The sequence below is a fragment of the Neoarius graeffei genome, chromosome 16 (assembly GCF_027579695.1).
Source record: "Neoarius graeffei isolate fNeoGra1 chromosome 16, fNeoGra1.pri, whole genome shotgun sequence".
NCBI lineage: Eukaryota > Metazoa > Chordata > Actinopteri > Siluriformes > Ariidae > Neoarius > Neoarius graeffei.
The window spans coordinates 40,438,630-40,510,718 of NC_083584.1; the positions used below are offsets into that span (position 1 = coordinate 40,438,630).

The window sequence follows — 72,089 nt, forward strand, 5'->3', positions numbered from 1 at the left end:
CTGTCATTGAAATAGTCAGCAATGTACTTTGAATACTGTCTCTTGACCACCCTGATGCCTCGAGACAGGTTGGCTCTAGCTGTCCTCAGGCCCACCTCGTCCCCAGCTCTGAAGGCTGTGTTCTGAACCCTCAGGAGCCTGTGGACTTCCCCTGTCAGCCATGGTTTCTGATTGGCCTGAATGGAGATGGTTCTGGTGACTGTAACGTCGTCCATGCACTTCCTCATGTAGGCAGTGACGGTCTCCGTGTACTCTTGTAGATCTGTGGAGTTGTTGTACAGTAGGTGGCCGCCTGTCTGAACATGCTCCAGTCAGTGGTCAAAAAACAGTCCTGGAGTGCCTCTGATGACCCCTCTGGCCACACATGTATCTGCTTTTTAGCTGGTTTGGTGACTTTAACCAGCGGCCTGTATGCTGGCATTAGCATAGCAGTGGAGTGATCTGAGGCCCCAAGGTGGGGGAGGGGGAGGGCTTTGTAGGCGTCTTTGTGCATGGTGTAAACATTGTCCAGAGTATTGTTTCCACGTGTGGGAAAGTTGATATGTCCATAGAGTTTTGGAAACACGCTCTTGGGGTTTGCATGATTGAAATCCCCAGCCAGGATGAGGAAAGCATCTGGCTGGGCTGTCTGCTGCTCACTGATGTGCTAATAGAGTTCATTCAGTGCTTCACTCCTGTTGTTGTTGGAGCCAGGAGGGATGTATATTGCTACCAGCAATATGGCTGTAAATTCCCTCGGCAGGTAGAATGGCCGGCACTTAATAATCATAAACTCCAGCAGTGGTGAGCAGTGTTTGCAGACCACGACAGCACCGCGGCACCAGGCATCACTGATGTAAACACAGAGTCCTCCACCGCGAGTCTCCTCCCCCCCCCGGCTAGCACTCTGTCTGACCGGTAGCATGTTAGCCGGGCTAGCTGAATGGCACAGTCCGGGATGCTGTCGTTAAGCCATGTTTCCACAAACACAAGGACACAACACTCACTCACAGACTTGTAAGATGAGCAGAGCAGGCGGACATAATCCAGCTTGTTGTCCAGCGAGCATACGTTGGCCAGAGTGATGGTAGGGATAGCCAGCCGGTGAGGGCTAGCCACTAGCCTAGCCCGGATACCTCTGCACTTGCCCCTCTTCTGCTTCCGCATGTTCCGCCTGTGACGCTTCCACTGTGGGCTGGATGCAGGAGTGGGGGTCGGTGATTGAGCAGGCCTCCAGAGCAAACCGTAGCCACATAGCACTTCCGCGTCCTAAATAAGAGTATGCTTTCAGTTTACTTTTTATTTACTTAGAGATATAAAGTTATACATAAGTATACTTGGCTTATACTGAAAAGTCTAAGGATATTAAGCTTATACTTAAACTTTTGATCAAGATATACTTCACAAAAGTGTAATAAAGTATTAAAATATTTGTGCCTTATGTTTAAGTGTACTTGCCCTGTAGTTGTGCTTATCCTTTTGATAGTAGCTTATAAAATACTTCTTTTTCAAACATATTGGCATGTTTGAAATCTCATCTTTCAAACCTACATGTACCATAAGTTTGTGGTCAGCTCTGGGGTGGAATACTAATAGTATATTTCTAATATGCTATAAAGTATACTTTTATAAACTAAAAAGTGGACTAGAAGTGTGTAACAAGTAAACCAATAGTATATTTCCAGTATACTAAGTATACTTTAGTAAACTAAAAAGTGGACTAGAAGTACTGTATAAAACAAGTAAACTCAGTGTATTTCCAGTATACTATGAAGTATGCTTTTGTAAACTAAAGAGTGGACTACAAGTATAGAACTAGTAAACTATTAGTATACAAGTTTACTTGTGGTATACTAGCAGTACAAAAAAAAATACTCGTTGTATACTCAGAGTTTACTTCTCTTAGACTTAAAAGTATACTTTTTATAAACTAAAATTGGGCCAACTTAGTCCCAAGAAGTATTAGATTAGTTTACTTACAAGTATACTGTAAGTACATTGATATCAGTATACTTGGTACACAAACGTATATGTAAGGAAATATACTTTACTTAAGTATACTTAATAAAATGCACTTGAAGTATACTTCTTTTTGATCAGGGTAGGCCAAGATTCTGTAACCCCACAGTGTCTTCTAATACATTATGCACTTTTCTTGTATAATTCTGACATTTGAATTATAGACAACCACCACCTCTAATCGACAGAACATGTAAGTGTGGTTATACAAGCCTTTTTGATCACACATCTTTCTCCTCTTGCTTAAAGTGATTCACCTAATATTGCTTGGCAAAGAGTGATTAATGAATTATTCTATGGGTTAATTTGGCAGGTTTGAAGGCTCAAATTACATACTAGACACGAATAAAATAAATTGATATATCTTAAATGACATCATTTGTTCCACCTGCTATGCCCTAAGCTATTAACCTTCTGAGCTGATTTAGCACAAAACCACAAGCCAGCTTTGCCTTTTTGTTTAGTAAGCATTTCATTCATTAGACTTTGCATTTGCACAACTTTCTTCTTGTAATTATATATTTTAGCACCACTCATCCCCGTGTGTTTCAATGTCATGTTTCTCATCTAAACGGTCTTTCCATTTAAAGTGTCTAATTCAAGCTGTTAGTTTCCCCCCAGAAATTTATTTTTTTTAAATGTTTGAAAACCCATTGAATTTTGACTGGTGCTGCATCAGGGGCGATTTCTCAGAGACAACAAGGGAAGCCGAGCTTCCCCTAAAATTCTCTCCCCAAACTGCGGCATCTACGACGTTGAATTCTCATTAAAACAATAACTTGCATAACATAATATATGCCCAAGATTGTATTTATGTTCATAACTATCCTGTAACTTATTTGAGTGATGTCTGACGAACTTGCAGTTCGCTACGAGAATCACCTTTGCTGCCAGGCTGTAACCAGCGTTGCCAGATACTGCTGACGTTTTCCAGCCAAAATATGTTCAAAACCCGCCAAAATCCACTTAAAACCGCCCAATCTGGCAACACTGGCTGTAACCTTTCTTATTTCAATGGGCTCTATGGCTGGCAGCCGGGTATCCGTTGCAGTCTATGAGACGGCTCTGAACAGCCAATTTCGGCTAGTTGTTATTGGTTAAAATCGACAAAATCGTCACTTCCAGGGAAGCCGGGCTTCTCTGGGACTAAATGAGACAGTGGGAGGGGCAAGAAGCCGGGCTGATGAAGGATTATTGGAGGTAGTGTTTGAAAGACATGAGGAGGGCGGGCTCTGTACTTCGGCATCGGCGAGGAACACGGAAGCATGATCAGTCCCTAGCGGATGTCGAGAAAGTGTAGTCGTGTGCCAAAGTGCTGTCCGAATTTCTTTTCATATAAACGTTTCTTCTCATTGATGTCTCTGTACATTACTCTGTAAATAAATGTAAATATTACTCATTGTGCTCCGTTAACTTTCATCCATTCTATCAGTTTGATCATTCGTGAATTCACTCGTTTATTTCATTTGTAGTTCAATCTGGTTGTAGGCTAGCTTGAGCCTTATTGGGATCTGCAGTGCTAGCTGCTAACAGAAATTGGTGAAGTCTCTGGAAAGCACAACCAGCTAGTATGACAGGGTCACAGACCATTTTCTGGAAAAGGAGCGGAGGGCAGAATTTGTGTATAAATAATGTGCATCATATAATGTTCATGAATCTGAAGTGTGTATATTGTTCAGTAATGTTAAGAGAATGGTGGGCTCTGTGTTATAGGTTATACCTGGGTATGATATTCAAGGTTCTGTGTGTTGCATAGCCTACCTGGTTATGGATTTCCAGACTGTGTTGCAGAAGATGTTCAAGGATGTGTTGCACAGCTGGGTGTTGTGTTAAAGACTCTGTGTTGCATATCAGGGTATGATGTTCAAGGCTCTTCGTTGAATAGCCAGTGATTTTTGGATGTTTGATATTTTTGATTAAGGATATGAGGCACTAGCCTGGCAAGCCAGACTATAACATGAAATGTACAAGCAAAAATACTTTCTGCCACTAGGTAGGGTTGTCTAGTTCACTATGCTAATGGGGCACACCTTTCTATGCTTTGATATCCGGCCTACAGGTTTTACGATGAATGCGTAAAATGGGCTTCCCCTGTTTTAAAAACCAGCAGCCGCCACTGTGCTGCGTATACGGTAATATATTATATATCCAGCATAGGATTTGAGACATCCTGCCAGACAGCTATCAAAATGTGCCATTTGTTAGTCAGTGAACACATACACTACCAATAACTTCAGGATGGATTTCATAAGTAGATGTCCCACATAATGAGTTTTTAACTCAGCCTGGTCAGCTCAATGCTGACCATGGTTAAGCCAGCCACACTTTCTGAAACTGATCATTATTCCTGAAACTATTCAAGTTCTCGAGATAGATCCAAATTTGAATTCCACCATGAACACATTCTACGACATGCTGGAGTGGGGAGGGTCTACCAAAGGAGTGGGTGTAACCTCAGTTTGACTCTCGTGCACAAATGCTGGCTCTAAATTTGACAACAGGATGGAGATATTTTGGCTTCATTTCTGTAGAATGGGACTGAATGGACCCATGCTGTCTGTGTTTTCTAAAGTTGATGGTATAATGTATATACTGTATGGCTTCTATTTTTTATGTAAAAAAAACCCTCACATTTTTATAATTATCTTAAACTTATTCATACAGAGTAGTGCTCTGGTATCATGTTTTGATATGAGATTATCTTGTTCTGGTTTTAGCAACACCAACAATTATTTATGTAAGTTCATGTAAGCCGTTTCTATTTGCTTGGGTATGCACCAATGATTAAAATATGATTACACACAGGCATTTGCTGCTGTAAATGGATGAATCTTTATTTTGGGACATTAAATTATGTTTATAAGATACATACTTGTATCAAAGATACCAAACTTATCAAAATTTTAAAGTTGTTTTAGTATCATTCTAATAGTAATGAGATGGTAATTACATCATAATACACTCCTGATTGTTAATTAAAAAGGTATTAAATACAATATGCTAGACCAAACAAAATTAAGCACTTAATCCTGATCTATCGGTTTGAGAAAAGAAAATCTTATTCATTTAGATTTCCATCAGTTATTGAACTTAGATCCTCTGATACCTGTCTATCAAATGCTATTTATTACTACAGGGCATTTATTCATTACACTGGATCTTGGATATGCATATCATTTTCAGGGGAGGACCTGCCTAATCTTATTCAGTGTGTCTTGAAATTAACTCTTGTACTATTTTACTCCGTTCAGAGCCACAACCAACTCTGTTACTCAATTACTCTAATTTTGCTCACACTCCAACTCCAAATTTTACATTCTAAACTCAAAATCAAGCAACATTAACTATTTTGAGGAAAATACTTTTTAACTCTGGAAAATCTGCTCAGTCATTTTTCCTGTGTATGCATAATAGCGCACGCATATCAACCGATCTGCTAATCAGAAATAGAAGAAATATTTACACTTACTTGAGTTGATCTTTGGCTGGATTGAGTCGAAGTTAAAAAAAGGCAGTGCTGATCATCAGTGTCACAACTTCTCAAGATTGAATTGAATCGCTGTCCTGAATCATGAATTGATTTGCTGTGCTGAATCATCTGAAGCACATAAAATCCGCGTGCCATCTCGCAACAAGTTTTTCCTCCAAATAGCCTAAACTACATATATCTGACAGATTTTATCCTGTTTACGGTGGGCGTTCCCACCATGAAAGAGAAACCAACTGAAAGAGTGAAAGTGATCATCATGCCGTTACCATGTGAATAGTCTTTTATGAAGGCATGAGTGCACGACTCCGGTGTAACTGAGTAAGGTGAAAAGTTTTAGGTTTCATCTAATTTAGGTAATTTAAAAACTAATATTTGGCAGTGGGCACATAGGAAAGTGTAAAGTATGTCAATATGTTTATCATGCTTGTATGATAAACTCAGATATTTATTTAAATACATGACCTACTCATTCTAAACCTGTTGTGCTTTGCCGGCAAAGCCCTTGTCACATGGGTTCTGTGACGAAATGATGATGCAGCCAAGAATTGCAACTTTGGTGCAAGGACGGTGGTTTATTTACAGCCCAGATTTTCCCAAAAGTGAGCAAAAATAAAAATAAAAAAAATAAAGTTGGAATTTCAAAATGTTACAAAGTAAGGTATGCCTATGAATTTAACAAAAAAAACAGAAAGGTAGACTAAAATAGAAAGAAAGTTTCCAGTCTGAAGAGCAAACCACTGTACAGCTCAGGACTACAAACCAGACTGCAATGAAAATAGCCAGACAGTGAACTACCTCCTTCAGAGGGCTTAAATAGTCACTAGCCCCTCCCCCTACAATTAACACAAAACAGCTGTAAACAGACAAAACCCCATTTATCCTCCATTTACATAACAATGGCAATATTTATACATAGCAAAAGTCTTACATTTCTCTCATACAAAACAACTATTTACATTACAAAACCTTGGCTTCACCACAATTCTTAATTTACTCTTAATTATCTTAATTGGATGAAATCATTAGCTTGTAATGAAACGGGCACTACAAAGACAGCCGGCTTCCGCAGTTCGGGTCCTTTGGTCACCCGGAAGTGCTGCAGGAGAGAATAGAAGCAAACAAACATGGCTCCCACTCACCACGCTAAGATAAGTTAATAAAGATTGTATTGAAACCCATGTGTGTGTGATTATTAAACTATTGCTATAAACAACTTGTGTGTGCATTCACAGAGTTAGTTAGCTGGTAATTTAGCAGTAGCTCAACATAAATATGTATGGTATCAGGTGCTGGTGTGTAGTGTGGTGCATTGGCGCCTGGCGCCGGTACTGAAAGAGCTCCGTGTGACAGCCCTAGACCCTAAAGGGTTAAAATAGAATAGTTAAAGGGACATCATATTAAAAAAAGCCACTTTTTCAGTGCTTGCGCACATACATTTGGACATCTGTAGTGCCTACCAACCCACAAACTCTGAAATAAGACACCCAGTCAGTTTCTTTTGAGCTGCCTATTTCAGAAAACACATGCCTTAACAAGCCGTTCACATTTTTCTCCACTTTCTATGTCACAAGTGGAGCTCATTAGAATTATCCCACCCCCCACATCTGAATATCTCTACTCATGGTTTGAGAAATGCCTTTGTGAATGAATATTCATGACAGTGCTACCTGATTGGCTGACGGAAGAGGAGGTGGCGTGAGCAGTGACTCATTACTATTTAAAGGAACAACTGTTTTGAACAGGGTTGTTTAGACAGGGTGCAGAATGAACTGTGGTGTTATATCCTTGTGGTATTTTGACCAAAAGCATTTCACAGAAATTAAGACCTCAGGGAACTGCGTCTACTTGTGGGAAGGGGGTATGTCACCTTTATTTATCTTAAAAAAAAGATGAATTTGAGCCTGAAGCTTACATTCGATGATAATGGGAACTATGGAAACAATAGGAAAATATTTAACATCAATTTGCATGCACCTTAAACAAGCATGTGGAACAAGATGCAATACATCAAAAGTAAAATGTATATGTAAAATGTAAATGACTACATTTTTATACAGTTGTACAAACGCATTGTTCAATCAATCTATTTTAATCATGCGTGCCACTCTGCGGCCCTCGTTGTCATCTTCATTCTCACTTTCTCCTGTAGATTTGACAGTCACTGTAATTTCATTTTCACCTTTGTCATCATCCTCACTCTACCTTTCTACATGAGAGGTTGCTCATCTTCATCACTAAATGCCACTACCTCTGCAAGTTCAGTCGAACAAAAAAGCATTTGTGCATAATTATACATTGCATAGTTCAAACAATTTCTAAAAAAAAACCATTTAAAATTTAAATAATGGTTAGGTCATCAACATAATACAAACACATTTAGATTATTCCAACAACATTCCTTGCAAATGCGATACTGATATAACTACATCATACTTTTGCTTTGGCCTTGTGTGATTCCATTATATGTCGTTTCTCCAAGACAACATGCAAAAGTTGGTAATATTAACACATTTATATACTTCTGGGAAAATTTTCTTCAAAGTACATCTTGACTTCCCACATAAACATGGAACATTTTTTTAATCTTAATAAAAAATGACTGCAATGATTAAAGGGTCAATTTTTGCAACAGAGTCCTGATTCCTGGGCAGAGATGAGAACAGAAGAGAAGAAAGGAGAAGAGAAGAGGACAAACGAGATAGGAGTATTTGGAGGGCGTGGGTTGCCCAAGCTCCATGAGCCCACCCTCGGTCCAGCCGCTTACGCCAAGAGCGATGCAAGGCATAACGTCTTGGCCATGGCTGGACTGCAGCCATTTACCCATGGCTGGGAGGAGGTAAGGAGAAAGAGAAAAGAGGTTTGATTTCAGGGTTACCTTCCCCTAGGTGGACTGCCTTTCAAGGCTGTCAAGCTCCATCTGCCTGAGCTATTTGCCCATAGCTGGGGGTCTGGTTCATGGGCATCAGGGCATGTCCACATGCCGATGGGCCATGCATGCCGCAAGTCTGGGGGTCAGACCTCCTCCGAGCTCCCTGCAGTTTAGCCTGGGGCCTTGCGGTGCCCAGTTTCCTTCTGTAGCCACGTGGAGGCACTGCATAGGACTTGCTGTGGAGAGGCTATGTACTGGCAGGAGAGACTTACGCACTCGGCTCTCTTTTTGCGGTGCTGCGCACATCACACAGCCATTTACGGAAATGGCTTGCGACAGAAAATATGGCATAACAGCACATGTGCATATCTGCTGAAAGAAGATTGGCATCAGCTACTAGTGGATTACATAACCAATATTTGTATTGGTTCCTCTAGGCTTGATGAAGAAGGGACTCATTAAGTTGGTTGCTTTATTTTTGTTGTTGTTGCAGCAAGCCAAAATTGTTCATGTTGCCTAGAGGGAACAAGGTACTACAGAGGGTTTGATTTATAATTCCCATTAAATTACATTATGAATTACATAAATGGTTAACATTAGCAACATCATTGTGTGAGTTCATATAATTGCTTGTCACCAGTGGCAGTTTCTAGTATTAGTGATATTAGAAATTAACTAATGCAGAAACACACACACGCGCTCTGTAACTCGGTAGACATGTTAATACATACCCTTTCCCTTGCTGCCGCTGTCTTCTCACCTAAATTAAGCCCTATGTAGGCAGTGTACATTCAGTATTTCTGTGACTACAATGTTGAGGTCAAATCTTAGGACTGCTTTAGAATCAGAGTTGGGCCCTTGACCCTCATGTGCTCACTACTACAAACAGCATACTACTTCTTAAAAAAAAAAAAATCCACATATTCCCAATGAATAAATGAAAATGAATAACTGACATGAAGGAGGCATTTTTATCAAAGAGCACCTTGCTCAAACATAGGTCTTAAGTACACAGAGGCATATTGAATAGAAACTAAACATCCATCCATCCATTCATTATCCGTAACTGCTTCTCCTGTGCAGGGTCGCGGGCAAGCTGGACCCCATCCCAGCTGACTAGTCACCAAGTCATCGCAGGGCTGACGCATAGACAAACAACCATTCACACCTACGGTCAATTTAGAACCACCAGTTAGCCTAACCTGCACGTCTTTGGACTGTGGAGGAAACCGGAGCACCTGGAGGAAACCCACGCAGACATGGAGAGAACATGCAAACTCCACACAGAAAGGCTCCCATCAGCCACCAGGCTCAAACCCAGAACCTTCTTGCTGTGAGGCAACAGTGCTAACCACTACACCACTGTGCTGCCGAAACTAAATATCAATCCTCCAATACCTAATGCCATTAAAGGGCATATCACGGGTAAATTCAGGAGCAAGATCAATGTAATTTTCCTATATTATATTAAACTTTGGTCAAATATCTGTAACATTCTGCATTCTCTGCAATTTTTTTTACCTTGCGCAATACCAGAAAAATTCAGTTGAAATCAAGCCATTTGAGGCAAATTGGTCCGCCTCTGAAAAAAACTTTGCATTTGGATTTCCCGGGAAACACTGATTTTCGTGACGTCGCGTGCGGGACGCCTCCCTCTGAATCCTACGTCAGCGCTGGTTTGTTTATGAGAAAACGACCTGGTGGTTTTCTGCAAATTTCTTCAACATTATCACGTAATTATTAAAATGGTTAACAGATGTATCATAGGAGGGTGTAGCAACACAAATCTTGATGGGATTAGTACTCATTGTTTTCCAAAAGACCGGACAATGAGAGAGAAATGGGAGCGCTTGGTCTACACAGGCTGTGCACTGAAACCGTGCAAAGCTCGCGCAGCCTGCTTGTGCTTCCGCAGATAACGTCACGATTCTGGCTCCAGACTCCCTTGGGATTTTTCCAGATGCATTTTTATTTTATTTTTTTCTGCTGTAGACAGATGGCCTCGTGTAAAATTACCCTTCTGGATGAGTGTGTAAAGGGACATACTTTCATTAAAAAAAAAAAACGAAATTGGTCCAGAATATGCCCTTTACTATAAAGGTTATGGTTGTACATATCTGGAAAAAGAAAATAATAAAAACTACATCAGGCTGTGTATTTTATTACTGTTAGTAATAAATACAAGGTGATGCATTATGTGGAGCATAGATGAAGACATTTGATGATTAATTAAGGATAAACAAATACATATCTATGACGAAGCATAGCTAGTATTAAATAGCAGTGTGCCATGGCATATAATGTATATGTGAAATAGTTTTGAAGTACCATTAAAAGACAAACAGCTGCGTCACTGTACAGCTATACAACGAAAATACATGCTAATTACATTAAAACCACCTGCTTAGTATTGTGTTGGTTCCTTTTGTACTCCTAAAACAGCTTGGACCTGTCAAGACCTGGACTCCCCACAAGACCTCTGAAGGGGTGCTGTGGTATCAAACATCAAGACTTTCGCAGCAGATCCTTTAAGTCCTGCAAGTTTGAGGGGGGCCTCCATGGATCAGACTTCTTTGTCCAGCACATCACACAGATACTCAATTTGGAGGCGAAGTCAACACCTTGAACCATGTGTCATATTCCTCAAACCATTTCTGAACAACTTGTGGCTACTGCCTCATAGAGGTGAAGCGAGGCAGTAGCCACTATGTCATCTTATTGTAAGAATGAGTGCAACAATAGCGCACTGCACATGCGCATTACAATCACCAGAACGGCGAATCGTGATCTTGCGATACGAAAAGTTGATCTCGTGTTATCAAAGGTACACAAGAACGAGTGGTGAAGCCACTATGTCATCGTGTTGTCAAAATTTAAGAATGAGTGTAACAGCGAAACTTCGTAACCAATCAGCACTTATCCTGATCAAGTTTGATTACCTGTTCCACTTCTTGATAAACTTCAGAACCAGAAACGAAAAAAGAGAAACCTCGTTATAACTTCGTAGTTTCGGAAGATAATCGGCAGATAAAGAGATAAATGAAATTCACCTCGGGGTTCGCCAAGGCTACTGATTCGATATCAAGTGGTGTTTATTTTAACAAGATTTATCTTTTGATTATCACAGCTTTTGTTTGGTCCTTCTGAAAGGTCAAATGAAAGGTTTTGTAAGTTTTTATTAAAGCTTTTTTGCAGATATATTGAAAAGCCGATATCAAACTTCTGCTATTCACTTTCATTTATTTATTTATTTATTTATTTATATTTTAGAGTCTTTACATTACACTTGTGAAACAAAATGTACTCATTAGTACTAATGAATGCTTCTAAGACAATTCATGAGCAAGTGCTTTCTTTCTATTTTGAAAATAGATCTAGTTCACAGCACTGTATTTTGAACAAAACACAATAAACAAACTTGGTAACCAAAATACTACAAGCCCTGATGCTGCTCACAGCTTGGTGATGCTTGCAAGAGATGAGGCGAGTATAATCGATAACATGTATATATGCTATATTTACTGTATGGACATGGTATCAGAAAACAATTTTATTTATAACAGTAGCCACATGTACCCATAGGGTACCTTTTTTTGCAGTGTAGCAGGGTGCATTATCCTGCTGTAAGAGGCCACTGCCATTAGGGAATACCATTGCCATGAAGGGGTGTAGTTGGTCTAAGTAGGTGGTACGGTATATATATATCAAAGTAACATGCACATGAATTCCAGGACCCAAGGTTTCCCAGCAAAACATTGTCCAGAGCATCACACTGCTTCTGCTGGCTTGCCTTCTTCTCACAGCGCATCCTGGCAACATCTCTTCCTCAGGTAAGCAACACATACACACGATGTAAAAGAAAATGTGATTGATCAGTCCAGGCAATCTTCTTCCATTGCTCCATGGTCCAGTTCTGATGCTCATGTGTACACTGTAGGCACTTTTGGTGATGGATAGGGGTCAGCATGGGCACTCTGACCAGCCTGAGGCTATGCAGCCCCATACACAGCGAGCTGTGATGCACTGTGTTCTACTACCTTTCTATCACATCCAACATTAACTTTTTCTGCAATTTGTGCTATAGTAACTTTTCTGTGGGATAATTTCAGGTGGGCTAGCCTTGGGCACCCATGACCTTGTTGCCGGTCCACCGGTTGTCCTTCCTTGGGCCACTTTTGATAGGTACTGACCAGTACATACCAGGAACACCCCACAAAACCTGCTGTTTTGGAGATGGTATGACTCCGTCATCTAGTCATTAAAATTTGGACCTTGTCAAAGCCACTCAGATCCTTACGTTCATTTTTCCTGCTTCCAACACATCAACTTCAAGAACTGACTGTTCATTTAGTGCCAAATATATCCCACCCCTTGACAGGTGCCACTGTAACAAGAAAATCAATGTTATTCACTTCACCTGTCAGTGTTTTTAATGTTATGACTGACGGGTGTATATTCCAGCTGAACTTTCACTAAAAAAGGTTCTCTTGACATGGTATACATTTACCCACTGCTTTTGATTACTCTGGGCTTTTTTCAAGGTTTGCTTTTATGTTTTCCTCACATTAAGTCAAGGATACCTTTATTATCATTCCAGTCATATACTTGAGTACAGGGGAATGAAATGTCATTTGTTCAGGACTGTGATTCAGCACAGTACAATATAGGAGCACGGCACAAAGGACCTAAAGTGCACAAAGCATATGAAAAACATGTGCAAAGACTTTAAAGAAGACAAAGCAACACAATTTAAAAAAATAATAATACACAAGATATGTCATTACAGAGCAAACTACAGTATATCAGAGCGTTTTCTGGGGTTTTAATATTTTATGTGACATGATTTAACCTTTTTTTTAATGATTATAGTCTTGGGCGGCATGGTGGTGTAGTGGTTAGCGCTGTCGCCTCACAGCAAGAAGGTCTGGGTTTGAGCCCCGTGGCCGGCAAGGGCCTTTCTGTGCGGAGTTTGCATGTTCTCCCCGTGTCAGCGTGGGTTTCCTCCAGTTTCCCCCACAGTCCAAAGAGATGCAGGTTAGGTTAACTGGTGACTCTAAATTGACCGTAGGTGTGAATGTGAGTGTGAATGATTGTCTGTGTCTATGTGTCGGCCCTGTGATGACCTGGCGACTTGTCCAGGGTGTACCCCGCCTTTCACCCGTAGTCAGCTGGGATAGGCTCCAGCTTGCCTGCGACCCTGTAGAACAGGATAAAGCGGCTAGAGATAATGAGATGAGATGAGAGATTATAGTCTTTTCTGTCTGCTTAGATTTTAAGCTAATGGTTAGCGTCCTGCTACAAGCTTATTACTGAATGTCCTAACAAAAGTACTTACACTGAACTCTCGCACACTGATTAGATTCAGCTTTCATTTTACTTGTTTCAAAAACAGTTCCACTCATTTTGCACCTTTTAAAAAATCTATAAGAAATAGTTTGCTTATTTCTTGTTTCGTCAGACTAACATTCAAAACTATGTACGTTATAAGAAAGTAGTTAAAGAGAATAGCTAAAAAGTCTACATTCAGATGTCTTTAAAATTTATTCAACACTTTGAACATTTTATTACCCCTGTCAACTTTGTTGGAAGAGATTATCTTTTCACCTTTGTTTGTTTGTCTTTTCTTCACGTAACTCAAAAAGTAGTGAATGAATTTTGATGAAATTTTGAGGAAAGATGGCCCATGGGTCAAGGAACAATTGATTACATTTTAATGCAAATCCAAATATGTGGCTTAGCAAAGGTATGCGCTCCACCGAATGCCCTTCTCATTTATATTTAGTTTTATCACCCTCAACCCTGCTAGACTAGTAGTGTAGCATAAATTCATCTTTCAAATGTAGTTTTATTTCAGTAATAAAAAGTAATGTTCATTGAAATATCCAGGAGTTGCTCTGATCTGTTTAAATGTAATATTGCAATACTTGTACTTTTCTACTGTGAATACAGGCACAACTACAAATAAATGGCATTTTTTCATTGATTTAAATCATACGTTTCTGTATCAGATCACTTTTCTATATTAGAGTTCATTAGGTCTATTGCAATCAAGCATAACAAAGTATAATTTAACAAACTGGACACTTAGGGGCTTGTTTCATAATCTTGACACATAAGATTGCAACCTTAAATACAGTATTCTTGGTTTTGTTTTAGTGACCAACGATACAAGGGGTGTAAACACCACAAATATAAAAAGGAGTTGAACAAATACAGGAGTTGTAGATAGACATGCTGCAGCAATATCCATTTAAATCCACTCCTGTCTTTCAGGTATAACAGATTTAGAAATAAGCAGCTAGTTAATAAAACTTACAGCAAATGTTTTATGTCTCTGTTACTACATTTTACATTGATATTTTTGTTGGATATTCAAAAATGATAAATGCTAAAAACATGCATCAGTTCAAAATATGCACTGGGTCAAATATAAAAATATCAAACCAATTCAGAGATCAAAAAGATGATGATCAGATGTTTAATACAAGATATACTGTAGATAACGAGTACACCATTATAAAAACATTATAAAACATACAAACTTTAGAAAATAAAACATTCATGATATATTGTACATTCTAGGCCTCTGTTTTAAATATTATCCGAACTATATTTAATATTTTCAACACCAAAATCTCACTGTGTGAACTGAATGCTTCTGGGTTACTGCCCATACGAGACAAGTTTTCTGGACAAGTTGCTTTACAGAGCTCAAAAAACTATTTCACACTATAATGCAAAATCTTTTGCATTGTCTGAAGAGCTATTGTGTGTTTAGATAAGTTTTAGATTCAGCTCTTTTGAGAGCAGACTTAAAGTAAGGTCATGCAAAAGAGATAGATAGATAGATAGATAGATAGATAGATAGATAGATAGATAGATAGATAGATAGATAGATAGATAATGGGATATTGATTGATAGATGATTATTAGCATCCGATCAATATTCATATTGGCCACTACATCAAAACTGGCTATTTCATTAAAAAAAAAAAAAATCATTTATGTGAGGTTTGAAATACCAAGCATGTAAAATACATACGGTAGCAGGACCATTTTATGGCATGCTGAACAGTTGGTGACATTTTTTAAAATGCTGTTGTAAAATGTAAGCTCATCGGTTTCGCGACACACACACACACACACACACACACACACACACACACACACACACACACACACACACACACACACTCACCAAAAAAGCTTCATAGATGCTTTTGGAGAGAAATTAATAGCCATCAACTGAGTTGTCTGTTCTTATTTTTATGGGTAAAATGATCCAGTCTATTTTATTTAGTTAGTATTATTCAGGATTGTAAAGTAGTCTGTATATATGTTCAAGTGGGGTGATATAAATAATCAGTATCTACAAACATGGGTTGTAAGAAATGGATAGGGCTTTTAAAGCTGTCAGGAAACCACAACGTTAGCCTTGTGTCAGTGTTAGCAGGTGGTAATGTACATACCGGTACATGCATGAGGAGTTCATACTGTAACTACAAACATCAGCATTCAGACCCCAGGCCTACATGCCACACATACTGCTGCACATCCAGCAACATTTTAAAACATTTACTCACACGAATTGTCCTTGTGGGGATCTCTAGATTTTTTTTTTTTGCATAGTCAAGTTTAAAGTAGATCACATCTTGACCTAAACACAATACAAAGACACATGGGGACAAATAACAATTCAAAATTTTACGTGTTAATTCTGATGTGGTAATAGTTTAGAGACTTATTTTTTGAAACTGTAAGCATATCCACAAACTCTATATATACACAAAATGATTTACTGTGTTGTGGAATTAATACCATGACATTTCAGTCAGTCCATATAGGTACATTGAATGTAAATTTTCCACTCTGAAACTATCCATCATGAATAGGAGTCTTTATAATCACAGCAGCAGTTCTTAACAAGTGAGTTGTTCGCGCCGAGTCCTTTTTCCCGCGAGTGCCGGCGTTAATTACTAATCCTTTTTTAACTTTTTTTCTATAGATAAATTTCCAGTATCCTCTTCATTTTTATTATACCTTTCATTTTTGTACTTTTCACTTTCGCTTTCCTTTTTCCGTTTTTTTTTCCCGTTTTTTTTCTCTTTCTTTTTTCGGAAGAACGCCGAGACCGGAAGCTTTCTTTTTCTCTCCTCCTGTGTAAAGTCCACAAGCGGAGGCCATCTGATCTGCTTTAATATCAACAGATCTTCATTTAAGGTACGTGAATCTTTTCATCATGGCACACCTTCAGCCTGTTCAGTGTGCTGAGTGCAGGATGTTTAGTCATTCTTCCTCCGTCACTAGCGATAGCTCTATTAGCTTTACTTGTGATAAGTGCAGATTAGTTAGCTCTCTGACGGAGAAGGTTACAGTGCTAGAAGCGCGTGTCCAGGCTTTAGAGCAGGTTAGTGAGCATGAGAACAGTGTAGTTTCTGTTAGGGAAAGTCTGGACGCCCTAGGTGGAGTTAGCAATCCCCCAACTCCGGCATTAGAGCCCTTACAGCGGGGCGAATGGGTGACGGCTCGGCGGCATAAGTGTAGAGCCAAAGCTACCGCTGAGGCTCGCCCACGGGAGCACCACTCCTCTCCGCGTCACGTGCCGAACAGGTTTGCTCTCCTTAGTGATGCACCCACTGAGAAACCTGAAAGAGCTCTGGTTATAGGGGACTCTATCATACGGCACGTGAAATTAGCTCAGCCTTTAGGGGCACCAGCAGCTTTAGTCAGGTGTATACCGGGAGCCAGGGCGCCGGACATAGCAGGTAATCTTAGGGTCCTAGGCAAGCACAGGTTCTCAAAGATAGTTATCCATGCAGGAGCTAATGATATACGCCTTCGTCAGTCTGAGGTTACTAAGAGTAACTTTATAGAGGTGTTTAAATTAGCGAAGGCGATGTCCGATGCTGTAGTATGCTCTGGCCCCATCCCAATGCGGCGTGGCGATGTAGCTTACAGCAGGTTATGGTCGCTGAACTGCTGGCTGTCCAGGTGGTGCTCTGAAAACAGTGTGGGCTTTATAGATAATTGGGCTAATTTTGAGGGCACTGCTGGCCTGTTAGGGCGGGACAGTATCCATCCCACTCGGGAAGGTGCTGCTCTCATTTCCTGCAGCATAGGTCATAGTCTCAGAACAGGCCTAGTTAATTTCTGACAATCCAGAGCCAAGGCCAGGGAGCAGACGAACAGGCTAAACCGACTGTCTGCTAGCTGCACAGAGTCGTCACTCAGGGCCCACTACATCGAGACTGTGTCTGTTCCCCGAGCTCAACAAAAAGGTAGAAATTTTCAGAGAGTTTGTTCCAGTAACCTAATCAATATAAAATTAGATCATACTGACTGTACAGCTGCTGCCAGCACCTTTGATCTAAAGGTGGGGCTATTAAATATTAGATCTCTTACATCTAAAGCGCTAATGGTTAATGAACTCATTACTGATCAGGAGTTTAATGTACTGTGTTTAACAGAAACATGGATTAAGCCAAATGAATATATAGCATTAAATGAAGCGAGTCCTCCTGGATACAGTTATATACACCAGCCTCGTCTAACTGGCAGAGGAAGAGGCGTCGCGGTTATTTATAACGATTATCTAGGTGTAACACACAAACCTGGTTATAAATTTAATACATTTGAAGTTCTTCATACTCATATAATGTATGTAGCCTCGAAAAATAAGTCTACCCAGTTAATTCCATTGCTTATTATTTACAGGCCCCCGGGGCCATATTCTGAGTTTCTTTCTGAATTTGCAGGTTTTATCTCAGATTTGGTTATTTCCTTAGACAAAGCATTAGTTGTCGGAGATTTTAATATTCACTTCGATAACCCAGAAGACCCTTTAAAAACAGCGTTTGTGTCCATCTTAGATTCAGTCGGGATTAAGCAGAATGTCATAGGACCGACCCATAATGGTGGTCACACCCTTGATCTAATACTAACATTCAGATTAAACGTAGACAATATAGTCATACTTCCACAGTCTGAAGTTATCTCAGATCATTGTCTCATCTCATTCAAAACATGTCTGAGTAATAATATATGCACCTCACCACGCTACTGTATTAAACGTACTTTCACGTCAACTACTGCACAGAGCTTTATAAATGATCTCCCAGAGCTGTCAACTTTGATTGGGTCACTGTCAGCCCCTGCAGAACTTGATCAGGCAACTGAATGCTTAGAGTCAACATTCCGCCATACTTTAGATAATGTAGCTCCTCTAAAAAGGAAAATGGTCAGAGACAAAAAATTAGCACCCTGGTATAATGATGACACTCGCACATTAAAACAGACCACTCGAAAATTGGAACGTAAATGGCGTCAAACAAAATTGGTAGTGTTCAAATTAGCTTGGAAGGAGAGCTTCCTGAAGTATAGAAAAGCTCTTAGTGCTGCGAGATCAACATATTTCTCCTCCCTAATAGAAGATAACAAAAATAATCCTAGATTCCTATTTAATACTGTAGCAAAATTAACCAGGAATAAGTCCACTATCAACACATGCACACCTGCAGTATGTAGTAGCAACGACTTCATGAATTTTTTTAATGACAAAATTGAGAATATCCGACAAAAAATTCAAACTACTAATTTAAGGTTAGACAGTGAAAGTGACCTTGTAGTTAACAATATAACTGTATCAGATCATCAGTTAGAATGTTTTATTCCCCTAAAAGAAACTGAATTACTTTCATTAATCTCTACATCAAAAGCCTCAACTTGCGTACTAGATCCCTTACCGACACATCTATTCAAACAGATAATGCCTGGAGTAATTGAACCGCTTCTAAAAATAATAAATTCTTCTCTTATGATTGGCTATGTACCCAAATCCTTTAAACTAGCAGTTATCAAACCCCTGATTAAAAAAACTGACCTTGATCCCTGTCAGCTGTCCAATTATCGGCCAATATCAAACCTCCCCTTTATCTCCAAGATCCTTGAAAAAGCTGTGGCACAGCAGTTATGCTCATATTTACATAGGAATAACATCCATGAAATGTATCAGTCAGGATTTAGACCTCATCATAGCACAGAGACAGCACTGGTTAAAGTAGTAAACGACCTACTGTTGGCGTCTGATCAGGGCTGTGTCTCGCTACTTGTGTTGCTTGACCTTAGTGCAGCATTTGATACCATTGATCATTCCATTCTTCTGGATAGACTAGAAAATGTTGTGGGAGTTAAGGGAATGGCCCTCTCCTGGCTCAGGTCTTATCTAACTGATCGTTATCAGTATATTGATATAAATGGTGATATTTCTAGACGTACCGAGGTAAAGTTTGGTGTTCCACAAGGTTCTGTCTTGGGTCCACTGCTTTTTTCTCTATATATGTTACCTCTGGGCGATATTATTCGTAAACATTGTATTAGTTTCCACTGTTATGCTGATGACACACAGTTGTATGTCTCTGCAAAACCTGATGAGAGACACCAGCTTAATAGAATTGAGGAATGTGTTAAGGACATTAGACACTGGATGCTTATAAATTTCCTTCTGCTTAACTCTGACAAGACTGAAGTACTTGTGCTAGGACCACATACAGCTAGAAGTAAGTTTTCTGATTACACAGTAACTCTGGATGGCCTTTCTGTTTCTTCACGTGCAGCAGTAAAAGACCTCGGAGTGATTATTGACCCCAGTCTTTCATTCGAAACTCACATTGATAACATCACCCGGATAGCTTTCTTTCATCTCAGAAATATTGCAAAGATAAGAAATTTAATGTCATTGCATGATGCAGAAAAACTAGTCCATGCTTTCGTTACCTCCAGGTTGGATTATTGTAATGCCTTACTGTCTGGATGTTCCAATAAGTGCATAAACAAGCTCCAGTTAGTTCAAAATGCCGCAGCAAGAGTCCTTACTAGAACTAGAAAATATGACCACATCACGCCTGTCTTATCCACACTGCATTGGCTCCCAATCAAATTTCGTATTGATTATAAAATACTACTATTGACCTTTAAAGCACTAAATGGTCTCGCACCACAGTACCTGAGTGAACTTCTGCTCCTCTATGACCCGCCACGCCTACTTAGATCAAAAGGTGCAGGCTATCTGCTGGTACCTCGTATAGTGAAGGCTACATCAGGGGGCAGAGCCTTTTCTTACAAAGCCCCACAGTTATGGAACAGCCTTCCAAATAGTGTTTGGGAATCAGACACAGTGTCAGTGTTTAAGTCTAGGCTGAAAACATATCTGTTTAGTCAAGCCTTTTGTTAATGGTGTTTATGAGGTAAAGGAGTAGATCTGGAGGGTCCTCAGACATAGAGTGTTTTGGTAAACTGGGATGTATGGATGCTGTCAGTCCCCACTCGCTTGCTCACTCGAGTTTGTTGATGGTGTAGTGGCTGCTGCTTTATGTCCCGGGGCTCCCTCATGCCTGTGTTACCTTCTGGCTCTCTCCTTTTAGTTATAGTTAGTTGCCGGAGTCCCTGCTTGTACTCGGTGCAATATGTATACTGTTCCTACTTATTCAGGTGACATTGGGCATACCTAACCACCTGTGTTTTCTTTCTCTCCCCCCCACCCCAAATCTGTCCCTCTGAGTTACATGGAGTCAACAGGAAATCTTTTGGTGGAGACGGTGGGGACCTCGACTGGCTATCATAGCCTGCAGGGAATCGGCCGTCAGACATTCTGTCGCATGTCCCAGACCCGGTGAAATGTAACTGAATTGTCTTGGCCAGGCCTAAGGGTCCCATCTGCATCTCATCATTGCTGAGGAGTGTGCTCCCATCACCCAATCAAGCATCCAACCAGAGCAGGTCATGATATATTTTTTACCATATTAACATGCCATTGTGTGTTATGCCTGATGTAAAGACTCTCGTCTCTGCGAGCCTACCACACAGATTTAATACTTGTCATTTTTAGGGCATACCTAACAACGTGTTTTCTTTCTCTCTCTCTCTCCCCCCCCCCCCCCCCCCCCCATCTGTCCCTCTGGGTTACATGTTGATCCTGGGATTGAGATGCTGGCCTCTTCTGCCCCTCAGACCTGCTTGGTCCATCCTGGTGCCCTGTGTCTGGTCGGAGTTTTATCGCCCCACTCCTGTGAAGGACAGCCCCATGAGGACAGTTGAGGGTTATACCTGTTAAAACTGTTAATATTATAGTCAGGCTGTCTGTTGTTGCCCAAATGAGGATGGGTTCCCTTTTGAGTCTGGTTCCTCTCGAGGTTTCTTCCTCATGTCGTCTGAGGGAGTTTTTCCTTGCCACCGTCGCCACAGGCTTGCTCATTGGGGATAGATTAGGGATAAAATTAGCTCATGTTTTAAGTCATTCAAATTCTGTAAAGCTGCTTTGCGACAATGTTTATTGTTAAAAGCGCTGTACAAATAAACTTGATTTGATTTGATTTGAAAGTATCTATGATATGCAAGTGAAATTATCCATAGCAGTGAGAGGAGACCTCAAACAGGAAACTGGTTGTTAAGTATGATAAGAAGGTGCAAAGACAAAGGATGTGATCACTGTGCAAGTGGGGACCTCCAGGAGATCTATGAAAGCATAACTAAAAGAGAGAGCCTGACAACATGAGAGTGTTCTGGGACATGTGCTTCCTGCCACTCCAGAGTGTTTTTGAATGCCACAACCCCTATTGTGTTGTTCCACCCATGTCACTGTAGACACCGGAGTTAACCAGCAAATTACACTTGCACTGTCATGAAAAAAAGAGGCGCTTGTCAAAAACAACAAAAATGGCCAAATAGTGTATTAATATATTAATAATGAAAACCTCAATGAATCCTCTCAATTGTAGGACAAGTATTACACACACACACACACACACACACACACACACACACACACACACACACACACACACACACACTCTCTCTTCCTCACATCTCAGCTCTAACTGCTGGATAGCTTGGCAAATCATTGCTCATTTTCTTGACATTTCTGTTATAATACCAAATACTACATTCAAGTTATGCCTGAGACAGAAAGGTTCATGGCAAAATAGATTTTTTCAGAACTATTTCCTTTCCAATCTTTGTCAAAATTATGAATAAGAGACACATTGGCCCTCATATTTTCTCATCTCATTATCTCTAGCCGCTTTATCCTGTTCTACAGGGTCGCAGGCAAGCTGGAGCCTATCCCAGCTGACTACGGGCGAAAGGCGGGGTACACCCTGGACAAGTCGCCAGGTCATCACAGGGCTGACACATAGACACAGACAACCATTCACACTCACATTCACACCTACGGTCAATTTAGAGTCACCAGTTAACCTAACCTGCATGTCTTTGGACTGTGGGGGAAACCAGAGCACCCGGAGGAAACCCACACGGACACGGGGAGAACATGCAAACTCCGCACAGAAAGGCCCTCGCCGGCCACGGGGCTCGAACCCGGACCTTCTTGCTGTGAGGCGACAGCGCTAACCACTACACCACCGTGCCGCCCCTCATATTTTATATATATATATATATATATATATATATATATATATATATATATATATATATATATATATAAAAAAAATATACACACACACACAGTGAGAAATAAGGAATTTTAAGCAGACTGTCACAGGACAGACAAGTCTGAAATGTCGTCTGCCCAAATTTCAGCCTGTTTGAACGATGGGCCAAAGGCCCAGAACAATGCGGCCGGGGGTCCGGGGCCCGCTTTAGGGCCCTGAAAACTGAAGCGCTGTAGCTGCCTGGAGGTGGCTTCTCAACTGTTTCCAGGCACATTTTTGTGATCTTCAAAGGCTAAAAATTACACTAGACATTAGTTGCCAATTACACTACAAATTGAATATAATTTATAAGAAAATGTCTGAAGATTCAAGAAAAACATGCTTAAAGTGCTGATGACACGAACATGACTCTATGCAATTTCTTAAATAAACTATACAACATGGCAAACATGTTAGATTTCTGTTATAATTAGGTGAAAAGAAGCTGTTGTTACACGAATATCCAACTTTTAATTGCACAGCGCAAGAAAACTGGGTCCGTGGCTCGCGGCCATGTTGTGACATCAGCGGAAGAACACGCTGCAGTTCACTGGCTGTTCTACTCAATGGAAATGGCACATGAAAACGCCGGTGAACTCTCTCATGCTAGCTCTTCCTCTGAACAAAAGAACAACCAAATACTGGTGCTTTAAGCAGTGATCATGATGGCATGATTTTATCTGATTTTAAATAAATGAGATTGATTATAATGTGAATGTTCACAACTAGTACATACAAACTCTGCAGCTTCTGATTCAGCAGCTGCGTCATACTCCGCAAAAACATCAGCAAGAACCTACAATATAAATGGAAATGCAATACACTAAGCTCAAATGACTTTTGGAAAGTATAATTTCTAAATTTTTTCTACATATTCTTGAAGTCGGTCATCGGGGTACTTGCTACCGTTCCCTAACAACGCATGGCAAAGGGTAAAGTGTAGTGTTGCTACGAGTACTTGCTAAAGCCTCCGGTGGAAGATCCTCGATGTGCTGATAAGACATACAGTTCTATATAACACACAAGTGTCACGATAATCACAAAACAGATGCAAATTGTTAAAATACTTAATTTTTAAGCAATCATGTATTGATCTCTTCCGAATAGAATCTGTGATAGTCTACCCTCTTTACCCTTTGCCTCTTGTTGCTAGGCGGCAGTTACATGAAAGCCGCAAGCTTTCACAAGCAAATACATGACTGATATCACGCTGACTTTATGATTACATTTATGATTATCATGAATGTGTACTCTATGATGTGTACTCTATGAGCGCTCTGGAGCGAGTCACTTCCAAGATGGCCGCGCAGACCGCAGTGTTACTATTTTTAGCATCATGTCGGAGCACTCTATAGCTCTACGTGCCTTTATCTTATGTCGTTTCTCAACACATGTTCTGACAGGAGGACTGTCTTTGGAGGAGTCGCCTTGTCCCAGGCGACTGCTGGATCCGGCATAGCTACTAGTAGACCCCCTCTGGAATACTGTAGGCACTGCTGATGGTAGGAACACACGTTTGTGCTGAACTGCACACCCAAGAGATTCTTTTAAGCTGGGAAGGGTGTCAAAACAATCCAAATCGAAGTGTTCAGAGCACAGGATGGATGTTGGTGAGGGCTCCCACTTGTCACGAGTGCACCTGACTTGCTTCACCCACTTCGCATGCAGCTCGGGATCTCTGGGAAACTTGAATAAACTTACCCCATCCTTGTGGGTTTTGGAGCAAAAGCCGGCAACACAACGCAAAGGCATAATAACTATATATATATATATATATATATATATATATATATGAATGATTCTATGAATTCGGTGCCCTTTCAGAAGACTCAGTGTCCCAAGATAAAATGCTGATATATTTCTTCAGAACATTGACAAAATTACATTTAAACTGCACTATTTCAAAATATTGGGTGTTTTTAGTATATTGAACTGAAAAGAAGGACATAATAACTATTATTTTCATTTTTATTAGTTTTAATATGTGAGGAGCACAGCAATTCTGCATGTCCCCATCACCAATTACAGTAACAATGTGGCCAATTTTATGTTTACATTCTTTAATTTTTTTTATTTATTTTTTGTTAAATGCATCACTGCTACTCCAGTTTCACATACAATGTGTTTTTTGGGGAAAAGTAATTATATTTTAGAAGAAATTTAGGCATTTTCCTTTGTCCCTATGTATAATTCAACTCCGTCACGCAACCGCCTCCGCCCCCTATTTGTATACATAAATGGTTTGACGCTGTGACATCATTTAAGGAAGTAGATTTAGCAGAGTCTCCAGAACAGCATGGTGCAACCAGTGGTAAGTGTTAACTCTCATTTCTTGAAATATTGTAAGACTTTTATAAACATATAGGTTCCGTCAAGCATAAGTACTCAACACTGTTGAGTGAAAAAGTCATAGTAGAGAAGTTTTTTATCGAGAAATGATTATATATTTATGAATTAGAAGAAGATCTAAACTGAATCACGCCATGTGCCACAGTCCTAGCATTTAGCATGAACAGTTAACAACAGATTAGCATAAAATCTTCAACCCCATCACATTCAACCCCGTCACACATTCTGTTATGGGGTTGAATGACTGTTACAGGGTTGAATAGTTGTTTATATTAGTTGTTTATATTTAATGACGGCAAAAACAGCTGCAGAAAGGCAGAGGGAGTACAGGGCCAGAAGAGACGCTGACCCAGAGAAAAGGGAAAAATATCTGAGGCATGAGAGGCAGAGATGGAGGAGAGATGTTGAGGCAGGAAAAAAGAAAGGAATCAAGGAGCTGAGTGAGAGAGGTCAGAGGACAAGGAGAAAGATGTGGCGCCAGGCTAAGAGGAGACAGAAGAACAGGGAGCAGCTTGCCCTTGGGCCCACCCCTCCTGTACCTGAAACAGAAAATCATGTGCCCATGTCACACCAGGCTACAAGGTTAGACAAATACTTGTAATGTGTGGAGTCACAACACAGTGTATGTAAACATCAATTATTAAACCTTTGAATAAGACATATTTACTTAAATATGAACTCATAATACCATTCTGCAACACTTATTCACTTCTATATGGTTGTCAGAACTAATAGTAGTAATTCATTTTCTGTTTCAGACAATCTGTGCAGGGAAAGAAAAAAACAAGGAAATCAAAAGAGAAGATGAAAAAGAAGATAGCAGAACTAGAGCAATTACTACAACAAGAGAGACAACAGAAAGAGAAATACAAAAAAAGGCTACAACGTGTAAAGAATGACTTGCCAAGATCCCCTGTCAAGAAAACTTTACATTATCATGAAGCACTCAAACTTCAAATACAGGAGACTTACAAACAAGCAAAGACCGAAAAACAGAGGCAGTTAATATCAGGCGTAGTGGTCAGTGGGATCATGAGAAAATACAGAATGCTGAAAAAGTCAGAGTGCGCATTGGGATTTTCAAAGAAACGCCGAAGCCTAGCCAACTGTGAAATATTGAAATTCAAACGCAAGAAGATCACAGCATTTGATGACATGAAGAAGAAAGTGAAGGAGTTCTTCACACGTGATGATGTCAGTAGAATAACCACTGGCAAGAACCAAACCTCAACAAAAAATAAAACAAAGATGCAAAAGAGGTTCATGGTTGACACAATGAAGAATCTCCACCAAAAATTCATGTCAGAAAACCCAGGGAGATTGTCTTATTCAATGTTTTGCCGTCTCCGGCCTTTCTGGGTTGTTAAGCCCTCTCTTGCAGATCGTGAAACTTGCATGTGCAAGCTCCATGAGAACCTTTCATTTGTTGCCCAAAAGCTCAAACAACTACAGCTTATTGAGACATCAGAGCTGGAAGAACTTGCCAATCAAATTTGTTGCAGTCCATCAAATAAGCACTGCATGTATGGTGAGTGTGAGCAGTGCAAGAAGGAAATTATTCCCATATCAGACGCCTACAAACCAGAGGAAGACGTTGTTTGTCCACAATGGATTATGAAAGAAAAAAACAAAAAAAATGAAGATGAAAAAACTGTGAAGATTACTGTTAAAGAGAACCTGCACACATCCCAAGAAAATCTTGTGGAAATGTTTCATTCATTGCTTCACAGATTCCGCAGGTATCTGTTTAACATTAAACAACAGTACGCCCACTGTCGTGAATTGAAGAGGCACATGCCCATGGACGAGTGCCTCATTCACATAGATTTTTCAGAGAATTTTACCTGCAGGTATGGTGCAGAGGTCCATATGATGTAATATGATGTAATTGCTGATCCACGAATTTTAAATATAAAATATGTTCAATACCAAAAAAGTTGTTGCGTTTTTACTAATGATTTCATTTTTTGGTACATTAAAAGGCAACTTGCACAGTATTGTACAGAAATGCTTTTCAGGACCCATGTCTTCTGAGAGGTTTCCTCCTACTCCTACACTTCACCAAGCGATTTTCTATTCCCTCAAAGACTTTTTTAACTGGTAAATTTTCTAAGTAGCTGCCTAACACTAGGAATGCCCTATTGACCCTACCATGGGGTTTTAGATCAGATTATATGTTTTTATAATGGATAAAAAGCATATATAATTTGATATATAATCCTTGCTTAGTCAACCCTGTTACAACAGGTCAGCCCTGTTATGACCAATTCAACCCTGTTATGAGACACAATTTATAATTTTTAAAAATGTTCTCAACAGAAAACCTTCTAAGGTTACATATGGTTTGTATATTAGATTGTGATAAACATACCAATGTAAAGTTTGTACATATTACATGTCGTTATTGCATATTTTGAGCAATTTACAGAGTAAAATAATGAATACTTGTCATTTTTTTCAGAATTGTGATAGAATATCAGTTTCCCCTTATGTTTTGTTTGGTATCAAAATGTTATAGTAAATAAAGGGACAGCTAAATTATTTAGTCATGCTAGTGCCTTCTCACTACCCTATTATAATAATCAGTAATGGCAATAAAAAATAACCGTGACGGGGTTGAATTAAATATCGACTTGTGTCTAATAAAAGCTCATAAATATTACTTAAAATATCATGTTAAGGTGGGAAATTATGTTTTTTGTACAGTAGACAAATGACAAAATCACATGAAATTTAAAAAAACACATTTTGGTTAAAAAATTCCTCTCACCCTCTTCAATCCAAAAGGGCACCGTTTCTGTAGAATCACCCATATATATATATATATATATATATATATATATATATATATATATATATATATATATATAATGTATAATAATGTATAATAATGTATAATAAAAATACTAATAATGATAAACTGAACACCTGCCGCATCAACAACAAACTGGTAAGTTAGGAGGAAGGTTCTTTCGCTGACGTTCGTCTCCTGGGTGCTGCAGCCCCGTCAAATTTGCCCAAATAGCCGCGTTTTTTATCATAACTTGTAAAATAGGCGCCTTCGTGAATTAATATATGGATCATCGGGAATGACTTTTTATGTTATAAAACATCGCCAAAGATGTCAAAAACGTGTCATCAGCACTTCAAAGTTCTACCCAAGAAAACAGTAGCACGCACAGGTCAGTTCCACGTGTTGAAAAAAGTATGAAGGGCAATGATGTTCCAGTTGGCTACAACTGACTGGTACTCATATATAGGTACTATAATAACACTCATGAAACATTATGTCAGCAATGACTATTTTTTATACCATGTTGATGATAAGTTAATAAGAAATTTAGTAATTAACAACACAACTATTCTTACATAATAGAGTTAAAATTGAGCACAAGATTCCAAGCAACTTTGGAACAAAATGACTTTTAAAATGACTCAAAATTAGACATGGTCAGATAATTTGGCTTTCAGACTAAAATCTGCTGGACTAGAACTTAGAAAATAGAAGAAAATAAAGTATTAAAATATAAAATCTACATCCTACAAAGCATATGACTGACTGTCATTCTTATTATGAATGAAAAAAAATGCACATACAGTGGTGCTTGAAAGTTTGTGAACCCTTTAGAATTTTCTATATTTCTGCATAAATAGGACCTAAAAAATCATCAGATTTTCACACAAGTCCTAAAAGTAGATAAAGAGAACACAGTTAAACAAATGAGACAAAAATATTATACTTGGTTATTTATTTATTGAGGAAAATGATCCAATATTACATATCTGTGAGTGGCAAAAGTATGTGAACCTCTAGGATTAGCAGTTAATTTGAAGGTGAAATTTGAGTCAGGTGTTTTCAATCAATGGGGTGACAATCAGGTGTGAGTGGGCACCCTGTTTTATTTAAAGAACAGGGATCTATCAAAGTCTGATCTTCACAACACATGTTTGTGGAAGTGTATCATGGCATGAACAAAGGAGATTTCTGAAGACCTCAGAAAAAGCATTGTTGATACTCATCAGGCTGGAAAAGGTTACAAAAGCATCTCTAAAGAGATATTTTTTATTATTATTATTTATTATTACTTCAACAATCCACAGTCAGACAGATTGTGTACAAATGGAGGAAATTCAATACCACTGTTACGCTCCCCAGGAGTGGTTGACCAACAAAGATCACTCCAAGAGCGAGGCATATAATATTCAGAAAGGCCACAAAGGACCCCAGGGTAACTTCTAAGCAATTGAAGGCCTTGCTCAAATTGGCTAATGTTAATGTTTATGAGTCCACCATCAGGAGAACACTGAACAACAATGGTGTGCATGGCGGGGTTGCAAGGAGAAAGTCACTGCTCTCCAAAAAGAACATTGCTGTTCATCTGCAGTTTGCTAAACATCACGTGGACAATCCAGAAGGCTATTGGAAAAATGTTTTGTGGATGGATGAGACCAAAATAGAACTTTTTGTTTTAAATGGGAAGCGTTATGTTTGGGGAAAGGAAAACACTGCATTCCAGCATAAGAACCTTATCCCATCTGTGAAACATGGTGGTGGTAGTATCATGGTTTGGGCCTGTTTTGCTTCATCTGGGCCAGCATGGCTTGCCATCATTAATGGAACAATGAATTCTGAATTATACCAGCGAATTCTAAAGGAAAATGTCAGGACATCTGTCCATGAACTGAATCTCAAGAGAAGGTGGGTCATGCAGCAAGACAACGACCCTAAGCACACAAGTCATTCTACCAAAGAATGGTTAAAGAAGAATAAAATTAATGTTTTGGAATGGCCAAGTCAAAGTCCTGACCTTAATTCAATCAAAATGTTGTGGAAGGACCTGAAGTGAGCAATTCATGTGAGGAAACCCATGAACATCCCAGAGTTGAAGCTGTTCTGTATGGAGGAATGGGCTAAAATTCCTCCAAGCTGGTGTGCAGGACTGATCAACAGTTACCGGAAACATTTATTTGCAGTTATTGCTGCACAAGGGGGTCATACCAGATACTGAAAGCCAAGATTCACATACTTTTGCCACTCACAGATATGTAATATTGGATCATTTTCCTCAATAAATAAATGACCAAGTATAATATTTTTTGTCTCATTTGTTTAACTGGGTCCTCTTTATCTACTTTTAAGACTTGTATGAAAATCTGATGTTGTTTTAGGTCATATTTATGCAGAAATATAGAAAATTCTAAAGGGTTCACAAACTTTCAAGCACCACTGTAACTATTGATTGGCAGTTTGGTATTTAACATAGTACTGTACTGCAAAGTTTCATGTAAACTGAACTCTTAATCAGTTGACTGGATCAGTCAGACACGGTCAACCCGAAAACACTAGTTCAACTGCATTGTGTACAGTGAATACTGACTGTATTTTTTTTTATTACTTAGTGCGCCACTCGAGGAGAGGGAGGTGCCTGTAAATTTTGGTGGGGCTAGGACCTTTGGTGGCCGAGTTCTAAATTTTTAAATCCCCGCACGCAAGAGTGGGTGGAGCCAGTGCTCGTGCTAAAGTTTTCCACAATCTGTGCTCGTTCCTGATGATGGATCAGGCCAAGCCTGGACTCGTTCGAAATGCCTTGGGGAGAGGGATGTACCTGTGAAGTTTGGCGTGGTTGGGCCATTCAGTGGCCAAGTCATGGATTTTTAAAGGCTGGCTCAAGCTAGGGCTCATAATAAAGCTTTCAGAGAGCAGCGCTCGCGAGGGGTTTCGGGGGTAAATAGCAGGTCGAGGCGGGGTAGTACCAGACCGTGCCATTGCTGGTTCAAAAGGGCTCAGGGAATGAGAAGTGCCTGTAAATTTTGACAGGGGTAAATGAAAAATGTCCCCACAGCAAGATGCTGCCACCACCATGCTCACTGTAGGAATGGTGTTCTCAGGGTGTTAGGTTTGTGCCATACGTCATTTCCCATGATGGCCAAAAAGATCAATTTTAGTCTCATTTGACCAGAGAATCTTCTTCCATGTATTTTGGGAGTCTGCCACATGCTGTTGGGCAAACTCCAAATGTGTTTACTTATTTTATTCTTTAAGCAATTACTTTTCTGGCCACTCTTCCATAAAACCCTGCTCTGTGGAGTGTATGGCTTAAAGTGGTCCTATGGACAGATCCTCCCATCTCCACTGTGGATCTTTGCAGCTCCTTCAGTGTTCTCTTTGGTGTCTTTGTTGCATCTCTGATTAATGCCCTCCTTGCCCAGTCTGTGAGTTTTGGTGGGCGGCCTTCTATTGTCAGGTTTGTAGTGGTGCCATATTCTTTCCATTTTGCTATAATGGATTTAATGGTGCTCCCTGGGATATTCAAAGTTTGGGATATTTTTTATAACCCAACCCTGATCTATACTTCTCCACAACTTTGTCTCTGACCTGCTTGGAGTGCTGCTTGGTTTTCATGTTGTTTGCTTAGTTGTGTTGCAGAGTCAGCGTCCTTCCAGAACAGGTTGATTTATACAGATATCATGTGACAGATCATGTGACACTTTGATTGCACACAGGTGGATCTTAATCAACTAATTATGCAACTTATGAAGTTAATAGTTTGGACCATTGGACCAACCCTTATTTAGGGGTTTCATATGAGAGAGGGTGAATACCTATGCACACTCCAGATTGCTGTTTTTTTCCCCTTTTTTTCACCCATTTTAAAAGAAGAAGAAACCTGTCACATGCACACTTCAAGCACAGTGAAATTCATCCTCTGCTTTTAACCCATCTGAAGCAGTGAACACACAAGCACACACACCCAGAGCAGTGTTGAGACAAAACAATCACAATTTTAATGATTGTTTTGTCACAATTAAAAAAATAAATGCACCTTTAAAAGTGGTAGGCATGTTGTGTAAATCAAATGGTGCCTACCTCCCAACAATCCTTTTTAATTCCAGCTTGTAAAGCAACAAAACAGAACAAATATCAAGGGAGATGAATACTTTTGCAAGACACTAAAGGATGGATTTTTCTCCTTTTTCAATATGAAATGAAGTGTGAAAAAATTATGAAAGAAATTAAAAATTAGTTTGTGCCAAATCATACAGTAAAGTAAGACAATACTGTTAGTTTCATGTGTAAATGCTTATAACATACATCAGCAAGTGATGCAACCTGGACACATCTTCATTGATGTTACCTGGGGTCTTCGAGTGTTTCGGGTCTTTCAAACATCATACACTCTCACCCAGGTGACCCAGCCAGGGGTGATCAAGCCCCAGCTTGTGTCCAGGTAGCGCTACCCTGCCCACGGATCTCCTCTTTTGATCCACAACCACCGTGAGGCAACTTCAGCTGCCTCAGTGGCTTCCTTTATGGCCCTTTGCCTCCTTGCCCCTGTGATGCCCAGCATGTTATAAGCCTGTAGAAGTCAGAGCAGGTGGGTGGAGCACAGAAGTACGGCAGGCCAGAACTGAGTTCCAAAAACTATTTTATTTCAGTAGCAATGTATACTCTCCCAGCTACATGCATACACACACACACACACACACACACACACACACACACACAAGTCATCTGGTGCGGGAGAGAGCTCACTTCCTCTGCTCTCTCTCTCCTTATATAGGGCATGGTTGCTGGGAAGACACACAAACACAGGTTAATTGCTCTCAGGTGAAGTGATTCTGCCACTTACCTTCCCTGACTCCGCCCTCCTGTCACAGACCAGCGCTTGACCACGCCCCCGCTGCCACATACCCCCACCACCCGACTCAGGCCGGGTGCCCGTCCGGCCTGCAGCCGACTCCCCCCCCCCCCCCCCCTTGACGGGAGAGGAAGTCCGCCACGACCATCTGCGCCCCCGGCCTGTGGACCACCTTGAAGTTGAAGGGTTGGAGTGCCAGATACCAACAGGTGATCCGCGCGTTGGCATCCTTCATGCGGTGGAGCCACTGGAGGGGCGCGTGGTCCGAACAGAGGGTGAAAGGGCGCCCCAGCAGGTAGTAACGGAGGGCGAGGACCACCCACTTGATCGCCAGGCACTCCTTCTCAATCGTGCTGTAGCGCCCCTCACGCACTGACAGCTTCCAACTGATGTAAAGGACCGGGCGGTCCTCCCCCTCCACCTGCTGGGACAAAATGGCCCCCAGCCCTCTGTCCGACGCATCCGTCTGTAACGTAAAAGGGAGAGAAAAGTCAGGGGAGTGTAAAAGTGGCCCCCCACACAGTGCAGCCTTTACCTCAGAGAAAGCCCGCTGACACTGCTCCGTCCACTGGACCGGATCTGGCGCCCCCTTTTTAGTGAGGTCAGTCAGCGGGCTGGTGACGTCCGAATAATTAGGTATAAACCTACGATAGTAGCCAGCCAGCCCCAGGAACTGTCTCACCCCCTTTTTGGTCTTGGGCCTCGGGCAGGCCGCAATCGCTGCTGTCTTATTAATTTGGGGACGCACCTGCCCGTTGCCCAAGTGGAAGCCCAGATACCGTACTTCCACCCGCCCAATCGCACACTTCTTTGGGTTGGCAGTGAGTCCCGCCCGCCTCAGCGACCTAAGGACAGCCCTCAGGTGTTGCAGGTGCCGCTGCCAGTCGTTACTATAAATGATAATATCATCTAAATACGCGGCCGCATAGGTGGCGTGGGGCTGGAGGACCCTGTCCATCAGCCGCTGAAACATAGCGGGCGCCCCAAACAGCCCAAACGGAAGTGTGACGAACTGGTGTAAGCCGAACGGTGTGGAAAAGGCCGTTTTCTCCCGGGATAATGGAGTCAAGGGGATCTGCCAATATCCCTTTGTCAAATCCAGTGTCGAGTAAAAGCGAGCCGTGCCTAGTCGATCGAGCAGCTCATCAATACGAGGCATTGGGTACGCGTCGAATTTAGACACCACGTTGACTTTTCTATAGTCCACACAGAACCGGACCGAGCTGTCGGCCTTGGGAACCAAGACCACCGGGCTGCTCCAGTCACTGTGGGACTCCTCGACGATGCCCATTTCGAGCATGGCCTGAAGTTCTTCCCGAACCACCTTTTTTTTGTGTTCGGGTAGCTTGTAAGGGTGGCTACGCACTACCACCCCCGGGGGCGTCTCTATGTGGTGTTCTATGAGGTTAGTGCGACCGGGCAGGGGCGAGAACACATCCGAAAACTCGGCCTGCAACTGGGCGACCTCCGTGAGTTGGGTCGGGGAGAGGTGGTCTCCACAGGGGACTGGAGAGGTACGTGATGCCAATGTCCCTTTTTGAACCTCCGGCCCCAGCTCCGCCTTCTCCGGAACTACCGACACCAATGCCACGGGGACCTCCTCGTTCCAGAGTTTCAGCAGATTGAGGTGGTAGATCTGTAGCGCCCCACCCCTGTCTGTTCGCCTCACCTCATAGTCGACGTCCCCGACTCGCCGTGTGACCTCAAAGGGCCCTTGCCACTTGGCGATCAATTTGGAGCTCGACGTGGGCAACAGTACGAGTACTTTATCTCCCGGTGTGAACTCTCTAAGGCGCGTACCCTTGTTGTACAGGCGGGCTTGCCATTCCTGGGCCTGCTGCAAATTCTCCTGAGTTAGGTGGGTGAGCGTGTGGAGTTTTGCGCGCAGGTCCATATCGTACTGAATTTCGTTCTTACTTTGTGAAGGTCCCTCCTCCCAATTTTCCCGCAGCACGTCCAGGATGCCGCGCGGCTTACGCCCATATAATAATTCGAACGGGGAGAACCCCGTGGAGGCTTGGGGGACCTCTCGCACTGAGAACAGCAAGGGTTCGAGCCACTTATCCCAATTACGTGCGTCCTCACTTACGAATTTCTTAATAATATTTTTGAGGGTGCGGTTGAACCGTTCCACTAAACCATCCGTTTGTGGGTGATATACGCTGGTGCGGATCAGCTTAATCCCCAATAACCCATACAGTTCGCGCAGTGTTCGTGACATAAACGTAGTGCCTTGGTCAGTCAGAATCTCTTTCGGGATTCCAACTTGGGAGATGACACGGAAGAGTGCCTCTGCAATACTGCGTGCTGAGATATTGCGCAGAGGCACTGCTTCTGGGTATCGCATTGCATAGTCCACCAGAACTAATATAAAGCAGTACCCTCGTGCTGACCGATCTAATGGCCCGATGAGATCCATCCCAATTCTCTCAAACGGGGTCTCGATTAACGGTAGAGGGCACAAAGGCGCTTTTGGAATGGCCACTGGATTTACTAACTGGCATTTGCGGCATGCCGTACACCACCTACGGACATCGCCGCGAATCCCCGGCCAATAGAATCGGGCCATTATTCGGGCTAGTGTTTTATCCTGCCCTAAGTGTCCGGCCATGGGATTAAAGTGAGCCACCTGGAATACCAATTGCCGGCGGCTCTTTGGAATCAAAAGCTGAGTGACTCGCTCTTTAGTTTGAGTGTCCTGCCGCCGGGACAGCCACCAAATGGTCCTCCGCCAGCTCGACTGCCTGATCCAGCGATGCCGGGCGGTGGCACCGGACCCACTCCGCAGCTCCTGCTGGCAAGCGAGCGACGAACTGTTCCAGCGCCACCTGGTCGAGGATTCCTTCGGCGTCGCGGTTGTTGGCCCTCAGCCACCGCCAGCAGGCGTCCCGGAGCTGCTGGCCAAACGCGAACGGCCAGCCGACTTCCTCCAAGCGCAGCACGCGGAAGCGCTGGCGCTGCTGTTCTGGAGTGCGCCCCACGCGCTGGAGGACGGCCCGGCGGAGGTCCGCGTAGGCCAGCCGGCGGTCGGCGGGGAGCTGTAGTGCGGCCAGCTGTGCTTCTCCCGTGAGCAGGGGGAGGAGGCGCGCCACGCGCTGCTCCATCGGCCACCCCGAGGCTTCGGCGACTTGCTCAAAGAGCGTGATGAACGCCTCAGGGTCATCCTGCGGGCCCATCTTGGTGACAGTGAGGGGAGATGGGCCCGCGGTAGGAGCGCTGGTGGACCCCGCCGATGCGAGGAGGTGCCGGAACGCCTGTCGATCTTCTTGTTGGGCCAACACCAGGGCCTCAAACTGCTCTTCTTGCTCCTTTCGGAGGGTGAGTAGCGCCTGGTGCTGGCTTTGCTGGGCCGTGGCAAGGGCGTGGACCAGTTCAGCAAACGGGGAGGACTCCATGGTGCTGTGAGGCTGCTGTGCTCCAGATCCCGGGTTTCAGCACCACTGTAGAAGTCAGAGCAGGTGGGTGGAGCACAGAAGTACGGCAGGCCAGAACTGAGTTCCAAAAACTATTTTATTTTGCACTTTTCAGTAGCAATGTATACTCTCCCAGCCACATGCGCACACACACACACACACACACACACACACACACACACACACACACACACACACACACACACAGTCATCTGGTGTGGGAGAGAGCTCACTTCCTCTGCTCTCTCTCTCCTTATATAGGGCGTGGTTGCTGGGAAGACACACAAACACAGGTTAATTGCTCTCAGGTGAAGTGATTCTGCCACTTACCTTCCCTGACTCCGCCCTCCTGTCACAGACCAGTGCTTGACCACGCCCCCGCTGCCACAAAGCCCTACAAAGGGACTGGCCTGCAAACCCTCTACATCCAACCTCAATGGGTTCACATCTTGTCCCCCACCCATTGCGGCGGCACTCCTCCACTAGTTGAGCATACTTAGCTCTCTTCCTCTCATTAGCTTCCTCAGTGCGCTCCTCCCACGGGACAGTAAGCTCCAAGAGGACCACCTGTTTGATGATTTCTGAGGTGAGGACTAGATCTGGTCTTAGCGTTGTTGTGGCTACCTTTTCCGGGAACTTAAGTTGCCTTCCCAAGTCAGCTCTCAACTCCCAGTCTTGAGCTGTTGCCAACAAACCAGAATACTTGGTCCTGGCCACAGCTAGTGGTTTCTCCCCGGCTCTCACAAAAGCGATAGTCTGCTTTGCAGGGCAGAGGCGCTTGCACTGGTTGATTCCTTTGCAGATGGTATTCGCAATCACCCTTAGCACTTGGTCATGGCGCCAGCGGTAGCGTCCCTCGCCCAAAGCTCTTGGGCAGCTGCTAAGAATGTGCTCCAGTGTCCCCATTTTCTGGCACAGGGCGCAGGCTGGTGACTCTACCTTCCCCCAGTTGAACAGGTTTGACGGGCTTGGTAACACATCATAGGAACTGAATGCGCTGGGGCTCTGCTCTCCACAGCTCATTCCAGGAGACTTTACGGTCTAGTGCATGCTCCTATCGAGTCCAGGCTCCCTGCTGCCGCATCCCCACCACCTTGCTCGCTTGTTCCTCTTCGATGACTGCCCGCACCTCTTTCTGAACCAGTGCTCTCCTGTCCTCTCCCTTTACCTGGTCGAAGTGAGTTGTTACATTGCTGCCGAGGCCTTCTCTAGCTCGAGCCACTGTCCCGACCAGTGTCCTGTATCGTAGCCGTGATTCAGCCACCTCCACAGCATCCGCAGCTCTCCAATTCCACCCCGTCCTAACTTCAATGCCGGCCTGAGAGACCTTTGGGTCCTTTGACTCTCGGTACTGCAACACCTCCCTTGTACGGCTCACTTTAAACTCTTCCAACAGGCTGCAAGTTGGGAGTTTCAGCATGTTGTTATGGCCATACAGGGCGATGCTGCTCAGACTCCGAGGAAGGCCCAACCACTTCCACAGGAACCTGCTGACTCTCCTCTCAAAGCTCTCGATCGTAGAAATTGGAACCACATAGATCATGAGGGGCCACAGAATCCTTGGAAGGATGCCATGTTGATAAATCCAAGCCTTGAACTTGCCTGGTAGGCCCGATTTGTCCACTGCGGTCAACCATGCTTCCAACTCTTGGTTGGTTGACTGAATGGCTGCGGTGTCTGTCAGGCTGCAGTCGAAAACCTTCCCCAGACTCTTCACGGGTTTCTCTGTGATGGATGGAATCTGGGCACTGCCCAGCATGATCTGGAACTTGTCCGTGACCTTCCCCTTCTTCAGCAAAAGGCATCTGGATTTTTGTGGCTTAAAGGTCATACGGGCCCAGGTGAACACTTCCTCCAAAACCTTCAAGATCCACCTGCTCCCTGGCACGTGTGGTGTAGTTACAGTCAGGTCATCCATGAAGGCCCTGATTGGTGGCTGTCTGATGCCTGACTTGGAGAGGGGCCCTCTGCACTGAAACTCGGCTGACTTTACCAGCATATTCATGGCTAGTGCAAAAAGAATCACTGAGATAGTACACCCTGTAATGATTCCCTTCTCGATCTTATGCCAGTCCGATGTTATGGCCCCTGAAGAAACCCTCATACTGAAGCCATTGTAGTAGTCAAGAATGAGGTTCTTGAACTTATCTGGAATATAGTGCCGCCGCAGTGCCTCTTCCACCACCTTGTGTGGTATGGATCCATAGGCGTTTGTGAGGTCCAGCCACAGCACAACTAGATCACCTCTGTTTTCTCTTGCTTCTCTGATCAGCTGGGTAACCACACCTGTATGCTCCAGGCACCCTGATACCTTGGGGATCCCTCCTTTTTGAACTGAGGTGTCAATATAGTCGTTCTTTAGGAGGTAGTCCGTTAGGCGCCTGGCAACAATGCTGAAGAATATCTTTCCTTCAACACTGAGCAGGGAGATGGTTCTAAACTGGTCGATGTTCTTTGACTCTTCCTCCTTCTGAATCCACACTCCTTCAGCAAACCTCCACCGTTCAGTGACCCTTCCCCTCCTCCATATCACCTTCAGGATCCTCCAGAGCCTGTGAAGTAACCTTGGGCAGTTCTTATAAACCCTATAAGGCACCCCGCTAGGTCCTGGAGCTGAGCTTGTTCTTGCCTTCTTTACCACCTCCTGGATCTCCTTCCAACTGGGCTCCTTTCCATCAAAGTCCAGTACTGGTACAGGAGGGTCAATTAGGAGCTTGCAGTTGCCCAGATCTTGCTCTCTGAGTGCATCACTTAAGGTGGTGGAGAGGTATTTTAGTGTAGCAGATAACTGAAACAATCTTTCAAATGGTGATACAAGCACCAAACTTGGCACAAATACTCCTTAGACATTATTCTTTTGAAAAAGTATGTGGGCCACCTGAAATTCAAGATGGCTGCTTATTTTAAAGATGGCCACCGCTGCAGACTTGAAAATGGGATATAATCTGGCCACTTTGACCGATTTGAATGATCTTGGTATCTAAAAGTAGGTTTTTGACTATGAGAAATCTAAAAATCCCACTCTTAACCTTCTAGGGAGCTAATTTCTGCCATTTCTAGCAAAAATATGATGAAAAATATACATAGACCTGAACATATCCTACAAACTATTTTATTTATTTGTTATTTTTAAATGCACAACTGGAATGTTTAGTTATGGTCAATGTTTGTCACTGCAGAGTGCAATGAGTCAAATACAGAGCTTACAAATGCACTGTTCACCCCAGCAGTGAGCTGCATGGTTTCACTTGTCCTCACATTTGCAGCTACATAGTCCGGTGCAGGTGAGACTGAATCGGTAGCATTTGCACCTTCCACGGCATTCAGATTTGCATCCACATTTGGTTAGCTGTTGGCAACTCTCGGCAATAGGTGGAAGCGTTGTCCAGAAGACCTTCCATGTGTCTCCACTCTTTGTCCATCCTCAGTCAGCAGGACTTTGTGTTTCTGGTTGGCGCAGTGTTGACTGACTCCATATACAGCCTGCTTGATAGGCAGCATGCTTTGCATGCTGAAGTAGTGCTGCTTGAGTTGGAGGGATGGCTTCATATGGCCTCTGCTTTCGAGCAAACATATCCAGCCTGGCATCATCAACACATGCAACTGTACTGGACCTGTCATACATTGTCACCACAAACTTCTCCAGGACCTCCAGATCATCATCATCTACTGTTGGTGGGTACTGGCTGAGCTTGGCAAAGACATCAGAAGCTTCAGCATACACATCCCAGGTTTGCCATGCAGACTTCTTCCCTTTGCTGCAGAAGCCTGATACAACATCGCAACCAGTGAAGGCATGGAAGAAGAGCATTCCTTTGCTCTTCTCCAGTCCTAAAGAGAGGTGCAGGTCATGTACAGGAATCCATCTCAGGTTCCGTCCTTGGCCAAAGGCCACCCACAACTGGTGCAGACCAATCCCTTGAAGGAGAGGCAGAACACTGATTGCTATGACGAGGACATCCTCTACCTCTACTGCTACACCCTACATTTCAAACTATAATTATTGCTACAGTCTATACAAACATGCATGTTAGTGGACTATTTTACAAAAGGCCAAGAATAAGGCAAAAGTAAGCTTCTGAGTGATTTTATTCTCCCAGATTTGGATTCTACATGGTCAAAAATGTATAATTTGATGCCAGAATCATCCATATCGGACAAGTCTGTGCATAGTTATGGCAAAATGATATATTTCTGTACTGGACATGGCGGCCATCTTTAAAATGGGCAGCCATCTTGAATTTCAAGTGGCCCGCGTACTTTTTCAAAAGGATAATGTCTAAGGAGTATCTGTGCCAAATTTGGTGCTTGTATCACAATTTGAAAGATTCCTCTGAAATATTATGTTATCTGCTGCACTATTTGTCAATGTCACCTTTAGAACAGTTCAGCTTGCCACTGCGCTTCTGCCCCAGCAGCTGTTTTGTAAATCCAAATGGATTTGCTAGAAAGGCAGTTCGCTTCCTGGCTCTCTCTTTTCTCCTCCTCCTGTGCCATTCAGCCCTCCTCAAGGTCATGAGCTTCCTGCGTAGGATGCTGCGTAGCTCTGACAGAGGTCCCCTCTCCTCCTCACTTGCCTCCTTGAACTGCCGCCTCAGGCTCTTCAGTTCTTGCCTAAGCTGGTGAATCTTCTTCGCCCGATTGTTCTTGGTGTAGGGAAGTTTCTCTGTTTTCTTCTCTTCCAATCCAAACCTCTCGGCTGCTAGGCTCATGATGATGGTGGTCATGGACTGGAGGCGCCGGTCAACATCACCCTTAGCCATGCCATCCAAGATGTTATAGGCATCTTCATCAAACAGGAGCCACTCCTTCTCCTTGTTGGCTTGTGGCCACTTGACCCGACGGTGTTCTGATGGTCTGTGTGGCTTTGGTGCTTGTGTCACCTGGAGGTTCTTGGCACTGTGGGTTGACTCCGGGCCATGCTCCTCCTGCGTCTCACCAGGGTTATTCCCTGAGCGCTGTGGCACCTGCCCCATCTGCACACATCTCATCTTGGCCTGGTGGATCCTCAGGCCACGTGCATTCTTACACACTTTGCCACAAGTGCAAACTGCGCTCATAGTCGTGCTTCCATTTCCAAGGTCAATTATTCTTTGGTCTGTCCAAATAGGATCCTCATTCCCCCCCCGGGGATCCTTGGGGGTATCTATCCGTAAGTTGATCTGTAACTGTGAAATGGGTTCTTCCTCTCAGAAGATACAGATTGGGCTGCTACCCCTCACTGCCCCAATGCCATCTCTCCGAGCTGTCCGCTGTCTCTCCAGCTGTCACCACTCTATACTTGGTTGTCAATCAGTCTCTTCCTGATAGTCACTGGTTACTCCAGATAATAGCTTATACATCAGCAAGTGATGCAACCTGGACACATCTTCAGTGATGTTACCTGGGGTCTTCGAGTGTTTTGGGTCTTTCAAACATCATACACTCTCACCCAGGTGACCCAGCCAGGGGTGATCAAGCCCCAGCTTGTGTCCAGGTAGCGCTACCCTGCCCACGGATCTCCTCTTTTGATCCACAGCCACCATGAGGCAACTTCAGCTGCCTCAGTGGCTTCCTTTATGGCCCTTTGCCTCCTTGCCCCTGTGATGCCCAGCATGTTATAAGCCCTGCAAAGGGATTGGCCTGCAAACCCTCTACATCCAACCTCAATGGGTTCACATCTTGTCCCCCACCCATTGCAGCGGCACTCCTCCACTAGTTGAGCATACTTAGCTCTCTTCCTCTCATTAGCTTCCTCAATGCGCTCCTCCCATGGGACAGTAAGCTCCAAGAGGACCACCTGTTTGATGGTTTCTGAGGTGAGGACTATATCTGGTCTTAGCGTTGTTGTGGCTACCTTTTCCGGGAACTTAAGTTGCCTTCCCAAGTCAGCTCTCAACTCCCAGTCTTGAGCTGTTGCCAACAAACCAGAATACTTGGTCCTGGACACAGCTAGTTGTTTCTCCCCGGCTCTCACAAAAGCGATAGTCTGCTTTGCAGGGCAGAGGCGCTATTGCATATTGTAGTGTCCCGACACTGTATAAGCTGCCAGTTCTGTAAGCATTTTCTACGAATAGCTGCTGTATTGAACTGTAAATTTTTTTTTTTTGCGATCAAATGTTTTTATTGAGTATGGTCACACAGGGTTGTAGAACACCATCATATTGTCATACCGGTATTGTACCTTCCAATTACACACAATATACCCAAGACATAAGAACGTGTCCCAGGACAAAAACACAGAGAGGAAAGATGGGAAGGAGGGAGACATAACACCACAATATTCAAAACATGGCCCGATGCATACAAAGAAGACATACAGAGATGGACATGCACAAACACACAAACATACAACCAAACAAAAAGACACTTACAGAGGGACAGACATAAAACATAAATGATCAGACATATGCACAAACAGAAGTAAAAAGGCTTAGCACAAGCCTACAGCATACGTTTCAAAGATTCAGCAATATTGAGCCAAGTGTCCAGAGTCTTTTCCGATGCTCCATTTATATGAACTGTAGAGAGCTCCATATATGACATCCAAGAAAAGGAGGGTCCAAGTTTGAATAGACAGGTCATGAGGTGGTTTCCAGTGAGTTGCAATCATTTTCTTAGCCGTTGTAAGTCCAGCAAATACAGCATGCTTTAGCACTTTAGAGACATGAAGGGCTGACAGGTCAACTGTAAAACACATTTAAAATATTATACTGGTCTGTATACAGTATTTTTCTAGAAATAACACAAATTACAGCGCATTCATTGTGGCAGTTAAATGCAGACCTTATTATTTGCCACAGTAATTTACCATCATTAGTATTGTGGTGGTGTACATACCCCCTGATACATACCCCCTCATTAATGTGAAGGCAGCACTACATGAACTGTATGAGGCCATCAATGAACTGCAATCCCTCAACCCCATTGAATTTTTTATTACCAGGGACTTCAACCAAGCAAATTTAAAAACTGTATTACCCAAACTATACCAACATATCAGGTTTGGAACAAGAGAACTTAATACACTGGACTTGGTCTACACAAACATCAACATTCAAAGCTAACTCCAACCCCTCCCTGGGACTTTCTGACCATACCACAGTAATGATCACTCCAGCATGAAAACCACTGCTGAAGAGAGCAAAACCTGAAACAAAACAGGTCAGAGTATGGCCAGAGGGAGCTGCTGAAGCTCTGCAGGACTGCTTTGAGTGCACAGACTAAAGCATCTTCAGAGAGACCGTGTGCAATCCCACATGCACTTCACCTGGCCCTGGCCCACCTGAATCAATGCAAAACACCCATGTGAGAATGCTGTTCATAGATTTCAGCTCAGCATGCAGCACTATCATCCTTCAACAGTTGATTGGAAAGCTTGACCTGCTGAGGCTCAACACCTCCCTCAGGAACTAGATTCTGAATCTCCTCATTGAAAGGCCCCAGACAATCCAGATCGGCAGTGCCAACTCCAACGCAACCATGCTGAGCACCAGTGCTCTCCAGGGGTGTGCGCTGAGCCCACTGCTGTTCACTCTGCTGACCCACAACTGCACCTCCAGCTTCACTACAAACCACATCAAGTTCACCAAGGACACCACTGTCATGGGGCTCATCAGCAATGATGAAGATATGTTGTACAGACAGGAGGTGCAATAGCTGGTAGACTGGTACAAGAACAACAATCTGTCTCTTCATGTTGGGAAGACAAAAGAGATGATTGATTTCAGAAGGTCCAGCACTGACCACTCCCTACTCAGCATCAATGGTGCCATGGTGGAGCGAGTGAAAAGCACAAAGTTCCTTAGTGTTCAGATCACAGAGAACCTTTCCAAGATGATCAAAATCAGATCACTAGCCAAGAGAGATCAGCAATGCCTGCACTTCCTCCAATGGTTGAGGGTGCACCTCCCTCCACTCATCCTCACAACCCTCAACAGGGCACCATTGAGAGCATCCTGACCAGCTGCATCACCATTTGGTATGAGAACTGCCATCCCTTTAAGCACAGAGGTTGCACAAACAGCAAAAAGGATCATTGGCACCTTTATTCCATGTCTGAAGGATATATTCACATCCTGGTGCATCTGCAAGGCCACCAGCATGATGGCTTACTCCTCTCATGCCTCCCCTGGACTGTTCACCCCCCTCCCATCTGGGAGAAGGTTCTGAGGCATCTGGAGTAGGCCTGCCAGATTGTGCAATAGTTTCTTCCCCCAAGCAGTTCAGCTTCTGAACACCATGCTTGCTCACCAACCCTGGACTCTCTTCACCCCAAGTTTAGATTGATTTTGTACTTTGTCCATTTACACAGATCTACATTGCTTACAACAGTGTTTACAATGTTTAAATTTATATTCAACGCACTGTGTTCTCCTAGTGTCCCACCCCACCCCCTTTTCCCCCCATAGGGCTTATTTTTAGTAGCATTTGTATATTTTAGTATATACTGTAGTCTTTTTTTATGTTAACAAAGTGTATATTTACACCCAATTTATGCCTACTGTCAATGTGTCTGAATGTGCTGCTGCCTGTCTATGTTGCACCAAGAAGGATGTGATTTCATTTTCAGCTTTACTTAACTGGACTGTGTTTAGGTGTTAGGATTTTTATAAAATGTATGATTTCAGAAGAAAGTGTGTTGAATATTTTATCACGAGGTAAACATTGCTTATAGGCATCAACAGTCACAGTAATTTCAGAGATTATTAAATTATGGATCCAAGTTCAACAGATCCTTATGCTACCATGTACAGGATGTCTGATTTGCCCAGATAAACATGTCTTTTATGTGTAAATATTTACTTACTTTTGTACACTTGAACATGATACAAATCACAAAGGGATGTCTTTTGGAGACTAGTAATTCGTGGAAGACCTTCATCTAATCCTTGAGTAGAACTGCTTTAGTAGAACATTTGGAAAAATACGTATGTGCTTGTGAAAACAATATAATGTGGTAATTACAGTAGGGAAGGTGGTGTTGGGGCAGCAAATGCATTAACCCAAAAAGCAAGGGTGACATGCATAAGTTGCATCACCTGAAAGTAGGCAAACAAAATCCGACAGTTCAGAAAATTTATCACCACAAGAGTTGTTTGAGGTTAGACAACATGGATTAAATGTAATCATCTTTGCCCAGTATTATTGTTCATGTGTATACGTTCTTACATGTTTTCTCCTCTAAGGCATTGTAATTGTCATGCTTTATGCATCATCGAGTATAATTCTATCAGTAAATGAAGATTTGATGTTGGGTAAAGCCTGGTGCACACGGACAACTTCTCATTGCAAGCGTATTGCAATTTTTGGATGCAAGTTTCCCCTCTCGGGTAGCTGCATGTGTCTGTTATCTGCAACCAGTGGGTGATTTGGGGAGGGGGATGCAAGTCATGTGGAAATCACATGACTACTTTGCGGGCGCGGATTGGCTTAGCCAAATCACAGAGGGATGAGATCGCTTCGTTACTGCAAAGACACGCACACGCAGCGATATCTCTGCAACAAGGCAGTGACTGGCGATTTTTTGTCACAGAATATCAAGCATGTTTGATACCTGCAATCTGTCACAAGCAACAACAACAAGAAAAAAAAGCCGTTGCAAATATCCGAACACGAAGCAATTCTTCGCTTGTGTCAAAAAGTTGCATGGTCAAGCGACAGAAAATTGCCAGTGTGCACTGGGCTTAACATACAGATCCTGCAAAGAAATTAGCATATAGAAGTTAGATGTTGTGCTAAGATTATGTGAAGAATACACTGGTAGGGAAAGTACAGAAGTAAAACATCAGAAAAAAAATATAGCAAAACATGCAATTAGCTCACATTCAGCCATCAACATGCTGTCTAGTCTAACTAATCAAAGAAGATGCCCTTGTGGATGTGTTAAACCATTCATAAAATATGCATAAAATTATTCCAGAATGAAGTAGACATCAATATACATTAGAATGCACAGTTCTGTGTCCTTGTTAATTAACAGCAGTTGGGTACTAGTTGGCCAAATTCCAACTGATTTTCTGCTCCCTAAATACACACACTACATGGAATAAAAGATAATGGCTTCTACACTATGTAATGCCAGGAAGGATGTCTTGGCACCTTGGCCAAGAGGGAGTCATTTTGGATTTCTCATGTGACTGGGCTCCCCTGAGGTTTAGCTTTTCAGTCTTTTCCATTACAGTTCACAAATGTTCATCTCAGTCTGTGTTCATGATAATGCGAAAGATATTAGACATAGAGTTGCCTATAAATAGTATTGAGAGCAGGGATACCCTTATGAGGGTGTAATGGTATTTGCCATTCTGAAAAGTGCTTTTATATCTTAGCTCATAGTCTTACGACAGAGCCAAGGACAGGCAACAGAAAAAAGGCTAAACTGGTGTGTGTGTGTGTGTGTGTGTGTACACTGGTATACACACACACACACACACACACACACACACACACACTAGCTACCTTGAGAGGTCATCCAGGTTCAACAATACTAAGATTCTGTCTGTTCCCAAGCTAAACATACACCTAGATTAAAACAGAAATTCTCAGAAAGTTTGTTTTAGTAATCTAATTAACATGAAATTAGATCATACCACATACACAACAAGCATCTTTGATCTGAAGCTAGGAATGCTAAATCTTAGATTCCTAATATTTAGCTGTTTATTGAAAATAGCACTAATTCATTAGGGAACTACTTTAATGTAGAAGCAGCCTACAGTGTCTTGCAAAAATATTCATCCCCCTTGGAGTTTGTCCTGTTTTGTTGCATTACAAGCTGGAATTAAAATGGATATTTTTTGAGGGGGGTTAGCACCATTAGATTTACACAAAATGCCTACCACTTTAAAGGTGCAAATTGTTGTTTTATTGTGACACAAACAATAATTAAGATAAAAAAATCTGGAGTGTGCATAGGTATTCACACACAAAGTCAATACTTTGTAGAGCCACCTTTTGCTGTAATTACTGCTGCAAGTCTCTGGGGTATGTCTCTATTAGCTTAGCACATCTAGCCACTGGGATTTTTACCCATTCCTCAAGGCAAAACTGCTCCAACTCTTTCAAGTTAGATGGGTTGTGTTTGCGTCCAGCAATCTTCAAGTTATGCCACAGATTCTCAATTGGATTGAGGTCTGGGCTTTGACTAGGGCATTACAAAACATTTAACTGTTTCCCTTTAAACCACTCCAGTGTAGCTTTAGCAGTATGTTTAGGGTCATTGTCCTGCTGGAACATGAACCTTCGTCCCAGTCTCAAACCTCTGGCCGACTCAAACAGGTTTTCCTCCAGAATTGCCCTGTATTTAGTGCCATCCATCTTTTCTTCAATCCTGACCAGCTTTCCTGTCCCTGCAGATGAAAATATCCCCACAGCAAGATGCTGCCACCACCATGTTTCAGTGTAGGAATGGTGTTCTCAGGGTGTTAGGTTTGTGCCACACATTATTTCTCATGATGGCTAAAAAGATCAATTTTAGTCTCATTTGGTCAGAGAATCATCTTCCATGTGTTTGGGGAGTCTGCCACATGCTATTGGACAAACTCCAAACACGTTTTCTTATGTTTTTTTCTTAAAGCAATGGCTTTTTTCTGGCCACTCTTCCATAAAGCTTCACTCTGTGGAGTGTACGGCTTAAAGTGGTCCTATGGACAAATACTCCCGTCTCTGCTGTGGATCTTTGGTGTCTTTGTTGCATTTCTGATTAATGCCCTCCTTGCCCGGTCTGAGTTTTGGTGGGTGGCCTTCTATTGTCAGGTTTGTAGTGGTGTCATATTCTTTCCATTTTCCTATAATGGATTTAATGGTGCTCCTTGGGACATTCAAAGTTTGGGATATTTTTTATAATCCATCCCTGATCCATACTTCTCCACAACTTTGTCTCTGACCTGTTTGGAATGCTCCTTGGTTTTCATAATGTTTGCTGAGTAGTGTTGCAGAGTCAAGGTCCTTCCAGAACAGGTTGATTTATACAGACATCATTTGACAGATCATGTGACACTTCTGATTACATACAGGTGGATCTTAATCAACTAATTATGTGACTTCTGAAGTGAAATGGTTGGACCAGCTCTTATTTAGGGGTTTCATGGGAAAGGGGGTGAATACCTATGCACACTCCAGATTTCTGTTTTTTCATCTTATTGTGTCACACACACATGCCCCCCCCCCCCCCCCCCCCCCCCCCAAAAAAAAAAATAACCCTCCATGATTTGCACCTTTAAAGTTGTAGGCATTTTGTGTAAGTCAGGTGTTGCTAACCCTCCAAAAATCCATTTTAATTCCAGCTTGTAATGCAACAAAACAGAACACCAAGGGGGATGAATACTTTTTCAAGACACCGTACTCAATTATTTCTACTGGAACTAGTAGTTTCAATCGAAAAAGCAGTCATTTTTGGAGATGCCAATATTATCCATAAGACCATTTGGGAGCAGCGTTTGTGCCTGTATTAGACACTGTAGACCAGGGGTCGGCAACCTTTTTGCCATGTAGTGCCAATCAGAAATGTTCTTGTTAGTTAGTGTGCCATTCAAATACTGTAGGTGTTGTTAACTATGTGTAATTAGACACCACACATTTTAGATGGATATGGATATTTAATGCATTGAGCAAATGTAAAACACCATTGCACTTGTTTTATGCCATTAACCTCACACACAAGGTTTAAGAACACCCCCCCCCCCCACACACACACACACACATTGGATAACAACATTGCAAGCAGCTTATACAAATTCACAAAATAACATCCAAAATCTTTCAGTGGGTAACAGGCCCAAGTTATTCACAATAAAGACGTAGCAGCCTAATGGAAATGGAACTGATGAATAATAAAACTACAGAAAAAAAATTAAATAATGAGCGTCAGAGAACATTGACAAGTAGCCTACATAAAGTGGCTTAACAATAAACTGCAAATTTGAAGTAGTCTTGTTACAAAATAAATGTTTTGCCTATCAGTCAATGTGATCCCTGGCCCTGCTTCCCCTTACTTAGCTCCGAGATGTGGGGATGGCAATTGGTCACTTTGAGTTGAACGCATGCTTCCGAATAGCCCGTTGTTAGACGACTTCGGGAGGGGCAAAGTACATTCTTCATGTGCAAAAATATCTGTTCACACAGATATGTTGATCCGAACACTGACAATAAAGCCAGTGCGATATTGCGAAGACAGTTGAACTTTTCGGGTAAAGATGCCCAGCAGGATTCATTGGCTTTAAACAGCAGAGCTCCTCTCTCACAGTCACATCACAACAATATCTTGCCATCACTGCCAAACGTGCCACATCATTCACATCTACGCTTTCGTCAAGCACAATGCTAAATACCGCTGCATCTTTTATGCCAGTTGTTTGCTGCACCCTTACGTTTTCTGCCATTTCACCAATTCGTCGCTCAACAGTTCTGGCTGATATGGGCATGTCTTTTATTCTTGATTTTATTGTCTCTTTATTTGGCAGCCCCTCAAAAAGACTATCCGAGCCGGAGAGAAAGGCCTCCTTAATGTATTCACCATCTATGAATGGCTTTCCATGTTTAGCTATGCAGTGAAAAGTTATATAGCTAGCTTCAGTGGCATTGTTTTTAGCTGAGGTAAAGACTGTTAAAGTGTGGGCTTGCTTCCCATATCTGCACACTGCGCGTAAAAGTGATTCGTCCCTATCTGCCTGATCTTTGAAAGTCTTTTTGTGCTTTGCCTCGAAATGACGTTTAACACTGGATGTTCGACACACAACACTTTCAAAACACAACGTGCACACAGCACGGTCCCTCTGAGAAACGAACCCATATTCTTTGGTCCACGAGGAGAGGAAAGCCTGAACTGTCGGCTTCTTTGCCAGCTTAGCGCAACTGCTGCATCAAGTGGGCCCATCTCGTGAGAAATATGGGGAGGGGACAGTGTTGCCAGATTGGGCGGTTTTAAGTGCATTTTGGCGGGTTCTGAACATATTTTGGGATGGAAACCGTCAGCAGTATCTGGCAACACTGGGAGGGGGGCGCTATATTGTGTAGTCATGCTAAAAGAGCAGGCTCGCCATGCAACAGCCAATGACAGTTCAAGATGACGTTTGAACATTTTTAATGTGTTGAATAATTAGGTTTGTGTATCATCGTCAGTGTGCCACTGGAAATTCCTCGGCGTGCCAGTTGTGGCACGCGTGCCTAGGGTTGCTGACCCCTGCTGTAGACTTTCGTAGAGGTCAGGCAAGATACAACACCAGTCAAATTTTGTACACCCCTACTCATTCATAGGTTCTGTATTTTGATTATTTTCTAAATTGTAAAACAATACTGAAGACATCAAAACTATGAAATAACATTTGGAACATATGGAATTATGTGGCAAATAAAAGCTTTACAAAAGCAAACACTTTCATATTTTAGATTCTTCAAATAGCCAGTGTTTACCTTGATGAGGCTTTGTACACTATTGGCATTATCTTAACCAGCTTCATGAAGTAGTCACCTGGAATGCTTTTTAATTAACAGATGTGCCTTGTCAAAAGTTAGTGCGAATTTCTTGCCTTCTTAATGCATTTGAGATCAAAGAGTAAATAGCCGGGCGGCACGGCGCTGTCGCCTCACAGCAAGAAGGTCCGGGTTCGAGCCCCATGGCCGGCGAGGGCCTTTCTGTGCGGAGTTTGCATGTTCTCCCCATGTCTGAGTGGGTTTCCTCCGGGTGCTCCGGTTTCCCCCACAGTTCAAAGACATGTAGGTTAGGTTAACTGGTGACTAAATTGACCGTAGGTGTGAATGTGAGTGTGAATGGTTGTCTGTGTCTATGTGTCAACCCTGTGATGACCTGGCGACTTGTCCAGGGTGTACCCCGCCTCTCGCCCGTAGTCAGCTGGGATAAGCTCCAGCTTGTCTGCGACCCTGTAGAACAGGATAAAGCGGCTAGAGATAATGAGATGAGAATGAGTCAATAGCCCTATTCCACAACTGTAATAATCCATATTATGGTCAAGAACCACTCAACTAAGCAAAGAGAAACTACATACATGATGAGTTACAAATTTATTTTTCATTATTTCTATTTGACAGCCTGAAAAGTAGCATCATAGGAAGTCAAATTCCAGCTTACATTTGAATATTTAATTTGTTCATCTGTGATAGCTTAATACTTTATATAATAGTGATTAGCTTATAACACAAATCTTTACATGTCGGGGAAGACAAAAGTTCACATCTCAAACTCTCCAACAAAAATTACAGTTGTGGAGTTTTAGTTCCTCATTTTAATGATGTTTCAGGTCAGTCAGAGCCAGGCACCAGTGGTGTTCAGCCTTCAGCTAGACGAACCGGCCCGGAGCTGCCCCCCAGAGCCTTTTCAACAACTGTAGTAATCCATATGTCAAGAACCGCTCAACTAAGTAAAAAGAAATGACATCCATCATTAGTTTAAGACATGAAGTGATTTAATTAATAATAAAAAGCCATTGAATTATGTGGTGTCTAAACTTGACTGGTACTGTACTTCAGGATGCATTCATTATGGTAGACACACCCTTGATTGGACATTGATTGGTACACACACACACACAAAAGTGTATATTTGAATGGTATACCCTAACACTGACTGAAATTTTGATCAATTGTCATCCACCACACTGATTAAGACAACACACTGAGCAACAGCAAATGAATAACCATAATTTTTTGCTTTGACCTCAATCTTTTATTGAAATATTTATATTTAGGCTGTTTTATATTTTAGTCTCACTATTTTGCTGTGCATGGACTCACGTGGTTACCCTAAATGTTACACTTCCTCAAAATATTTTACACTCAAGACTAACCCTTGCTCAGTGGATAATCTGAGAAACTGTAGATTTGTACCTTTAATAACTTGTAATCAAAAGCTTTCCTTTGAATCCCTGGACTTATCTTTGCAACATGGTCATACTGAACATGCTTTTAACATTCTTTTGTACCATTTGCCCTTTCCTGTTCTAGAACTATACTATAATGATTTATAAGCCCACTCTCCATTGTAGGAGGATGTGTCCCCTCCCCGTTCATCTCAAGGCTTCTTCCTCACATTGTCTCAGACGGTTTTTCCATAGGACTGTTGCCTCTGACTTGCTCATTACATCTGTTTTTATTTCTGTGAAGCTGCTTTGAGACGATATGAATTGTTAAAAAAAGTGATCGCTTAGAACTGAACTAGATTTAATAGACTGCCTTTGCATAACTGCTCCGTTTCATATCGACAGACAATAAAACCATGTTTCTGTATAATCATATCAAATCGATTATGGAAATGAACTATAGTTGGCCTCAAGTCAGCAACTTAATCTTGAAAGTTATAAATATTTAAGCAGGGAAAGTTAAGCTGCTTAAATTGATTTTTCTTCTGAATGACCCTTTCAGATTTTTTTTTTTGAAGTGTTCATGCCTTCCTAGTTGAAAGATTTTTTTTCCTAGTCCCCCTTTATTCTCAAGGTGATTGCTTCTTTTTAGTCACAAATTAAGACTTGTGTGCCAGCAACCATGTTGTGTGAAAAGCACTGCCTCATTCATATTCTAATTCCTGTTCAGTCACGAATTATACATTGTCAACCACCAAAAGACACTTATGGATTTAAACTCAAGACTCCCTAATCTGCAGTATCTGAGCTAAGTTTGTTCCAGGTCAAACCTGGCAGGAATTTACTGTAATAGCATGTGTCAGTTAAACTTTTGAAAGTTTAGTATTTTGAAATGTCAGCTTTGCCCAAGTGTAAAACTGTGCCACTGGTTATACAATATTTATACACTCCACATCCAAACTTAAGAGGCAGAAGTAGCATGCAATATTCATGCATAAAAACTAATTTTTGAAGGATAACATTTTTCCTTTCAAATTGGTTTAACTTGAAAATGCAAGTTCACCTGCTACCTTGAAAATGCAAGTTAACTCAATTTGACGATTGTCTTCATTTCAACTCTGAAAAAGCCTCAGTCAAGACGACTAAGTAATTCAAGTCTAACCTTTGAAAACTTGCACAGATTAGTTCAAATTCAAGACACTTTTCAGAGCTCATTGAGAAAGTGGACATAACTAAACAGGGCTGAAATGTTTGTGCAAATTATGTTTGCAAGTTTAAGTTAGCTTGGTCACACAAGATAACTGAAAATGCTCATGAGACTGACATACACTAAGCACAACAAAATATTTTATTCATTTTTGTTCCTTGCATGAACAGCAAGTGCCAGACGCTGTGTGCTTGACCGTTAAATTCCCATCAGCAGAATTTGAGCAATATGACACATGATGGCTTTAGAGTGCTGATCTAATCAAATGAAACTTGAACATAGATTGAGCACAGGGCTGACTCGTACCTTGGACAGGTGATTGCGATTAGATTCTTCATCCTTGGCAGGTAATTACAAACTCATCTCCTTTTCCAGTCCCAGCAATCCCACAACCCATGAATCCTACTAACATATGGAACACTGTCCCTACCACACAGGCATAACTGAATATTTAAAAACATACCAAATTTACAGACTAAACATTCATTGAAATTAACTAGGTCAGTGAAGAGTCTAAAGATTTTGTTGGCCAAAAACTGACATTAAGACCCAACAATATTTTTATCCATTACATAAATTCTACAAGTGGACACATTCTCCATTCGATTTTACACACACACACACACACACACACACACACACACACCATCAAAAAGGTGATTAATGCTAATGTTACTGCAGTCATGTTATTAACTTTAATGTAATCATTTATTTTAACTATTTTTTGATGTGGCTTGAACTTAAATCAGAGTTAGGTATTCCATTTATTTAAAAGTTAGTTTTACTTTGACTGCAGGAGCTGGAAGAAGCTTTTCCTCCCCAAACAAAAAGTCCTGGGCTCTTACATAAAAAGTAGGATTTATATACATATAAAAAGGCAAATCACATTTTTATATCCCTTTTATAAGATTACATTCCATTAACACATTGGCAGGATGGAAAAAAAAAAAAGATACAAGCCTTTATTTTATTGGAGTACTCATTCTGGAGCATTGTTTTCTTTAAGACAGGGTTAAAAACAGTTGAGAAAATCAATGCCTTACTTTCCTTCCATAAAGGAGGGGATGGATGGCAGTCTGACCTGCACCCACAGACTTATCCAGCCACTAATTCACCAGCTGTGTTACACACAAATACCCCATCATACGGAGTGCAATTTGTTTTAGAGTTCAGAGTCTAGAAGAGGAGTTCAGAACATGAATCTTGAAAATGTGTTACTTTTTGCTTCCATGTGCCACAATTTATTATATTGTCAGTTACATGGAAATCAAACAGTAGAGGCAGTTGCTGTAAGCAGACAGCACAGTGGCGGCTGGCTCATAGGGGGCGCTCGGGCGCCGCCCTCCCAGATGTGGAGGGGGAAAAAAAGATATATATTTTTACAAATTTTATCAAATGTCAGTTTTACTTAGTGTGTGCCTACATGCGATCTGAATTATTTAAACATTTCCACCAACTGACTCTCATTCAATGGTGAATTTCCACCGACAGACGCGTATCACTTCTCTTCTTGGGCGCTCGGCAAAGCGCCCCAGCAGTGCAGCGGAATAGCCAATCGTGTATGGTTGCTCGGGAAAAAAAAATCAAATATATTTGGCCAATCAGCGTCGCCGAATTTAATGGTTTTGGGGCGCTGGAAATTTTGCCCCGCTACAGAAAATGCATCTCTGTCTTTCATGTTCAAAACTAGACTTTTGGTTCATATTGGACAATAATCACACATCTTTGTCATAGTTTGTATTCACAACAAGTGTCACTGTTTTGCTCCCCCTCTCACTGTCTCGTTTCACAGAAATACACCTAGCTCAGAACACACACACACACCTCATTTCATAGTCACTCTCTCACACAGAAATCTTACACTCACCTTAGAATCAGACACACACACACCACCTCACTCAGTCCCACACTCACCTTAGAAACCTTCCTCCCTCTCACTCATTCACACAGTTGATTTGTATAGATTCAGCTGAAATCGTACCCTTGCTGTAAACTCTCAAGAACTTGAGTATTGTATTTGAAACCGTTCCTTTCCAAAGCATAAATGGAGCCTAATATAGCTGTAAATTGTTAATTTACTTCCTCTGTGAAACTGCTGATTTTGAGAAGGAAATTAAATTATTGTGGAATTGTCATTTTCTGACTTCATTTGAATGCTTATACTGGACTAGGCAGGGAACTCTACTGGCACACACCAGCCCCACCAAGAATTTCTCACCAGCTGCCACTGAGACAGCACAATTTCCTTTAAACTTCAGAGAGATACAATATTAGCGGACATACAGCTAAAATCAAGTCATCTAGATCACTGAATTAAATACAAGGATAAAAAACCTTTAATTTATTGTTTGAGAACAAGAGATGTTTCCAGATTCTTTAGCTCAACCATCCTGGGTAGAGAGTTAATTACTGGTGTTAACTAGCTAATTATCAAGCTGATGAAGTGTGGACATTCCCGAGACACTGCTAGAGTAGCAGCTGGTGAGACTCTAAGGGCTTGGTGCAGCTCAAGTACAGGTCTTTATCCAAGATACAAATTCACAATGACAACTGTGGGGAGTCACTGTGACCTGGGCCCTGTACTACGAAGCGGGTTTTCCGGCTTACCAGGGTAACTTGATCACGTGCAGCGTAACTTCCCGATTAACCCATACTACGAAAGTTGGCTATGTTCAGACCGAGGTATGTTGCCATGGCAATTTACGCTGCATCTCAAACCTGCTCGTCTCAGGTTATGTTCTTGGTTAACCCGAGGTTTCCGATTAACCACACCCTTTTTAAACACCACCTCTCCACTGACATTTCCTCTAGAGACAATGCCAGCGTACCTGGATGACCCATGCGATATCGGAGCGCAGATTGTGAGGGGCTCTCTCCGGAGGGCGAGGGTATTTAGAGACCGCCAGAATCCGCTGGCATACCCGGCTGATGTTCTTCATGAACGATATCGATTCTCAGCTGAGGGAATTCGTTACCTTTGCCAGCTGATCGAGGCAGACATCTGCAATGTAACCCGCCGAAGCCAGGCCCTCACAATCGAGCAAATTATGTGCTCGTCATTGTGTTACTTTGCCAGTGGACAATAGAGTGCTTTGAGGTCAGCGTGAACCCAGCGGCGGCCATATTAGAAGTCAAAGGTCGCCGTGTCAGTGCATTGTTGTTCAGCGAAGCAAAAAGGGGTGACAATGCCAAATACGTGCGTCACTGTTGGCTGTAGTAGCTGGGGGGAAAAGGGTGGCAAAAGCTTCCACAAACTCCCTAAAGTCGTGACTAACCAGGGAATTGCAGCACAGGAGAAAAGCCAGCAGAGGAGATGACAGTGGCTGGCTGCCATTAACCGATCAAATTTAGGACAACTTGACTGTATCCGGATTTGTTCCGATCACTTTGTGACAGGTAGGTTAAATTGTCTTGAATTTCATAGTTACTAAAATAAGTGTGATACAAACTTCTCTTTTCTATGTACTTTCAGCAATGATTAATGCATATATTTGTCTCATTAGGTAACTTATGTCTACTGCAGTGCATTGTTGCATCAAATGGCATTTAAGATCTAGGCCTAGTAATGTTTATGTACACATGCTTAGTTCACAAAATGGACTTGGGTGAAACACTAGATAGTTCACAAGATCTATGTATGTCACATGTGGCAACAAGCTGGGGTCAGCTTTCCATTCCTTCTCACTAACGGTGTATGGATCTACATTCCCAATGAAATGTACCTTCTCAGCATAATGCTTCTGTGCCTGCTTATCCAAACTTTCACAGTAGTGCTCCATCACTTCAGATGTCTAAACTCTTAAAAAAAAAATCCAAGCTTCTAAGCCCTCTAATGCGGAGGAAAAAAAAAAAAAAAAATAGAATGTGTACTCTATGAGCGTTCTGGAGCGAGTGACTTCCAAGATGGCCACGCAGACTGCAGTGTTACTATTTTTAGCATAATCTCAGGGCACTATGTATTTCATCAGTGATGCTGAAAACCTCAGTAAGAACACTATGTTGTATGATTTGCAAAGTGGTATTTGCCCTAACCAAAGTGATGAATGCATTTGTGTTCCCTGGGCATTTAACCGCACTTCAGATCAAAGAAGGGTTTTATGCAATTGCAGGTAATTACTAATATCAAATTGTGTCTGTTTGCCTACTCTCAGACAATTGTGACTGACAATTGATATGACTAACAAAATATACAGGTTTCCCAAGAGTAATAGGAGCCATTGACTGCACTCACATCTGAATCAGTGCACCCCTGGGAGAGCATGAGGGGGATTATGTGAATAGAAAATCCTTCTATAGCATCAATGTACAGGTAAAAGGTCTACTTCATATAGGCCCACATTCAAATAGGTCATGTCCATACCTCAAATCAACCTGTCAGTACTGGTCCCATTTTGCGTTAGGTGATGTTTTGTCCTCCACATGGGTTGGTGTTGTTCCTCATTTGCAGGGGTAACAGTGTGCTTGTACCCCAGTCATGTCCCCTGTCCTTGCACAAATGCTTGATGTTCTTAGATGGCATGTGACCACCAGTTGATGATAACCAGCCTGGATGCAAGATGGCCAGGGTCTGTCCACGATTCCTGCATATTTAGAGAATCCTCACTAGCTGCGGGATTTGAGGAAGGTAAGATAATCCTACATCTAATCCTTAAAACACAAGTCATCCTGCATCAAAAAGATAATCGGGACAATACAGAAACGAGCCAAAATGCCACAGACGTCCCTACTCAAACTTCATGGTATTCCTTAAGTAAAGAATAGTGAGCATCTTACAGTTGTTTGACACCAACTACATTTCTCTCCATTTCATACAAGGGCAATTTGATGGCATCCTGCTCAGGGACCGTGGATACCCATGTTTGAAACACCTCCTGACACCATTTGCAGACCCTCAAGCAAGGGCCCAGAGAGCCTTCAATCATGCCCACAGTGTTACAAGAGCACGAACTGAGATCACGTTCGGCATATTGAAGGCTCGGTTTGCCTGCCTAAAAGGCCTGCGTGTGAGGCCAGAGAAGGTCTGTCAAATAACAGCGGCATGTGTGGTACTGCATAACATAGCCACCATCAGAAAAGAAAGGGTTCCCAATTATGTTCCCTCACCCCCCAATGTTGTTGACCCCATGACCCTGGACCATCCCACAGGCCGTTCAGTGAGAGGCCATCACGAACCAATTTTTCAGCCAGTAACAAAATAAAGAAAAGCCAAAATCACCACTCATTCCTACTGTATTTATTCAAGTTTTCCCGTTCCTGAAAAGCCAAATGAATGCTTGCACACACAATGTACTAATACCTTCTTCTCATGCTCCAACTTTTCAATTTCTAGTTCAAGCTTGCCGAATTTGCAGCCTCTTTTCTGCAGTCTAGCTGTAACATTTTCTTGTATAGGCTGCGCACATTGTCCACTCTGGCCTACAGAACCCCCACCCCAGAATGAACATATTAGCCTAGTATGCATAACAGTCGGCAATGATGGACTGAAGAGGAAGAAACTGTACTTTGTGATATTGTGACATCCCTGGCAGGGAAACCTCAGGAGGGGACAGGGGCAGCTCCAACTCCTCCTACAAAAGGAACACAAGCACACAGACTGATTGCATCATTGATACAAGTCACACTTCAAATGCAGTACTGCTGAAGAGTAATGGGGCACCCTCCTAGAATATTGACAGCATAGTAACAGTGGTAGAGTCTTCCAACCTGCATGTGGGTGTCGGATTTGGCCGTGAGGGTCTCCTCATCTTCCTCCTGAGAGAACATACATACATTATGTAGGTGCAGCCTATGATTTATGAACACGACAATGCATGCAGGTACCTCAGCCGGAGGCTCACTGGAGCCGGGTATGGGCCGTGGTGGCTGGATGGTCTCCAGATTGCTTCCTTCAACTGTACACACAAGACATGCCACTGATGAACAAGAAAACACACTTCTTACATGGAACTTGAATGCCATATTACCCTGCATGTAGAGGGTGGACATTTCCACAGCACCAGGGGTGGATTGTAGGCCTCCTTCTACACCCTCCATGATTGGCCTACCGCTATTGTTGGCGAGTGCCAACTCCTCGGCCACGGTAAAGGCTTCTGGTGCCCTCCCTCCTCCCGTGCACCTGGCGGCCACCTTTTTCTTGTTGGCTGTGAAAGACAAGCATCTTTTCATTATATATGCCTCACACACACCATTATGAATTATGTTTTTATACTTCATTTTCACCTGTTGCCAGGTGCGTTTGGCACTGCTGTTGCCTCTGAAATGTTCACAGGAGATACACCAACTTAGTCAAAGGGACTGAACAGTCAGTCATCCTAATTCATGTGACTCATGTGCACATATCAGCTTAAGTAGGCTACTCCATGAATTTACCATACCAAATTTTATTCAGGATTTTTGACATTAAACAAGCTATATATGACTGGGGCCACGTCGAAGGACCATTTTCTGTGACTTGTGATTGATCATGAAGCTTTCTCTCATCCTATACTTCTGTTCTGGAACATGTAGAAGGGAGAATGTACTTACATTTACCTGATCGGCAATTCATTGCCAACATGCTTGCCGCTCCTTATTGGCAGCCGCTGTGTTCGATTTTGTTCTTAAATGTTGTTTTGAACTCCTCGTAGCTTTCCATTATAACCGCACATTCTTCCTCCGTGAAGTACAGCGACTGTGCCATTGTGAACAGTGGTGATTTGCGCTGATAACCTCCCCTTTAACGTGAATGCGCATTAACCCCGATTAGGTTAACACAGGTTCAACAAATCAACTTCATAACTGGCGTTGTAGTACCGTTTAACCCCAAACAAGATAACCAGGTTTTGTCAACCCCGGTTTAACGGGGGAACCCTGGGTTACTTCTGGGTAGGTTAACCTCCATTCATAGTACAGGGCCCTGGTCTTTCAGGAAAAAAAAAAAAAAGTCTCCCAGCCTGGACACCTGCAGGCAAGAGGAGGACAACAGATCTTAGATCACAAACAGTTACACTGCATTGACAAGACTTCTCTAACTTCCCTTTCCAGTGGGAGAATCCTGAATTACTGAATCCTTCTCAGGATTGAGTCAAATAAATTCATACAACAGTTAGTTCAAGGGGCAGCACAGTGGTGCAGTGATGAGCACAGTCACCTCACAGCAAGAAGGTTTGGAGTCTGAACCTCACAGCCGACAGGGGCCTTTGTGTGGAGTTCGCATGTTGTCCATGTGGGTTTCCTCCTGGTGCTCCAGTTCCCCCCCCAGTCTAAAAGATATGCAGATTAGGTAAAATACCCAGCCACTGGGGCTGCGCAAGCCAGTGTGTACTTGGTGCTGGATAGATTGGGGAGGGTTGTGTCAAGAAGGGCAGCCGGTGTAAAACCTATGCCAAATCAAATATGTGGAACAGATCTGCTGTGGCGACCTCCAATGGGAGCAGCTGACAAGAATTCAAAAGGCAAGCAGGTTCTGGGTTCAAACCTACAACTCATCCGGGGTCTGTGTGTAGAGTTTGCATGTTCTCATACCTGCGTGGGTTTCCTCCAGGTGCTCTGGTTTCCACCTACAGTCCAAAAATGTGGATTAGTTCACCTGGCTACTCTACATTGTCCATCAGTGTAAATAGCTGTCTGTGTTAGCCCTGTGATAATTAAAACCCGAATTACAGCATGAGATTGTGTTGAAAAGTCTGCAGCTGTTTCTAGTATTTATCTAATCTCACACTAACAACGTCCAACAAATAAATCTGAGTCACTGTACATCAGCTTCAGTAACTGCAATGCCACTGCAACACTGACCAGGATAACAGACGTACTCTAGAAGAGTTAATGGTTTAATGAGCAGTCTTTGTAATGATATTTTATGCCCAGATGTCTAGTGTTCAATATTAAATAAAAAACCTGAAAGCAACTCACTGCAGAAAACATGTTCACAATACATTCCTATGAGAATTTCCTGAGGATTATCTGTAAAATAAGTCAAAAGTAAAATGACACTTTACTGTGTAGTGGTGGCATTTGTGGCTGCAACCAACACTTTCAATGACCCAAGTCAAGCAAGCTAAACTGGACACTACAATGACCCTCATTAAAATGCACTCACAGTAGCTTATGACAAACACGTCATCAGATAGCTGAAGAGCTTGAACCAGCTTCCCCCCCTCTCCACTCAGCAAGTACCAGTTCCTTTTATAGGGTCCAATTTGCTCCTTCCAGACACGTAGTGCAATTTTCCTCAAATAGTCAATTCCACTGCTGGAATGGGGGACTGCAGCACAATTTGGTAATTTCCCTGCTAAGTGTTACATAATTTAACTCACCAGTTGATTTCTAGACATAGTATGCATGTTTGAACAGAGGAATCTCCCAACCATGCCCTTTAGTACTGGATTTGGTGACACCTTCCCTGTACTTCCTCCTTCTACAGAGAGTGTCTCCAAAAAAAGTAAAACCATACATTTCTCTACTTTCTGCAACATGTTTTAAAGGTCAGTGAGATCTGTGCTGGCACAGTGGTGTAATGGTTAGCACTTTTGCCTCACAGCAAGAAGGTCCTGGGTTCAAGCCCAATGGTGACCAACAGGGGCCTTCCTGTGTGGAGTTTGCATGTTCTCCCCATGTCTGCATGGGTTTCCTCTGGGTGCTCCAGTCCAAAAGACATGCAGGTTGGGTGACCGCTGGCTCCAAGTTGACCGCATGTGTAAATTGTTGTCTCCATGCGTCAGTCCTGCGATGATCTGGCAACTTGTCCAGGGTGTACCCTATCTCTCGGCCATAGTCAGCTGGGATAGGCTCCAGCTTGCCCATGACCCTGCACAGTACAAGCGGTTACAGATAACGGATGCATGTTCTACACATTTCTCTCAGGTACCATTTTTTGTTTTGCTGGATTTTGTGCCACATTCCCATTGGTACCAGACTTTTCAGAAACCCTGTAATGACAGCCTTTATGTTCTACAGATGACCCTGCAACCTTCAGCCCTGCCACAATGTTTAATTCAACCAGAAAGACAGTCTTCCCCAGCAAATTGGGCTTTACTAAGCCCCACTGGCACTGTTAATGCATGCTCAGTGAATCCAGGGAAAGGATGGGCACCAACAAAAGGCGAGAGCTACATGCAAGTCAGTTGGTATGAATGAGTCAAGGTGCATGGACAAGATGGGAACAGGAGTTAGATGGAAGATCTCCTGGGGTTCTGGGGATTTCCCCTGGAGTCACTCCATTAGGTCCAGGGGTTTAACTTGCTCTAGAAGCCTTGACAACCACCTGGAATTCTCTCCATCAGGCTGCCTTGCTGTTAAAGTCAATAGGTCTACCTTAGCCTACCTTTAAGGCCAACCAACCACCCCTCTGGAACTAGTGAGGTAGCAGCAGCAGCATTTCTGCCCTAGAAGCTGCCTGATGAACTCATAAGGGCTTGAAATTAAAGCAGAACATGTTTTGATCCTCCCTCTTGCCAACCTTCTATACCCTTCAGCCCTGCAAAGAGTCATAAGCTTCTTCCTGATGTTACTGCAGAGTTCTCCAAATCCCTGCCTCTGTTCTTCAGTAGCCTCCAAACTACTTTGTGTATACAGCTCCCACTGTATCTGGCTGATTTTCTCCACCCAATAGTTCTTCACACTTAAACCAGTCCTTCTCCTTGGTTGCTCTTGACACATGGAGAATCTGGGCACTATATGGTGACTGAGCCAGGCTCCTCTTGTGTCTCACCAGGGAGGTTCCTTGTGTGCTACACTACTTGCTCCTTCATGAAACATTTCATTTTGCCCCACTGAATCTTAAACATGGACACCAGTTATGAAGTGAAGCCAAAAGATCTCTAGGTAATGAAGCTTGACAAGCTAACATTTTAAAGTTACAATTGGTCTAGCCTGGGATTTGTCTTTACCTAACAGTTGTAAACATTGCTTACAGCACAGCAAGCTTCCATCATCTGACAGCATAGGACCAGTTCCTTACAATGCTTTTGTAAACTTGTATAGTTAAAAATGGAACTGGTTTTCTATCACTGGCCACTATTTACGGAAGTTTCCAAGTCACATAGCACTCATTAGATTTCACATCTGTAACTTGGTTATTTTAATTTTGCATGCTAGTATAGAAGTTCATGTATGGGTTAAACCTGAATTTTGCATTAATCTTCAGACTATAGAATACCGCATACTACTGCCCAAAGCAGTTCTTCAAAAGTATAACTTATGAAGTAGTGTGCCCATAACAAGTGGATTGGTAATAGGTGGACATACTTCATCTCATTTCTACTGCACCAACTTTGGCTATAATTTTAATTCCACATCACAAATGAGAAAAGAAATATTGACTAATCATTTCCAGCTTTTGGCTTCATAACAGCATGATTGGAATTTGTACAGTAAAGATCACCATATCTAGTCATTGTTATTGACTTATTGCACTAAACATGGTTAGATGCTCCAAAACTTAAACCTACTCAAAAAAAAGTTGTTTATTCACATACAGTTTCTACACATTTTCTGCACAGCTCATTATTCTACACATCTTTAAGGGAGGGGAGTTTTAGGTTTTATGTGGGGTTGCAGGGTAGCATTTTCTCTTGAGGCATTGTTAAATTCCAAAAACACACTGCAAGTAATGTGTTATACATCAATTCTAGCTGAACTCATCCACCAGGAACAAAACAGCTCCTGTTGCACTACGCCTTAAGCAAACAGTAATAATTAAAAAAAAAAAAAAAAAAAAAACCCACACCGAGTGTGTACAACTACTTTGAGCCAACTGTGTTTCTTAATACATCTGCAAGTTATAAAGTCCCATAGGATTTCAGATGATGTCTATTAGAAGCACTCACTCTTAAGAATCAACTACCTCCCTTCCCAGTATAGGGATTCATATTTAAAGTATTATATACTTTGAGAGATTCAAGACCTTCATCTGATGGATTTCATCTACGGGAAGTGTCTTGTATAACATGAAGATGTGGAAATATTCACTCAAGCAATATGTTGAATATACTGTAGTTGCTGAATTTATACTTCTGCTGCATAAATATTTAAGACAGCTGACACTATAGACAAAGTATGAATGCTGAGTAAGGTCCCCCCCAAACCACATACAGGATGTCCTTGCTTTATTTAAGGTTTACAATAAAGACAATGCAGAGAACATACGGAGACTAGAAAAGCACTCAGAAAGTACAGACCTCCACCAAGAATCCTTTAAAAAAAAAAAATCCGGGATCCAGATCACCACCAAAACTTAATGGATTGTTCCTTGTGCCCAGTCACACCTCTGGAAAAAATTTCAGAGCAATCTGTTCATAACCTTTTCTGTAATGTTGCTAACAGACAGACAAAAACAAATGCTACCGAAAACAACCTCCTTGGTGGAGGTAATAAGTAGGATACACATACTGCACTTGCATATATTAAAGAACATGTTATTAAAATGCAGAAGTCAGTTTTTTTTAAAAGCTATGAGCTACATGATGAAAAACAAGATTATCCCTACATGACAGTCTGTGCTACCTCTGTTCATCTTAGTGGCTATTCAAGTGTCACCAGTGGACATCCTTGGGGACGCAATTGTTGGTGCTGCTGGGTCCAGAACACAAACTGCCCTGGAAATGTCACAGCTGAAAGGTCTTTTATTGTAATTACTGCATGCCATGACCATGCTCTCAGTTTTCAGATGAGAACAATGGCCCTTTGTGTTTGCAATAAGGCAGAGATCATGTACTCTATACATACGAGTCTACTTGGAGTCAAAAAATGGCTTCAAGATCAACTCACTGTCAGGGTGGAGGCACTTACGGATGCAGGTGCATTGCAAACCAAAATCAGCAAACTAAAGACACAGTCAGGGTCAACCAATCAGCAAACAGTATATCAGATTAGGCAAGGAAGCAAAGTCAAATAAACAATGTAAAGCAGGGTCAAAGTCACTGGGAGTCAAAACAACAATTAAGGCTTGGTATGAGCAGGTACATGGCCACAGAACAATACTTCACAACTGGTGCAAGTGCTTGCTGAGCTTGTATAGAGCGGTGATTACTGGGATAATGGAAACAGGTGTACTTCCTAGAATTCAGGTGAGGAAGCATGCTGTGGTGCTTGGGAAATGTAGTCCAGAGTGGCCACGTTTGGAGACTGCTCCAAACTCAGATTGTCAACACTATTACAGATAGTCACTAGCTCAGATGTGGTTATAACATTTTCTTCTCACAAAGAAACCAAGGTCATCTCAATTTGCTCATACTCAAAAATTACTCATTGCCATTACACTGGACATAACAGCTCACTGACATTCAGCTAATGAGTGGACTCTGCAACTGGTAAAGTAGCACTGACTGCTACAGAGTAGTAAAAACTTCACTATTCAATAGAACCCCCCCTCCATATTAAATAAAAAAAAGCAAATTGACAGTTTGTAACACCACATTAATACAGTTACAGTAGCAAGAAAAAAGTGAAACCTTTGGAATGACCTGTATTTATGTATAAATTTCTTAATGTCTGATCATACAAGTTACAACAGTGAACAAACCAATCTGTTTTAACTAATAATTATAATATTTCATATCTGTCAGAGTGCAGGCACTTACTGATGCAAGCATAGAGGAAGGCAGGTGTGCTGCAAACTGTAAACAAATCCAAATCGGTAGGCAGAAGTTGTAGTCAGGGACATGCAAGGGTCAGGCAATCAACAAACAGGATACCAGAGGGCAGACGAGGAAACAGTCAGGAAATAAACATAAACAAAAGTCTAAGCACTAGAAGCCAGTCAGGGCCTCAGAAGGCTTGGTATAATCAGGTACAGAGACACAGAACAATACTTGACAAGGCATACTTGTGACTGCTGAGCTTATATAGGGAAGTAGTGCTTCAATAATTGGAAACAGGTGCCCTCACCAGTATTCAGGAGATGAGGGGCGCTGTGGCTCTTGGGAGTTGTAGTCCGGAGCAGCCATGTTTGAAGGCTGGTCTGAACTCAGGTTTTCAGTGCTGTTACTGACAATATCTTTAATGAACACATCCATTAAACATACACAAGGCTGATGGAAGAAGTGAAGTGAATAAGTGAATTTGCTTTTAATAACTGGTCAAACCTCTGTTAGCAACAAGGACCTCAAACAAAGGCTTCTGGTAGCTGTAGATCAGACCTGCACAAGGTCCAGGAGGAATTTTGGACCATTCCTAACCCTGGTATGAACATCTCTCTATTGGGTGAAGATCTGGCCTCTGACTGAACCACTCCAAAAGGTGGATTTTCCTTTTTCAAGCCATTCTGTCAAAGATTTACTTTGTTGTTGAGGGTCATGTCATGCTGCATCACTCAACTTCTAAGAAGTTTAAGATTATTGCTTAGAAGCAGGCATGGATTAATGCACAGGCTTTATAGGCTGCAGCCTCGGGGCCCATGTGTGCCAGGCCATTAAAATTGGTCATTAAAAACATAATTTATTTAAATGTACATTAGAGGAAAATATATTTCAATCTCATTGACCCACAAGAAATATTTAAAATATGAAGCAGCCGATTGGGTAGATATGACAAAGTTCATATGGTCAGTTGGTTTTGAAATGATACGTCATTCACCATTATGTACTACAGCATAGTAACGTTAGAAAATATCGGAAAGAAAATATGATAGCAGAGCACAAAAACGAAAAGCACAACGACTGAGAGAACACCGTGAACAAAATTTCATTAAAAAGATTCCTAAATTGCCAGGATATTTCAAGGCTACTGAATCTTTGAATAAACCGCATAATGAAGAAATACAGCACTGTCATGTAGGGGATGCTAACAATAATGTTACAGTTGATGGAGTTACAACTGTGCTAGCTGTAGCTGCAGGTAGATCTGGTAAAAACACTAGCCATGCTGACGATGACAATGTTCATGCCTCACATTTAGCTCACTCTGAGGAAGAGTGTGACATTGAGAGACTGACATTTCATACACCCGGAACAGTATGTTCCACCACCAGCATATCAACATAGCCATAATGATGTCTCAGTTCCAGCCATCACACCTCTCATCACGGTCTCACCTGTTGCTGCCGAGAGGGCACAAGAGGCTGCAAATTTTGCCAATGCTAATGACAGCGTTACCTATCAGGTTAGCTTGGGCCCTGCATGCTGGGATGAAACTGATGAAGCTATGAGGACATACTGGATTAAAATGGGACCTGAACAGAAGGCCCAAACATATCAGCATTTCAAATGTTATAATTTCTTTCATTCTTTAATTGCTTTCATTCTTTCATAATTTAATCGTAATTATTCTCTTTTCATTTTAATTTGGCCTCATTTTCTTTCAAATTTCCTTCAGAAATGAAAGGGTTACTGTCCTGAAAACATTAAAATAGAGTTATCCAATGAGATTTTGGCGGCACGGTGGTGTAGCGGTTAGCGCTGTTCACCTATGCAAATCGACACGGCTGGACACACTTACTCAATAATTTGCACATGGATTGGTGACACCACAGAGGGGCCCAAGACAACATTTTCGATTTTCCAAAACATGGGATTAGTGCTAATCCAACACACTATTCATTTCCCATAGGCTACATGCTTGCGCTAATACACTGTGATAATCCAAGACACTATCATTTCCCATAGGCTACATGCTCACGCGAACACACTGCACACAGCCTCAGTGGGGAATCCCCTCCTCGACTCGTCTGAGAGTTTCAATTGTATGGAACCTCGCAATCAGTGCTCCTCGCCGGAGACTTCCACTACGGCCGAGTCTACGTCACTGAGGAGACGCGGACAGCGATTTATGCCATTTTGACAGAACACAGTGAAAACATATATCACATGTGTCCACTCAACTCAGTTCCAAGCAGCTGTATGACCAAATCCTAGGACCAACACAGCCCCTGTGAAGAGCATCATTCAAAGGATATCAGGTTCATGGGCAACAAGTACTAGTTGATTTATAGTGGGAGGGACCAAAAATTTATCGGCCTCAGCCTGCTCGAAGGCCAGTGCGAGCTTAACCAAGAGTAGCTGCTGTCAGTGCAGCAGTGAAGTCACCTTCCAACCGGTGTGGCATTCATCAGTAGTGCTAGCGAATGCTAATATAAGCAGTCAAGCCAGTGCTATCGAGAGCAAGTAGCATAGGCTAACAACCGAGAAACTAAGATTCCTGCCTCCAGACTCTTCTTCCACACACAGTCGCCACAATATTTTTCACTCAGACTTAAATATTCATTTCCTGATGTAATTTACTTATGTTTAAAATCAACATTGACAACTACACACAGGAGCTCCCTGGCAGCCTGTTGCTAATCCCTTGCAAAATCCTTTGCCCTGTTGCTTTTTTGGTGTGTCTGGCTAAGTTTTGGCTGAGCTGAAGTCCCAGCTCTAATAGTAACGGTTCGTCACTGGACCTGAAACTTGTCAGAGCAAAGACGCAGATATCGCTGCCTCAGAAAGACAACACAAACAGCAAAAGAGGTACTTCTCCAAAGTGCTTTTTAAAAGGAAACTGGCAAACAGTGAAATGGTGCAACGAGAATGGTTGCTTTACTCTCCTTTGAAAGGCACTGTGTTTTATTTTGCATGTAAATTATTTGGCGATCTTCAGTGTGCACTCATATCAGGCTATAGTGACTGGAAAAACACAGCCGTGCGCTTGGCTGATCATGAAGGATCGGAGAGCAACAGAAAGGCTATGATGACCTATGTTAGATGGTGTGCTGATGCTGGCTGCATAGATTCAGAACTGAAGAAACAGTTTGACACTCAGTGCATTTACATGCACATCCAAATCGAGCTACTGTCGGTAATCGAGCTAAGGGTCCCAGCAGGGGTGCCAGAGAAATCCAATCCTACATGCACACAAGGAAATCGAGCTATTGTGTGAGGTACATTGTGCACCCAAGCCACAGGTGGCGCTACACGCCCCATCGTGTTGGAACACTTCCGGTTGTCATCATGAAGAAGAGCTATTCAAGAGTATAAACAAAGTTATCAGTTCTGTGTTCGTTCGTTCTCCTTGTTCCTCCTGACCTCTTCTGCTGCTTGCTACTACTACTGTTGTCATGCCGACCGAGGCTGTTGTGTTTCCCGCTTGTGGTCTCGTCACTCGTCACTTCCGGAAGGGGCAGTGCTGAAGTAAGTAGCTCGACTACGTAGCTCGATAGGGTTTACATGCACTAAGTAGCTCGGCTACAATCGCATAATCTAGGTCGCGTAGCTCCATTACGAGAAATCCAGTTCGGTTCGATTTCAGCCGAGCTAAGGTGTTTCCATGGCATTTAGAACTTCGATTTCAGTTGAGCTACGGCAGAAATTCGATTTTCTCTATGTGTATGTAAATGCACTGAATGAATGTGGATACTGGACTGAGGTTTTAAAGAGGGTGGTTGAGATGGTAAAGTTTTTAGCAGAGTGAGGACACATTCAGGGGACACACTGAAATCTTTAGGCGATCTGATAATAGTAACTTTGTGGGTGTGCTGGAAGTTATCAGCAAATTAGATCCCTTCTTGAAGGCACATATTGAAAAATATGGCAATGCTGGCAAGGGAACACCATCATACCTCTCATCAAAAACATGTTTTGAATTTATTGAACTGATGGGTCCTGACAGAGATAATCAGTCAGATCAAAATGGCCAAGTATTTTTTGAACAGTGTCAATTCCACTCCTGACGTTACACACAGACCAGCTTACATTCATCATGCAATATGTGTCAACGAATGGCTGTATCGCAGAGCGTTTTGTGAAATTTCTGCCAATTCAGAGTCATTCAGGAGAGTCACTTTTCTAGGTTGTTCTTGATGTGCTACAGGACATGCCCATTCATATTAATAACTGCAGAGGCCAATGTTATGACAATGCAGCAAACATGTCTGGGAGTTATCGTGGCCTACAAGCTTGCACTAAACAGATTAACCCTTTGGTTGAATGGGTACCGTGCACTACACACATGCTCAGTTTACTGGGGCTGAACAGTGTTAACTGCTGCCTTGAGACAGAAGAACTTTTTAATATATTTTTTTCCAAATCCACCTCTGGTTGGCAGACAATCACGAAGGGTTTAGAGCCTAATGACAATCACTGGATAGAGACTTTGAAAAGTCTCTGATACTAGTTGGTTGGCACATGCACTAACAATGAAAGCACTATACCAAAACTATCTGAAAATTCAAGAGTTGCTGTTTGAGTGATGACTTCAACCGAAATCTTATGACTTGGGATGAAGCTACAACAGTAAGCGAAAAGATGGGAAAACTAGAAAACACTTTTCCGTATAACATGTGGAACAACATACTGCAATGTTTTCACAATACTAGAACTGCTCTACAGGCAGTGGAACTGGATTTATGTAATGCTGTCAATTTGGTCAGCTCATTGAGGGGTTATGTGGCCAGCCTACAAGATGATTTTGAAAAGTTTGAGACTGATGCAAAAAAATGTTTCCAACTGTGTCCCAAAACGACAAAGCAGACACACAGGGGCACAGAAAAGGGGGGGGGGGGGGGGGGGGGGGGACAAAAAACAAGCAGATGAATTGACGGAATCTGACTGTGAGCGATCAGGCTGAGACAAGTTCAAAGCAACAGTTTTTATCGCTCTAATGGTTGAACTTGTCGCAGAACTGGATCAGCAGTATCGCTCCTACAAAAACATTCAGCAAACTTTTGGCTTTTTGAACAATATTCCATCCATCCCTGTATAAGATCTTCGTATGGAGCGGCAAATCTCCAGAAAAAAATATGCAGGTGATCTGGAGGCAGATTTTGTGGATTAAATATTGGACAATTTAGAGAATTCATTAAACAAATCCAGGACACCTCAGCAAGGTCATTGCTGCAACTTATAAAAGGAAGGAAACTACAGTTAATGTTTCCAATGCTGATATAGCACTGCGACTGTTTATGACTTTGCCTGTAACCAGTGCCAGTGGGGAGCACTTTTTTCAAGACTGGGACTTGTTAAAAATAGACTGAGATCCACAATGGGCCAAAATAGATTGAATCACCTGTCTCTGATGTCCATTGAAAGTGATATTCTGTGCAAATTGGATTTTACCAGCCTTATAAAGGACTTCTCTGTCAGGAAAACAAGGAAGAAAAACTTCTCAAGGTAGGAATATGTATTCATGATTGCTATTGCATTATTGCATTTGCTGTTGATTATTATGAGCTGCTGCTGTATCACATATCTTATGCAAGTATTTGTTGGTTCAGCTGTTGTTGTGAGGAAGTTGTCTTGTTGTGCGAGTATTTGGTGGTTCAATTATTGCTGTGTCAGGATGTTGCCCTATGTGAGTGAGAATTTGAGGTTCAATTGTTGCTCTGTGAGGATGTTGTGATGTTGCCTCCGTAAAACTGGTAAAACATGGGGGGGGGGTTCACAGAAAAGGTAGCGTAGAGGCCCATGACCACCTTAATCCGCCTCTGCTTAGAAGTATTCATTACCTTATAATCAACTTCAATAACATCCTTACCACTCATATACTGTGACATTTTTGTGATCCAGATTTCCATGTCTGGCTCGATCTCTGCACATTTTACTCAGAATACATTTGAAGAAATGCTTTTTTATATTGGTATAAAGACATGTACCATTTACCCCCCTCTCTGTTCTCATCTATTCTCTCTGTTTTCTCATATTAGTACATAATAAAAAAATTTGGATTTGTGGAACATCATGAATCCTACCTCTGGCAAGAGTGTCCAATGTGATTATTTAAACAATCCACCTGATATTATGTCTTTAGCATGTTTTAAAAAAGCAACTAAGCACACTTACACATACACTGCTCAAATGTAACTCTTGCACCATGTTCACCATCATTAGTTATAACTTAAAAATAAATCCTTATATAAAAATAGACATATAAGTATATCAAATAGCTGTTTTATAAATCATC

The 72,089-nt window shown here is 42.2% G+C and overlaps 1 protein-coding gene and 2 pseudogenes across 1 annotated transcript; 2 read left to right on the forward strand and 1 right to left on the reverse strand.

The window, feature by feature from the left end:
* The first annotated feature begins 8,141 nt into the window (after window positions 1–8,141).
* Window positions 8,142–27,067, forward strand: LOC132900231 (uncharacterized). Its single transcript, XM_060942251.1, has 4 exons — window positions 8,142–8,324; window positions 25,106–25,151; window positions 25,495–25,771; window positions 25,948–27,067. The coding sequence occupies exons 1-4, from the start codon at window positions 8,142–8,144 to the stop codon at window positions 27,065–27,067; spliced, it is 1,626 nt and encodes a 541-aa protein (XP_060798234.1).
* Window positions 27,068–32,396: 5,329 nt separating this feature from the next.
* Window positions 32,397–41,302, reverse strand: LOC132900232 (uncharacterized; annotated as a pseudogene).
* A 14,769-nt stretch (window positions 41,303–56,071) lies between these two features.
* Window positions 56,072–58,680, forward strand: LOC132900234 (putative nuclease HARBI1; annotated as a pseudogene).
* Window positions 58,681–72,089: the final 13,409 nt, after the last annotated feature.

Coding starts and splice junctions, on each gene's coding strand:
- LOC132900231 (XM_060942251.1), top strand. CDS start 8,142: ATGAGAACAGAAGAGAAGAAAGGAGAAGAGAAGAGGACAAACGAGATA. Junction 25,152..25,494: donor ACAGCATGGTGCAACCAGTG/GTAAGTGTTAAC, acceptor CGGCAAAAACAG/CTGCAGAAAGGCAGAGGGAG. Junction 25,772..25,947: donor ATGTCACACCAGGCTACAAG/GTTAGACAAATA, acceptor TTTCTGTTTCAG/ACAATCTGTGCAGGGAAAGA.